Genomic DNA, 72,089 nt, shown 5'->3' on the forward strand with positions numbered 1-72,089 from the left:
CCTGCCTTGGGCGAACCTCAGCTTCAAGCTTTCCATCCCCAAATCTTCCATCCCAAGTCAAACCCTAAATTCCAAACTTAGTCGAGGAGGTTGAATCAGTCGGGGAGCTTAGTTTCTTTTTATTCTTCCCTCCCAAATAACAACCCAAAGCTTCAGGTGAGAATCTTTGAATAATCAATGAGAAAGAAGGTTTTGTCTTTTCTTTGGGTTTTTCGTGTTGGCCCCATATTGTAATAACTTCTCTTTCTGGTCGAATGAAAATATTTATTTTGAGGGATTTTTATCAATGTTTCTTAAGAACGTTTGCAACATCATTCTATTTTGGAAATGGGTTTTTACCATGACTTTTCCAATTTGATTCTACAACATAGAAGGAACAAAAAGAAAGAAACTTCAAGTCTTTCTGTGGTTTCCCAGTAACCAAACAAGCATAAAAAAGCCCCAGAAAACCAACTTAAATCTCAATTCCAATCCTTTCAATTGCACCAAGATAAAAGATACGAACATTCGAATGAAATAGCTTCGACTGCAGCGTGCGGTAGAGGTCTGACGGAGGAGCACGAGCCTGAGATACACGACCATGTCGAGCGGTGCAGGTTTGACCTTGAGATACTAGCTCGGCGCATACGACACCACGGAGGAAGCAGCCCATGCATACGACACAGAGGCGATACGGCTGAGAAGCTCGAAACCCTGTACTAACTTTGAAATTCCTTCAGTATTACCCATTTCTTCCTTAACTATCATCGTTTCACGAATTGAAATGGATCTCTTGTCGTGCGGACTGGATGCCGGTGGAGGTCTGATTGAGGAGTCGGAGGAAATAAAGGCAGGTTTATCGGGGGTTGGGGATTTCGACTTCTGAAGAGGAAATTTTGTGTTTTAGGAGGAGGGGTTGTTTCACGTTGGGTGGGAGACGTGCTTTACCTTTTTTTGTTTTTGTTTTTTTTTCCTATAATTAATGCATGCCATGTCAAGTAGGAAGCGAAAACGGTATATTTGAGCGGTAACTGTAGCATTTCCCTTTCTTGAGCCTTTCATGCTGATCAAAGTCCGATGTCCGTTGTCATAATATGTCAAGGCGTTAGCCTTCAATGGGCCCCATGACGTTGTCTCCACAATCTTCAAAATCGGTATATGTCTAAAATCTAGTTTGCTGTCTTCCATAAGTTGGATTCCGTAAATCCAATAAATATAAGTATGTATTTTGATCTCCGACTTTAACTGGATGTTTGAAACAATAATACAACTCTGCTCCATTTTTATGTCCTTTTAGGACGAGTTCTATTTTTTTATTTTTTTATTTTAAGTGAGACATTCTTGAGATTTATATGGAATGTCTCACTTCAAAAAAAGTTAACCATATCCAATCATATGTATGATTCCTTAATGACATCCAACTTGAAACATATATATTGATTTACATGTTCACGAAAGTAGGTAAGAAAAAGCCTTTGCGTTATTGACTTTATTTATTCAGTATTACTATTTAAAAGTCTTTACACTATATATCATTCACATAGTGTAATTTAATTTGTAAGATTTAAATTATAAAATTTACCTTTCAAATCCAATTATGCCACTTGGATTGTATGTAGTGTAAAGACATTCAAATTGAGTTATTTTTATTTATTTATAGTTTGTCTTTTAAAATTTGGACATATTTTATACATATTGAGACAATCAACTATAAGAGATATATTGACTAGTATCATGGGATCATTTAATACATAAGAAATGATATTTGCGGTTATTGAGTGCACAATCATCACATATTCTTTTAGAAAAAAAATGAATAAATATAAATTTACATAAAAAAAATTTTTTTAATAATAGATCCTACTTTTTTAAAAAAGAATGTTGACACTTGTATATTTATGACTATATTTAACATTACTCGATGAAATTAGTAATGAGATATGTTTGGGATCCTGATAATGAGTCTTGAGCATTTCTCCTTATACTCATTTTGTTATTTAATAATTAAGTTGGTATTTTTTATTGATATGGTGAATTTTATTTTATTTCTTAAATATTTAAATGTATTCTTAAAATATAATAAAAAAACAGAAAAATCTTTTTTTTTTTTTTTTTTGCATTTGTCAGGACTAAATTTGAATTTGGAATCAGTGTCCGTAAAGCCACTCATTGCTAATATAGAGATGAGTAGTACTACAGGGTAGCCACTGTAGCAGTGCACTCACTACGTGGCTGCTCCTGTTTCTTTTTTTTTTTTAAAACATCCAAAATGCACCTTTTTGAAGGGATTTGAAAATCAGTTTCCTTTTAAGTAGTATTCAAAATCAGACAATGAAAGAGCTGTAAAATCCCTCGACAACAACCCGCGCCACCAACGTCGTACCCAGCAACACCTTCCGTCTCTCTCTTCGCGGCCACTAAACGCTGCTTCTTTGTCTGCCCAACGCTGCTACTCCCCGCAACTGTGCCAACGGAGCAAATCTAGGAGGGTAGCAAGCGAGGACACTGCTCTGGTGGAGCTTTGTTTTGCTGTCACCCCTGCTCTCACGTGGAAACCATTCGAGATACATTTTTCCTACCATGGAGGATGTTGTTCTTGTAGAAAGGTGAATTTAGAGTTTTGTGAGATGGATATTGGGCTTAGGGCATGGAGAAAAACACATGGGCATGGAGAAAAATGCTCGAGTGTGTTTTTTGTTTTCATTTGAATGTTAGTTTCTCCCCCTTTGAGACTATGTAAAATATGCTTACTGGTAGGATTTCTGAGGAATAGCTAAAGCAAGTTTAATGGTAGGATTCCTCTTAGGGTTTTGTTTTTATTTTTGTTCGTTGGGTTCTAGTTGCTGTATGAGTTGTTGTTAATGTCCTGCATGTGGGAAGTAAAATTCCCATTCAAATTTCTCAGTGAAACATTGGCATTCATGTTGCAGATGGAGACAAAATAGTAAACGGTGAGCCATGCACCGTTTGCTTCTTTGGCTCATTAGGCACCGTTCGGTGCTTTTGTATTGTTAGGCACCTCCCCAAGAATCATGCAGCAAATTGTTACAACGTAGTGATCTGCTCTCCTATAAATAGGAGAGCTTAAGGGTGCAGACAGGGTGTGCAACAGAGAGTGCAGACAGAGTGTAGAAGAGAGAAAGAAGAGAGCAGAGAGTGGGTGAGCAGAGAAAATTTTTCTGTAAAAATTATTTTCATAGTGAAATTACAGCATCTGTGGACGTAGGCAATTGCCGAACCACATTAAATTTCGTCCCTCCTTTATTTAGAATCGTCTCTGTGTCAGAAGAGCTCCCAACAACTGGTATCAGAGCACTGGTTCTAGCTGTCTGAAAATTCAAGTTGTTCAAAATCAATTTTTGACAACTCCACGGTGTTCCTCGTGTCGAGACGAATCCGTTGCTGCAAACGGAATCAAAAACGGAGGTCGGACGAGGCTACACGCTCCCCTAGAAGATCGGCGCGTGCATCTGCTGCAACCCACGCGCCCCACGCGCTCTGGAGGTTGAAGACGCGTGCACCACATGCGCTCACGCGCCCCCACGCGCGCCAGAGGTTGAAGACGCGTGAAGGACACGCGCCCTTGAGAGGTTCGGCGCATGTGTCACACGCGCCTCACTCTCCCCCACGCGTTGCCCACGCGCACTGTGCAGCGCGTGTATCTCACGAGCCAGACAGATCAGAACCGTCCGTTTTTCAGATCTATTTTTGGCTAGATCTAAGCCATTCAGAGTCCGATTTCGACGATCAAATAGTGCTTTCCAACTATTTGGATCATTCCGAACTCATCCGTACGGTCGAAATTTTGAGATTCGGCATCAGTACATTAAATCTGAACCATCCACGTGTTGCAAATCAATTTGGGCTAGATCACGCCAGTTGGAGTTCCATCGCGACGATCAAATAGTGCTGACAAACTATTTGGATCATTCCGGACTCGTTTCCAGCTAATTCGAGTGTTTTGGACGCAACGGTGATCTTTGTTTGTTTGAATTTGAACTCATTTGTAAAGTTATGGCTGGAGAAGAAGCTAAAGGTGTTGGTATCGAGAAATTTGACGGTACAGACTTTGCCTACTGGAGAATGCAGATAGAGGATTATCTCTATGGGAAGAAACTACATCTTCCACTCCTAGGAAGAAAGCCAGATGACATGAGCAATGAAGATTGGAGTTTCCTTGATAGACAAGTGTTGGGAGTCATTAGACTAACACTGTCAAGATCAGTTGCACACAATGTGGGAAAGGAGAAGACCACGGCGGATTTGATGAAAGCTCTATTGAACATGTACGAGCAGCCATCAGCCAATAACAAAGTGCATTTGATGTACAAGCTATGCTACTTGAGAATGGCAGAAGGAACTCCAGTTATTCAGCATCTGAATGAGTTCAACACCATCATTAATCAATTAGCTTCAGTGGGGATTGAATTTGATGATGAAGTACGTGCACTGATTGCTCTAGCTCAATTGCCAAAAAGCTAGGAGGCCATGAGAACAGCTGTCAGCAATTCTTATGGCAAAACAAAGATGAAGTATCAAGATATCCGGGACCATATTCTTAGCGAGGAAGTTCGCAGAAGAGATACAGGAGAAGCATCAACTTCCAGTTCTGCCTTAAACCTCGAGACGAGAGGTAGAGGAGCTAGTAGAAGTTCAAATCGGGGCAGATCGAAGTCCCGAAGAGGCAGAAGTAAATCTAGATCCGGAAAACAAGTACAGTGTTGGAATTGTGGCAAGATTGGCCACTTCAAAAATAATTGCAAGGAAGCAAAGAAGAAGAATGAGCATGACTCTGTTAATGCCACAACAGAAGATCTCCAAGATGCCTTACTTCTTTCAGTCGACAACCAAATTGAATCTTGGGTGTTAGATTCAGGAGCCTCGTTCCACACTACAGCACACCGAGAAATCATGCAGAATTGTGTCACTGGTGATTTCGGAAAGGTGTACTTAGCAGATGGTGAAGCGTTGAAAATCGAAGGCATGGGAGATGTACCAATCAATCTGCCCAATGGAAGTGCATGGTTGGTACAGAAGGTGTGACATGTTCCCAAGCTCATGAGGAACCTGATTTCTGTAGGACAACTTGATGCTGATGGGCATTCGGTACTATTTACCTGTGGCACGTGGAAGATAACAAAAGGAGCTATGGTAGTAGCTCGAGGCACAAAAACAGGTACTCTATACATGACTTCAAGTATTAGAGATACTATTGCAATTGCTGATGCAAATGCCAACCTATGGCATCAAAGGCTTGGTCACATGAGTGAGAAAGGAATGAAAGTACTATTATCCAAGGGGAAGTTACCAAAGTTGGAATCAATTGATTTCGACATGTGTGAAGGTTGCATTTTTGAGAAACAGAAAAAGGTTAGTTTCCTAAAAAATGGTAGAACTCCAAAATCTACAAAGTTGGAGTTGGTGCACACAAATTTGTGGGGGCATCCCCAGTCGCTTCTCTTGGAGGATCGCGGTACTATGTTTCCTTTATTGATGACTCAAGCAGGAAAGTATGGGTTTATTTTTTGAAAAATAAATCTGACACATTTGATACTTTCAAGAAGTGGAGAGCCATGGTTGAAAATGAAACAGGCTTGAAGTTAAAATGTCTGAGGTCAGACAATGGAGGAGAGTACATCGACGGAGGGTTCAAAGAATTCTGTGCTGCAAATGGGATTAAATTTCAGAAGACTATTCCCGGGACACCGCAGCAGAATGGCGTAGCTGAACGCATGAACAGAACTCTCAACGAACGTGCCAGAAGCATGAGGCTGAATTCAGGATTGCCTGAATGTTTTTGGGCTGATGCAATTAACACTGCAACCTATTTGATTAATAGGGGACGTTCAGTTCCCTTAAAGTTCGATCTACCAGAGGAAGTCTGGAGCGGAAAGAAGGTAAATCTTTCCCATTTGAAAGTTTTTGGCTGTTTATCATATGTTCACATAGACTCTACTGATCGTAACAAGTTAGAAGCCAAATCTAGAAAATGTTTTTTCATCGGTTATGGTGATGAAGAATTTGGCTATCGATTTTGGGATGATAAAGATCGCAAAATCATCAGAAGTAGAAATGTGATATTCAATGAGCAGATTTTGTACAAAGCTAAGTCACAAGCTGAACCTGAAGAGCAGCCAAAGAAACCTGAGGTTGTTGATTTTGATGTTACTCGAGTCAACACTGATCAGAACGAGGATCAATAAAATGATGATACACAGATCGAACAACGTACACCACTCACTGCTACTCGAAGATCTTCAAGGACAATCAGGCCACCACAGCGGTTCTCATCATCTCTATACTACATCTTGCTAACAGATAGTGGTGAACCAGAAAGTTATGATGAAACTCTACAAATTGAAGATTCGATCAAGTGGGAGAAAGCCATGCAAGATGAGATGGAGTCACTGATGTCAAATCAGACATGGGAGCTAACTAAGCTTCCAAAAAGCAAGAAGGCTTTTGCACAATAAATGGGTGTACAGAATTAAAGAAGAACACAATGGTAGCAAGCGCTACAAAGCCAGAATGGTCGTAAAGGGGTTTCAACAAAAGGAAGGTGTCGACTACACAGACATTTTCTCCCCAGTTGTAAAATTGACTACGATCAGGCTAATGTTGGCAATTGTGGCTGCAGAGAATCTACATCTTGAGCAGTTAGATGTGAAGACTGCATTCCTTCATGGTGATTTGGAGGAAGACATTTATATGCACCAGCCACAAGGATTCTCAGTGAAGGGAAAAGAGAATCTAGTTTACAAACTGAAGAAGAGCTTGTATGGCCTAAAACAAGCTCCACGACAATGGTACCGGAAGTTTGATAACTTCATGTGCAGTAATGGATTTACAAGACTGCAGGCCGACCATTGTTGCTATATGAAGAACTTTGACAACTCTTATATTATCCTACTATTATATGTGGATGATATGCTCGTTGCAGGGTCAAGCATCGAGGAAATCAATGAACTGAAGAAGCAGTTGTCAAAGCGGTTTGAGATGAAGGATTTGGGTGCTGCAAAACAAATCCTTGGTATGAGAATTATTAGAGACAAGTCTAATGATACTCTCAAGCTCTCGTAGGAGGAGTATGTAAAGAAGGTGCTTAGAAGGTTTAACATGGACAAGGCGAAACCAGTAAGCACACCCTTAGCTAGTCACTTTCGACTAACTAAGGATCAGTCGCCAAAGACGGAGGAAGAGCAAGAATGCATGAACAGAATACCCTATGCATTTGCTATTAGTAGTCTTATGTACGTCATGGTCTGTACAAGGCCAGATATTGCACAAGCAATGGGAGCTGTGAGTAGGTACATGAGGAATCCAGGAAAGCAGCATTGGGAAGCAGTCAAGTGGATTTTAAGATATCTACAAGGCTCTTCAGATACGTCACTATGCTTTACAAAAGCAGGTTTAAAACTACAGGGATATGTAGATGCTGATTTAGCAGGTGACGTTGACAGCAGAAAAAGTACTACTGGATTTGTGTATACGCTGGGTGATACAGCTGTATCGTGGGCTTCTAAGTTACAGAAGATTGTTGCTCTCTCAACTACAGAAGCGGAATACGTTGCTATAACTGAAGCAGGGAAGGAAATGGTTTGGTTGCAGTCATTCTTGGAGGAATTGGGAAAGAAGAATGAAAAAGGCATTCTGCATAGTGATAGTCAGAGTGCTATTTTTCTTGTAAAGAATCCAGCCTTTCATTCCAGAACAAAACACATATAGTTGCAATACCATTTTATCCGATCTCTTCTCGATAGTGGACAGCTGATACTTGAGAAGATTCGAGGAACAGAGAATCCAGCAGACATGTTCACAAAAGTAGTTACTACTGACAAACTGAAGCTGTGTATAGCTTCAGTTGGACTTCGTACTTAAAGGCATGACTTGAAGTTGCTGTGATGATTGTTATGAAGATATGTAGACTCATTTGTCTCCAAGTGGGAGATTGTTGCAGATGGAGACAAAATAGTAAACGGTGAGCCATGCACCGTTTGCTTCTTTGGCTCATTAGGCACCGTTCGGTGCTTTTGTATTGTTAGGCACCTCCCCAAGAATCATGCAGCAAATTGCTGCAACGTAGTGATCTGCTCTCCTATAAATAGGAGAGCTTAAGGGTGCAGACAGGGTGTGCAGCAGAGAGTGCAGACAGAGTGTAGAAGAGAGAAAGAAGAGAGCAGAGAGTGGGTGAGTAGAGAAAATTTTTCTGTAAAAATTATTTTCATAGTGAAATTACAGCATCTGTGGACGTAGGCAATTGCCGAACCACGTTAAATTTCATCCCTCCTTTATTTAGAATCGTCTCTGTGTCAGAAGAGCTCCCAACAATTCAATGTAATATTTCGTGTTTTCTTGATAGGTGCTTATGTCATTCAATGTCCCTACACTGCAAAGCTTCGTCTTTATAACTTCCAGTCTGACCAATATACTTGAATCTTGATAAACCTATTGAAAACATTTATTTTTTTATCACGAGTTCTATGTTGAAAAGCCATGAATTCAGCTCTGTACTAAGGAAGCAGTGGTAATGACTTCAAGCATAGTAGTTCTATCAACCATAGATTCTGTATGAAGCAAAGCATAAATAATTTGCAAGAAGTTGTAAGTTATTAGTACAATCTAAGAAAGTGCCCAGTTCAAAAAATATCATCTTTTTTTTTCCTAAGTTAAAAAAAAAAAAAGATACAAGTCGCAAGGAGTGCATGAAGAAAACAAATCATTTATATATTACAAAATTCAATTTCAGGTGATGAATTGCAGTATGCCTTAGGAAAAAGTAATACTCTATATCTGTGTTGCCAGCCTAAATTCTCGACCATTATGGGGTTTGATTTTAGCAGATAACCACTTCATTGTTGAGTAGATTTCGTGAGGAGACTCAGAAGACATGGAGTTCTGAAGAGAGTTAGAACATCTGTTATTTAATATCCTAGAAGATTGGGGTCAATTTTTAGCGGCATCTGCAGTGCATAGAGTCCTTTCTAAATTTTTTCATTTATTTATTTTGTTAAAAAAATCACAACATCACTAAAAAAACACTTCCTTAATTATGAAAGCATTAAGACTCAAACTAGTGATGTAGGTTCGGTGGTAGCAAAAAAGGGGTTGATGATTCGGGATTTGGTCTAAGGCAAATTTTATTCAATGGTGTTGCCCAGATGACTAACACAAGAGGAGAGGTGAATTGAGTTGTATAAAAAAATAACAATTATAAATCAAATATATAATATAAAAAATAAACAAAATATGAAATAACAATAAATATAAAAAGTAAGGGTAAGAGAGAAGCAAACTCAGTATGTTAACGAGGTTCGGCCCCACTGCCTACGTCCTCGCCTCAAGCTACCCCTTGAGGATTCTCAAATTCACTATTCAACCTCCTTCAGGTGGAGATAGAAACCTATTACACCTTTGAACAACACCGCTACAAAGGATCCGTGTAGAACACCTTCTACACTTGCAATCACCTTACACGTGGTGATTCAACTATTCCCCGTGTAGAATACTTTCTACACACACAAGGGTTATACACACCCTTTTTCTGATACAAGAGCTGATAGTGGGTAGGTTATCAGAAAACACTCCTCAATGAGTGAAATAAGAATAATACAGCGCAAACTATATCTCTCAAAATGAACAAGGATTAAGGCTCAATGCTTAAAGAAGAGAGAATGAAAGCTTTAAATGAATATTGTATGCTCTTGGTGTTGTGAATGTGAAGCTCTCAAATGATCTATTTATAGGCATATGAGACTTCATATTCAAATTTAAAAAGATTCACATGTCAAAGACAACATCATTCACTTTTTCAAAAAATTCAAATAAAAGGTTCTTCTTTTTCAATTGTCAAAGACAACATCATTCATTTTTTTCAAAAAAATCAAACCTAATCTTTTACTTTTGGCATATGACAAAATGAGCACACTTTCCTTTTCAAAAAATTCAAACCTAATCTTTTACTTTTTGCATATGACAAAATGAGCACACTTTACTTTTCAAATTTTTCAAACAAAATCATCTTCCTTTTGTATAAGTCTAAAAAAGCATCAATCACTTTTGAAAATATTCAAATAAAACATGCACATGTGAAAGATGACAATCAATCATCTTTAATATTTTCAAAGTTCAACCCTTTAATCAAGGCATGCACATGCAAAAGATGACAATCAATCATCTTTCAAAATTTTCAAATTTAATTTTCAAAAATATTCATGCACATGTGGAAAATGTATTTTAATGCTTTATGATAAAATATTAATTTTGAACATTAATCCTAATTTTGAATTTTAAGAGATTTACAATATTACTCTATGACTTTAATGTGAACTTGTTTCCTTCTTGCTCATGCTTGGTTCTTTGATGTGCTTGATTCCATTGTGTGAACAACTTGAGCTTGAAACTCCTTTATTCTTTGAATTCATTTGTTATCATCAAAATCCATGTGTAGATTTATAATCACATGAAACTTGAAACCTTGGGTTCAACAATCTCCCCCTTTTTGATGATGACAAATACTTGATAGAACTTAAAACTTGTATTAATACTTAAGCTCCCCCTGAAAATATGCGTTAGTTTTTCAAGCAAAAGTATAAATATAATTCCAAGCATATATAACAAGTTTAGCAATTTAAACAGTGTTAATGTTCTAGTCTAACACCTCTCCCCCTTTTTGATGATGACAAATACTTGATAGAACTTGAAACCTGTATTAATACTTAAGCTCCCCCTGAAAATATGCGTTAGTTTTTCAAGCAAAAGTATAAATATAATTCCAAGCATATATAACAAGTTTAGCAATTTAAACAGTGTTAATGTTCTAGTCTAACACTTCTCCTCCTTTTGGCATCATTAAAAAGGATCCACAACAAGTAAATAGACTAAAAAAAAACGGTGCGTTAGTAGACACTATAGATAGTTGAAAAATGGAGCCGTCCGTGACCCGACAAGTGCTGCAAAGCCTCGAGGCCTAACTCTATGAATTTAATACAGCTGAAGATTTAAACAATCGCCTGATGTTGTTGACAAACGAGATTGAAGGCTCCGAGTTTCTATAAAAAATGATCATTTTCATCTATCGGATGCCAAAAATAATCGCTTCTTGACCTGAGTTCTGTTTTTCCACAACGATAGAATGGCTGAGCAATTCTCTTCCACTAATGTTCCAGACTTGAATCAGGAACCCTTGACGCATCAATCATCAATCTTCTCTCCTGAGGTCGTCAATACCATGATAGGAGCAGTGAACCGTTTTTCTAGTAAGGCTGATTCTGAGATTATTGCAGAATCAAGAATGCTCAGTAGTCAATATGCTGCCTCTGTTACGATCATGTCTCGGAGGTTAATGGCGAGGGTGAGTGAGATTGATCATCTTAACATGCAAATATTTGAGTTACGACAGAAGCTTGCTAATAAGGATAGTGAGAATAAAAGGCTAAAGCAAGAAAACCAAGAGTTGAAAAAATTTACAGATTGGTATGCTCATGATCTGCAACCACAAATAGAGGAGCTGGAACGAGAAAGGGTTCAAATACAAGGTCAACATTGGCAGATAACAGCAGAGGTTCATCGTTTACTAGAAAAATAGGGACAATCTACTGTTAATCTCGCTGGCTTAGTAAGAAAACTTTTGACAATCTTGTATTTCTTTTGACTAAATAAGATTTGAAGAGAAAATAGTTTGTCTTATTCTTTATGCTATCTCTATAAAATCAGTCCTGAAGTTCATCCAATCCGAATCAAGTTTTCATCTCATCTCTATAACTCATCTGCATTCCTTCAGCATTCTCGTTTTAAGCCTTCTATTCTTTTCTCAATGGCTCATTCTTCTAACATTTCTCTAGATCCATCTATGAGGCATTCTGCATCTCAACCTCCTGTCCTTTCTGCAGCTGCCATTGGTACTATGTTGCAGCAAGAAAATAATAATCTGACTAATAAGTCAGATTCTGATGCTATTTATGACTTGGTGAGTCTTGGGACTCGCTACTCTTCCTCTATTGTTGCTTTTTCTCAGCGGCTACAAGCCAAAAATCATGAAGTTGAAAAGCTCAAAGAACAAATTGTTGTACTTCAACGAATTGTTCAAGAGTCTCACACAAGGGAAGGAATCATTCGGCAGAAGAATAAACAGTTAAAATCTTTATTAGATTCTTCATTCCGATTGCCGGTTCCCATGGATAAGAATGACATGATATTGTATGAAGAGAATGAGCGTCTCAAACATGAGGCTAAGAATCTCAAGTTTATGTAAAAGTATTTAAAAAATCTATCTCTATTTTTATTGACTCTAGTCTATCTTTTAAGATATATTCATAGCATGCATCATACCTATTTCTCTTCTGATCATACATAATCTATCTTCTGGTAAAGGCTTTGTGAAAATATCTGTTAACTGATCGTGTGTGTTTGTGAATTCTAGTACTATATCGCCTTTCTGCACATGATCTCGAAGAAAATGATATCTTATTTCAATATGCTTAGTTCTAGAATGTTGTATTGGGTTCTTTGAAAGATTTATAGCACTTGTATTATCACATTTGATTGGAATGTGATTATACTTGAGTTTAAAATTTTCAAGTTGTTGCTTCATATAGAGAACTTGAGCACAACAACTACCCGCAGCAACATATTCTGCTTCAGCAGTAGATAGTGCAACAGAATTTTGTTTTTTACTGAACCAGGAAACTAATGCATGACCTAAGAAATGGCATGCTCCACTAGTGCTTTTTCGATCTATTTTACAGCCAGCATAATCTGCATCTGTGTAGCTGATTAGATCGAAAGATGTGTGCTTAGGGTACCATAACCCTAGGTTAATTGTACCACTAAGATATCTAAGAATGCGCTTAACTGCAATTAAATGTGATTCTTTTGGAGATGATTGAAAGTGTGCATATAAGCACACACTAAACATAATATCTAGTCTACTGGCTGTTAAATATAATAAGCTACCAATCATACCTCGATATATTTTCGAGTCAACTGGCTTACCGAATTCATCTTTATCAAGTTTAGTTGATGGGCTCATTGGTGTTCCAATTTCCTTAGCATTTTCCATCCCAAACTTTTTCAGTAATTCCTTAATATATTTTGATTGATTGATGAATGTCCCACTTTTTGCTTGCTTAATTTGCAATCCGAGAAAGAATGTAAGTTCTCCCATCATGCTCATCTCAAATTCTTCCTGCATAGTCTTAGCAAAAACTTGACACATATTTTCATTAGTAGCACCGAATATTATATCATCAACATAAATCTGAATCAAAAGAATATCATCATTTTCATATTTAATGAAAAGAGTTGTGTCGATTTTTCCTCTTGAAAAACCTTTTTCAATCAAGAAACCACTGAGTCTCTCGTACCAAGGTCTAGGAGCTTGTTTAAGTCCATATAATGCTTTTGTGAGTTTGAAAACATGATTTGGGGAAATATGATTTTCAAAACCTGGAGGTTGCTCAACATATACCTCTTCATTTATAAAACCATTTAAGAAAGCACTTTTAACATCCATTTGAAAAAGTTTGAAATCTTTATAACAAGCATATGCAAGTAGCATTCGAATAGCTTCTAATCTTGCGACAGGTGCATATGTCTCATCATAATCGATTCCTTCTTCTTGATTAAAACCTTGGGCTACAAGTCGAGCCTTATTTCTAGTAATAACTCCGGACTCATCTTTCTTGTTTCTAAAAACCCATTTTGTTCCAATAATAATATGATTTTTGGGTCTAGAAACAAGTGTCCAAACATCATTTCTTTCAAATTGATTCAACTCTTCTTGCATAGCTAGAATCCAAGATTCATCAAGAAGTGCGTCATCAATATTTTTGGGTTCAATTTGAGATAGAAAAGCAGTATGATTGCAAATATTTCTAAGAGATGATCGAGTACTTACACCTTGTGAAGGTTCTCCCAAAATTTGTTCCACTGGATGATCTTTCACAAATTTTCACTGTTTGGTTGCATCTTCTATTAAATTTTGATGATCTTTCCTGATGGCTCCATGTTGAACTTCCTCTATTGTTTTCTCTTTGTTGAGATTGAGACTTTCCGTATTATTTATTCCTCCTGTGTCTTCATCAATAGATTTCTTGGAGAGTGAAGAATTAGATTCATCAAATACTACATGCATAGATTCTTGTACAGTTAAAGTCTTTTTATTGAATACTCTATAAGCTTTACTATTAGTAGAATACCCGAGAAAGATACATTCATCAGATTTTGCATCAAATTTGCCTAAATTATCCCTGTCATTCAAAATAAAACATTTGCATCCAAATACATGAAAGTAACCAATGTTGGGCTTTTTCTCATTCCAAAGCTCATAGGGGGTTTTATCTAACTTAGACCTTAGCATAACTCTATTTATAACATAACATGCAGTACTTACCGCTTCGGCCCAAAAATAACTAGGCAAGTTGTTCTCATTGAGCATTGTTCTTGCCATCTCTTGAAGAGATCTATTTTTCCTCTCTACTACCCCATTTTGTTGAGGAGTTCGAGGAGCAGAAAAATTATGCACAAAACCGTTTTCATCACAAAATGTTTCAATATTTTTATTAACAAACTCTTTTCCCCTATCAGTTCGGATACTTGAAATAGTATAGCCCTTTTCATTTTGAATTCTCTTGCATAACTTGGTAAAGGCATTATGTGCCTCATCTTTATGAGTAAGAAAGATGACCCAAGTATATCTAGAGAAATCATCAACAATAACAAATGCATAATATTTTCCTCCTAGACTTGCAACTCTATTTGGTCCAAAAAGATCCATGTGTATCAGTTGCAATGGTCTAGTAGTGGAAATATGTTTCTTAGTTTTAAAAGAAGTTTTTGTTTGTTTACCAAATTGATATGCATCACAAATTTTGTCTTTAAGAAAATATGTTTTTGGTAAACCTCTCACAAGATCATTTTTTTGAAAGTTTGGAAATAAGTTCCATGTTGGCATGACCTAATCTTTTATGCCATAACCAACTAGTTTCATTTTGAGTTGAAAAGCAAATAGCATCTTGTGAGGTAATTTCTTCAAAATCAATTGTATAAACATTATTGTTTCTAAAAGCAATAAAACAAATACTACAATCATGATCATTCAAAATAATGCACTTATACATTTTGAAAGTAACTGTAAATCCTTTATCACATAATTGACTTATGCTCAAAAGATTATGTTTTAGACCTTCAACAAGTAGAACATCTTCAATTATGAGAGAAGATTCATTACCAATTCCCACAATCTTCCCTTTCGAGTTGTCTCCAAATGTCACGTGTCCTTCTTCTTTAGATCTAAGATCAAAGAACTTAGTCTTGTCTCCCGTCATGTGTCTTGAACATCCACTATCTAAAAACCATTTGTTTTTGCTTGTGGAAGACTTCATGCATACCTCAATGTCATCTTTAGCCATAAGACAAAGATTTGCTGATTCTTCATTGCTTGCTTCACTATCTGAGCTACTTGAATCATCATCCCATGTAGCTTTCATTGCTTTCTTGCCCTTGTTTCGATCTTTCTTTAGCAGAGGACAATCTGGCTTGATATGACCAGGTTTATTGCATTTATAACAAATTAAAGTGTCATTTTTACCTGAATCTTTCTTGAAAAACTTTTTGAAGGATTTCCTCGGAGGAGTTCTATTTTTCTTCAAGAACCTCTGAATTCTTCTTGTTATCATCGCAACTTCTTTATCTTTATCTTCATTTTCCTCATCTTCATCACTTTCACTTTCATGAGGAACAGCTTTAAGTGCTAAGCTCTTCTTTGGCTTTCCTTCTTCTTCTCCTCTTTTCAATGTGTACTCATGGGTGATAAATGACCCGATGAGTTCATTGACTTCGAGCTTCTTGAGGTCTCTAGCTTCAAGAATCGCTGTCACTTTTGATTCCCAGCATTTTGGTAGAGAGTTGAGAATTTTTCTTACTATCTCCACCTTGGAATAAATTTTGCCAAGAGCTGTCAAGCTGTTTATGATATTAGTAAAACGAGTGTGCATACTAGAAATAGATTCATCATCATTCATCTTAAACATTTCATATTCATGAGTAAGAATATAAATTTTTGATTCCTTGACTTGCGAAGTTCTTTCATAAGTAACTTCCAAGTTATCCCAAATTTCTTTTGCCGTAGCACAAGTCATTATTCTATTAAACTCATTTCCATTGAGAGCATTAAATAATAAATTCATAGCAGTTAAATTCAAAGTATAAAGTCTATCATTTTCATGATCAAACTCTTCTTCTTCCTTTTTGACCTTTACTCCATCAACCACTTTTGTTGGAATATAAGGTCCATTTACAATACATTTCCAGATTTCTCGACCTTGAGCTTGAAGGAATATTCTCATTCTAACTTTTCAGAATGAGTAATTATCTCCACAAAAGAGTGGAGGTCGACTGCTAGATTGACCTTCACCAAACGAAGCTGAAATGTTAGCCATAAGATCTTAACTCAAAAGATAGTTAGTCTTATAATAGAGCTCTTAGCTTTGATACCAATTGTTGCCCAGATAACTAACACAAGAGGGGGGTGAATTGAGTTGTATAAAAAAAATAACAATTATAAATCAAATATATAATATAAAAAATAAACAAAATATGAAATAACAATAAATATAAAGAGTAAGGGTAAGAGAGAAGCAAACTCAGTATGTTAACGAGGTTCGGCCCCACTGCCTACGTCCTCGCCTCAAGCTACCCCTTGAGGATTCCCAAATTCACTATTCAACCTCCTTCAGGTGGAGATAGAAACCTATTACACCTTTGAACAACACCGCTACAAAGGATCCGTGTAGAACACCTTCTACACTTGCAATCACCTTACACGTGGTGATTCAACTATTCCCCGTGTAGAATACTTTCTACACACACAAGGGTTATACACACCCTTTTTCTAATACAAGAGCTGATAGTGAGTAGGTTATCAGAAAACACTCCTCAATGAGTGAAATAAGAACAATACAACGCAAACTATATCTCTCAAAATGAACAAGGATTAAGGCTCAATGCTTAAAGAAGAGAGAATGAAAGCTTTAAATGAATATTGTATGCTCTTGGTGTTGTAAATGTGAAGCTCTCAAATGATCTATTTATAGGCATATGAGACTTCATATTCAAATTTAAAAAGATTCACATGTCAAAGACAACATCATTCACTTTTTCAAAAAATTCAAATAAAAGGTTCTTCTTTTTCAATTGTCAAAGACAACATCATTCATTTTTTTCAAAAAAATCAAACCTAATCTTTTACTTTTGGCATATGACAAAATGAGCACACTTTCCTTTTCAAAAAATTCAAACCTAATCTTTTACTTTTTGCATATGACAAAATGAGCACACTTTACTTTTCAAATTTTTCAAACAAAATCATCTTCCTTTTGTATAAGTCTAAAAAAGCATCAATCACTTTTGAAAATATTCAAATAAAACATGCACATGTGAAAGATGACAATCAATCATCTTTAATATTTTCAAAATTCAACCCTTTAATCAAGGCATGCACATGCAAAAGATGACAATCAATCATCTTTCAAAATTTTTAAATTTAATTTTCAAAAATATTCATGCACATGTGGAAAATGTATTTTAATGCTTTATGATAAAATATTAATTTTGAGCATTAATCCTAATTTCGAATTTTAAGAGATTTACAATATTACTCTATGACTTTAATGTGAACTTGTTTCCTTCTTGCTCATGCTTGGTTCTTTGATGTGCTTGATTCCATTGTGTGAACAACTTGAGCTTGAAACTCCTTTATTCTTTGAATTCATTTGTTATCATCAAAATCCATGTGTAGATTTATAATCACATGAAACTTGAAACCTTGGGTTCAACAAATGGTGTGTTGTGAAATGCTAGAATAATTTAAGATATGATTTTAGCAGCTAAAGACATCATTGTTGAGTAGATTTCGTGAGGAGACTTAGAAGACATGGAGTTCTGAAGTAGTTTGAACATCTGTTATTTAATATCCTAGAAGATTGGAGTCAATTGTTAGTAGCATCTGCAATGCATAGTCATTTCTAAATTTTTTCATTTATTTATTATTTTTTTGTGTTAAAAAAATCACAACATCACTAAAAAGACACTTCCTTAATTGTGAAAGCATCAAGACTCAAACTAGTGATTCATAGAAACTCTTTTGCTTTATGAAATGAGAACAACCCCTTTCTTAGATTTGAGTTACATCATTATGAATCTAATTAATTGCATAATTGCAGGATTTTTTTTTTATGTAAATATGGCATACCCTCCATCGAGTAATTCAGAAGACTTTAGCCCATTTGATTATTCATTTCAGGTATAATTATTTAAATTTTTAAATATCCAAACATTAACATGTTAATTTCTTTAATATAGTTCCATTTTGCCTAACAACGTGCCTAATTGAACAGATGCCATCTTATATGCCCTACCCTCTGCCGAGTAATCCAAAGGACCTAAGGCAAGAAGCACCCTCGGTGTTGATTGTGCCAACTAGTGAAGAATTTGAACAAAATCTGGGAAGTCCATTCAGGATGACTGATGACAATTCTCATGACGTCGATGGTATTACAGTTTTGTTTGCCTGCATTTTACGCTAACTTTGTTTGCCTACTAATCGATCCATAGGTTTCCATTCGTAGAAATGCTCTTCGATATAAATGAAGATTTAGAGGAGGGTACCATTCGTCCCTAATGATGACGTACACGTTGAAGCACCAAGATCTAGAATGAAATTTGACAGTGCAAAAGAGCTTATGACCTACTATAAGCAATAAGCCAAGCAAGAGGGTTTTGGTGTAAGGACAATCAGGACTAGGAGAGTACCAACCTAAAGGTAGTATGTGACCATTGGTTGTTCCCATGGCGGAAAGTACCAACCTAAAGGTAGTAATATTTCGAATCCAGGCCAATAGCTAAAACGAATTGTAAGGCGAAAATAAATGCGACATTGAACAAGAATAGAAAATGGTTGGTAACCACTATTGAAAAGGTGCACGATCACATAACTGTCAGCCCCAAGAAGATAAGACTTTTACGATCTCACAAGTGTTTAGATGAATACAGTCAAAGGATCCTTGAGCTCAATGATAGAGATGGTATAAGAATGAAAAAAAATTATTATTCTCTTGTCGTTAATGCTGGGGGTTTTGAGAATCTTCAATTTCAAGAAAAAGATTGTCGGAATTACATTGACAAGGCTAGAAATTTAAGATTGGGTAAAGGAGGTGGCGATGCACTTAATGAGTATTTCAAAAGAATGCGAGATCAAAATGATGACTTCATTTCTAGTATGGATGTGGATGATGAGGGAAGGTTACAGAATGTGTTTTGAGCTGATGCTCGGAGTCGAGCCGCCTATGAGTATTTTGGAGACATTGTAACCTTCGATACAACGTACCTAACCAATAGGTACAGAATGCCTTTTGCACCATTCGTTGGTGTTAACCATCATGGACACTCCATACTAAGACACACATATTTTATATTGTTGTTCTGAATGTGGTCAGATTGCATGAATGGTCGAGCACCAAAAGCTATCATAACCGACTAAGATCGGGCAATGGATAGTGCTATTGCCATTGTATTCCCCGAAACTCATCATAGATATTATTTATGACATATAATGCGCAAAATTTCAGAGAAGTTAGGATCTCACACCAAATTCAATGCTGAGTTGAAGACTGACATTCAGACTACATTATATGACTCATAGACCATTAGAGAATTTGAGGAGAGCTAGGGTCAACTACTTGTGAAGTATGATTTGGTCGGTAATAAATGGCTAGAAACCTTGTACGAGGAAAGGTCTTTTTGGGTTCCAACTTACTTGAAGAGTGTATTCTAGGCTTGTATGAGCACGATTCAAACATCTGAAAGCATGAATACATTTTACAACTGGTATGTCCATGCTAGAACAACGTCGAAGGAATTTGTCGACCAATTTGATAATGCTCTTAAAAAAAGGTAGAGGTAGAGACAATTGCGGATTTCAATTCTAACAACCAAACTATTCCCTACGTGTCTCATTTCAAAGAGGTCCAAGTAGAGTTGCTAGGCCTAATGTGTTGTAATTGTTGTTTGGTAGAAACACAAGGGTGCATTTTAAAATACGATGTCGTGGATGAAATATCTATTGATGACCAAATCAAAACAGTCCAATACTCAGTTTACTATAACGAGGAGGAGGTGGAGGTAAAATGCACATGTGTACTGTTTGAGATGAGGAGGATTCTATGTAGGCATGCACTTAGAGTTTGTCAGTTGAATATGGTTAATGTGCTGCCAGATTGTTACGTCTTGGATCGCTAGAGAAATGACTTAAAGAGAAAATACACATTACTCAAAATTAGTTACAATGACCAGCGATATAGATCTGACGCAAGGAATTATGAGCTTGTGGTTAAAATATGTTCACAATCAACAACCAAAATATCCCCAAATAATAAAAAAGTCAATGCATTCTTGCGTGTTGTTAATGAGTTTGATGCAAAATGTGAAGGTTCAACTCTACCAAAGTCGACTTCCGAACAAACGAAGGGAAAACCAAACGTGGTCTTGGAGAAAGGTAAGAAGATATTAAACCCCAACGTGGTCCGAGGGAAAGGGAGACCCCCAAGTAAGAGGAAGGTTCCAAGTGTGGAAAAGATAGCAACAAAGAGGAAGAAACCAGTAATAATTGTCGAAATTTACACTGTTAATACTTAGTATTACGATTCTAGTATATGCCTATTTTTGTTTTTGCTCTTAGACTTACAGGAAAATCTTGGTAGATGACTTGGGTGACACCATAGGATCTCAACAGGGTCAATTTGATGATAGAGTTGGTTTTGGAACGCAAAGCAGCATTCTTACACAATCAACTCCACCAGGAAATGAGGTTAACTGTGTCTTTTCAATAAGTGATGACCAAAGAGGACACTCATTTTTCATAATATTATGTTTTGTCAAACACTTCATTTATTTCTGATTTTGTATTCTTCTATGGGGGTAAGCAGGATATTAGAAACCTAACTTTTGACTGAGATGACTTTAGCTGTGGAATTTGTTACTGCTGCAGCAAATATAAGGGCTTCTTTTGGCATCCATTTTCAGAGCCTTTTTGAAGCTAAAGGTATTGCTACTACTAATTTATTATTATATCTTAAGATTTATTTATGAGATTTATTTCTGGTTGGCTTGCTTTTAAAGCTAGAGGGGAAGGCCCCATTTGCAAACACTATTAATACTTTTTAATTTGGTTAAATATTGTGGAATATTGTCAATCCCAGGATAATGTAAATAAATGCAACTACTTGAGATTTGCTCCATTTGTTTATGTAATGTTTTGTCTGACTAGCTTTATTGTTCCCTAAAAAATGACTCCATTCGTTGCTGAAGTCAGGAATGATATACGAAACTCGTTGGTGCATAGCTTATCAAGATACAAAAATACCCTTACTTTTGGGAAGTATATTCACGTGGGGTTTTGAAGCAGGAGCAACATCTTTCCTGTTGTACAATAGGACCATTTGGTTTTGAGGAATTGTAAATATTAAATGGTTTTGGAATTCCCTACTGATCATTCTATGTGAACGTGTGAAATATATAGTATATTACAAATTTTATCTTCTTCTTTTTTCCAATGGTACATAGTAAATGGTTTACATTCTACTTACCTGTTTTGCAATATTCCATTCCTTTTAAGTAGACTATAAAGAAATTGTTTGATTGCTTCAAGTTCAAACCCGAATAGAAGATAAATATATACAATGTATTTTACAGTACACGAGTAAGGTCCAAAAGTTTCTGCACTGTAAAAAGGAAAACAATCCCTACACCCATCTTCTTGCTTTGGTTATTGATAGCTAAAAGTCAGTTTGCCATTTACTTACAATTTATCCAAACTAAGCAAAAATAATTACAAAAATGACAATCCAATACAAACATAATAATTTATATTTTTCCCTACAAAGAGTTGTCTCTCGCTCTTGCACTTTATCTTCCTTCTTACGAAGTTCATTTTGCATTTTACGAAATTCATCTTGCATTCTAATAAGTGAAGTATATCCGCCCAAACGAAGAAGTCAAATTTCTTCACTTCTCCCTGCACACAATAACAACATTTAATTAAAATGATAAAACATGAATGTTTAATGAAACTCAATATGCTACTTAACATGATAAGTTGCTTTATTGTTTTATAATTTGGGTAGGCAAAAAATTTCCTTTCAGGACTTTTCGTGGTGTGCAATATCTTTTGTGGTGCTTTCAAACCACACCAACAACTTGATATTTCCAAAACAAAATCATCAATTACAGACGATGATGATGGTGTATATGCAGCCATTAATGATTCAAAAAACACTGTATACAAGTTTAGATTAGTAAAGACAAATGGAATCTGAAACTGCATCAAAATGATACCTAGCATAAATAATATTACAGATCATTACTATGAAAGCATGTAGCTACTCTAATTAACCCAAAATCGTGTAAGTACTATGAAAGATAAAAACTAATAATTTGCAAATCTACTAGTAAAATATAAAAAATTGTCAAATTTGCCTGTAATCTATTTATCTTGTTCTTTTAATATATCAGTAACTCAATGTAAGCTCATATTTGCATCTTAGACCTGTAAAGGATAATATTTGCATTTCTATGTTTTATGAGGTTGTAGAATTTCAACTAAGAACTCAGTTCCTTTTAGCAAGACTAATCCATTAGATACTGTTGAGTAGATTCAAAAGTATTTTTTTTCCTAGTGTCCAAATGAGTTTTTATTTGTACTGTTGGGTGATGGGGATATCAATGCATAAGTCCTACTATCAATCTGACTCTTTCAAAGAGGCTGAATAGAAAGAAAGAAAATAGTTTCATTTGGTTAATGATATCCAAACTTTGTTGCTTCTCTAATAGACCCCGCCTGTGTTGAGGGGTTGGAGACATGGGTAGAGGCATTTGTTAGCATGTTGGTTTGAAATACTTGCTAATGAATTTTCTGCTCATATAGGTATACATGCGTTCACACAAACTCACACACATATGGTCATGATATACAATACTCTTATTTAAATCATATTGGGATTGCTGGGAGTTCATATACTTCAGATTATCCATGTATGTGGGTCTCACTTTCAAGAGTCAAAAGTATTGTAGGTTAAATTAGTCAAAAGTATAACACAGATATATATAAGGCAATTACGTAGAAAATGAAGATAGATAGGAAAATAGAGCCAAGAACATATATATATATATATATATATACATATATATATATATAAAGGTATATATGCTTCAAACAAGCATATATGCAACTTTAAAGAAATTGAAACCCTAGAACCCATCTCCACCCCATCTATGATGTGTCAAGCAAACTATAAAGAATTGAAACAAAACACCACAATCTATAAAGAAATTGAAACACCAAACACGACAACCCACCACCAAGCCAAGAACGACACCCTTTGACAATTAATAAAATGCTAATCATTAGATCTAGTTCGCCAATAACATTCAAAATTGAGTAAAAATATATATATTTTTTTATGAGTAGAAACTTAAGGCCCAAAATTTAAGCATCAGAGCAACAAAGTTAAACTAAAGAGGGGTAGAAACTTAATCAAACGAAGCGAAATAAATGAATTTATCGAATATTCGAAAAAACCCTAATCTAAGTGAAACTAAAACACAAAAACAATAAAAGGAAGTAAAAATCAAAATAAATTAACAAATAGCAAAACAAAGGAGAGAAGCCAATACCAAAACTTCTAGATAGCGAGGAGAGGCCTCGGGTCGGGGAGCGTGTATATAGTCGGGGAGAGAGAATGTGCAAAGGGATGGGTTTCAAGGGTTTTACTAGAATAGGATGGGTTTCAGGAGGGACAGAACAGGAATAGCTTTCGAGATTGAAATACAGTGCAGAGAACAAGAGGCTTGATTACGCCCAAAGAATAACGCGATAGTTGTAGCACAGCTTTGGGGTGTCGATTCCACAGGGAGACAAATTAAAAGAATAGCAAGAGGAACAAAGAAACTAAAGAAAAATATTAAATAAGTAATAGAGAACAAAGATTAATTTTAAATGTAAATTCAAGTGAAGCAAAATGATTAACAGAAAAAGTACTCAAATTTGACAAACAGTAGAGCGTCGGGAATCCCTTGCACAAATCTGGTATTTTAATTATTCTTAATTCATTGGATAACTCAATTAGGAACTCAATTCCCGCAATTCTCAATCGGAAGGTATAGATTTATAAACCAGACTTAAATAAAATGTAACCCTTTGAAAAAACATTCACCACTTTTAAAAAACGTGAATTACTACCCCTATTGATAAAATCTAATGACGACAATATACTCAGGAAGCGATATTGCAGCAAAAAACTAAATCAATATAGATAAATAATTGATCCAAACATAATCAAAGAACTAATCCATTCAATAGAAAAAGCATGACTGAATCCATAAACATAATAAATCCTATGATTATTCGGAGAAGAAAACATCAACGATGAATTGAGAATGATAAAACAAAAGAATTTTAGCAATTGAAAATCAAATACATGAATTAAGAATAAATTAGAAATACCATCTAATGTGCAAGTTCATCCTTAACCCTACTAGAGAATTTAGTTACCCATAAATATATTGGACAACAAAAATCTCCAGAGAAAACTGAAGCGAACGGTGGCCATGGAAGTGATTTTCTCCTCTCTTCAGATCTGCCTTTTGTGCCTCTTCCTCCCCCCTCCATTTCGTACTAATGATATGCTTATATAGGGTATGAAAGAAACCCTAATGTCTTTTTAATTTCCGCATAAAAAAATCGCCTAAATTTTAGGACTTATCTTGGCAGCCACGTACGGCCTTCAGAAGTTCGAATTTAGAAATCCTTATTAGAGACAAAGTTATAGCCCTTTAAGATAGCTTTCCAATGCATCAAGAATCGTATCAATCCGATATGTGAGTAAAAAGATACAGTTAAAAAACTAAAAATATGTCCAGTCTATCCCTAGCGAATTTTGGACTTGGACTTCTTGTGGTCTCATTTTGTGATTTTTTTTTCTTTTTCTTTTCTTCCAAATTGCTCTCAAACCCCATGAATGTCCTCCTTTGAATTTGACTGGGCTTGACTTGTTCTTTTATAAACTCTGAAATTAGACATAAAAAAAAAAACTGCTTAGGAGTATCCCAACGTAAATAGAAATTCAATTTAAGAATACACATTAATTCCTATGATTTTTATCCACATTTTAGCATTTTAGTCCAATAATAGGGTATATAGAGTGCACTTTCGCACACTCATCACACCCCCCAACTTACTCATTGCTAGTCCCTAGCAATTTTCATGTCAAAACAATGAAAAAGACCAAAGAAAATCACACATAAAGGCCATCAAGTTACACTTTCCAGATTCACATATCAAAACAATCTAAGGAATCCAATAACCCATCAAGATCAATCCACCTATAGTAATCCACAGAGTGTGTGTGTGTTCTCCAAGCCATAACCATTTTACCACTAACCTTGACACATGCAACATCAAGAACATCTCAAGCAAAAGGTTCAACTCCATAACTCACGAGTATAATAGTGTTTCGTGTAAGGGCTCTCTCTATGGAGTTGACAATGGGTGTATACACACTCTCATGAAAAATTAGGCAATTATGGACAAGCAACAAACAAACATTAATCTTATGATAGGAACACTAACAAATGAGACTTCCATCAATCTTTCCAATAGCTTACTTAGGATCAGAATGGTCAACACAAAAGGTTGTAATGTGGCTTGGTTTTGGGGTTATATGAAAAAAAAGGATGAAAGGGATTCAAAAACTTTCAAATACATACAAAGCGAATTTTATTAAATATCTCAATAGACCACACTTCTCACTTGATATACTCTCCAACTTTTCAGATCATCAAATAATAATGTTTTTCCTTCTTCTTCCTCTTTTTTTTTTTAACAATTTGATAGACAAACACATGCCACTTTTGTATTCTTTCCATCTCTACCAACTTCTTTTTTTTTTTTTGGAGCTCACTCAATTGAACACTTTGCAACTTGTACTCTTCTCTTTTTTTCCGTCGTCTTCTTCTTCTTCTTCTTTTTAATTGAAAATGATAAAATTAAAGAAAGAAAATATAAATTCAACACCTAGTATACACTTGGAAGTAAAAAGGGTAAGAAAATCTGTGTATAGGTTATACTCCAATGTGGAGAGGCATGGATGATATGGGCATATGAAAAGAAAAAGTTACAAGTATTTTATTGGCTCAAAGTTGGCTACTAGGGGTCTATGATGGAAATGATAGCTTGAAAGGCTCAAACATTAATCTTAACTTGACCTTCGTCATATCCCAAGTATATCCACCATTGTACCGCAAACCATATAATGATATTCTCAAAAGAAGTGCCCAATTCAACAGATCAATGAACGCTTATCACAATTTACTGCATTTGTATGCTCTCAATCCTCTCCAAACTCACATAAATACTTAAGCAAAAGAGTTCTCTAGCTACATGTGTCAAACCACCATCTTACCACAAAACTTGGATAAGTGCATTAAGAGTTCTGTGAATGCTTCAGCAAAAATGATTATGGTGGGTTTGGTGAATTCACGAAGATGGTTATGAATGAGAATGAGTACACATGTAAAAATGATGCACGTGTGATGCAAATTAAAAAAAAAAATGACACATGAAAATATGCCACAGAGTTCCAACAAGCATTTTAAATACTGAATTTGCACCACCACCCCCCAACTTAAATGAAACATTGTCCTCAATGTTTAAGAATCAAAATTGAATGGGGAGTAACTGAAAATGGTAGAATACACCTAATGAGTGACGTGGGTAGCTCCCTAAACACCAAAGATGGTAATCTGAAATGACGAAATGAAACTATCCTGCAATCAAAAACAAAGAAAACAACAGTAAACAAAAAGGAAAAGAAAGAAAATAAGAAAAAATAAAAACAAAACAAAGCAAAACAAAATAAATAAAGAAACACATACCTTGGTGGTTTGGTCAAGGTTGATAGATTGGATCCACAAATGGAATGTCTTCCACTTCCGGAACTTGCCTATCAATTAATATTTTAAGGCGTTGACCATTTACTTTAAAGATCCGACCATCCTTAGGATCCTCTATTTCTACCACCCCATTTACAAAAATATTTTTCACTAAAAATTGGTCAGTCCACCTAAACCGAAGTTTTCCTTTGTGCTTATGAGATCCAAAATCATATAAGCATATTCGGTCATTAGGTTTAAACCTTATTCTAAGAATATTTTTATCATGAAACGTTTTCATTTTAACCTTATAGACTTTAGACTTACGCAAAGATTTCAATTTAACTCTTGGTGCTTTCATACTTACAGGAATCTGTTTTCCACATTTCTTAGGCAACTCCTCAAATTTCTATTGCCAAACCTGTGTGCCATAATCCTGAGTTTCATCAAAAACAGCACAAATATCAATAACATCAGATGAATCACTAACAGATGTATTAAACTCAGAATTCACAAGGGAATATTCAAGAGGATCAAAATCATGAGTTGTGTGAACTCTCTTGTCAATGAGTGCATCAATCATATACGTTTGGTAGCATTCGTCATTTGTTGGCTGCTTCTCAATATGGAAAATGTTGACCTCTATGGTCATGTTTCCAAAAGATAACTTCATCAACTCATTCCTGCAATTTATAAGTGCATTAGCCGTAGTAAGGAAAGGTCTACCTAATATGAAAGGAACTTTAGAGTTAAACTCAACAACTGATTGAGTGTCCAAAATTAAGAAATCAACAGAATAATAAAACTTGTCAATTTGGATCAAAACATCCTCAACTATCCCTCTCGGTTTCTTAACTGAACGATCAGCCAACTAAAGCACGACAGAAGTATGCTTAATTTCACCCAAACCAAGCTGCAAATAAATGGAATAAGGCATCAAATTAACACTAGCTCCTAGATCTAGCAAGGCTTGCCCAAACTCATGATTCCCAATATTACATGCAATGGTTGGACAACCAGGATCCATGTACTTAGTAGGAATTCACTGCTCAATTAGAGCACTAACTTGCTCTGTCAGAAATGTTGTCTTCTTAACATGGTGCTTCCTCTTAACTGTACACAAATCTTTAAGAACTTTTGCATAAGTGGGAACTTGTTTGATAACATGCAAAAGAGGAAGGTTATTCTTTACCTGCCTGAGGTTCTCCAAGATTTCATTACTAGAATCCAAAGTTCACATACCAGATTTTAAAGCTTGAGGAAATGGTACCTTAACTGGACTCTTGATTACCTCGGCATCCTTGGGGAACTCGGTGCTATCATTGCTTTGTTCCTCTTCAACATCCTCTTACTTATCAGTTGTTGGGATGTGTAAGGACTTACCACTTCTTGTCATAACGGCATTGACTTCTTTTAAATTTTTTTTGTGCCATATGCTGACCTTGGGGTGCGGATTGAGCTTGAGAAGGAAACTTGCCACGCTCATTCACACTCAAGGAGCTCATTATCTTGAATATATGACTCTTTATCTCTTTATTTTCTTCAACAACCTGCATAATCAATGATTCAAACTTTTGATTAGTTTTACTCTGTGCCTAATAAAAGCATGCAAAGTGTCTTTTAAAAGACTCCTAGAAGATGAAGGTGCATGATATGGTGCAGGATATGATCTAGGGGGTTGTGCAGACGGCTGGTTTTCAGACTTCTAGCTAAAATTGGGGTGATTACGCCACCCAGGATTGTAGGTATCAGAGAAAGGTGCAACAGGCTTCATGTACATACCTAAGGCATTACATTGTTCCTCATACATCCCTCTCATCTCAACAAATGTGGGACACTTTTGGGCAAGGTGATCTACCCCACCACACACAAAACATCGTCCAAAAGACTATGCATGATTAGCCACGTGTGTTGGCTTTAAGTCTTTATTCTTCAACACCTCTAGCTCCCTAGTAAGCATCTCAACCTTAGCCTTTAGGTTATCTTCTTCCTTGAGATGGTAAATTCCACCACCATTTAGGTTTCCTGCAGGTCGTGACCTATTTGTGCTCTCAGTAGCACTAGGTCCAGTCCAAGTGTGAGATTTTTCAGCAAGCTCATTGAGGTATTCTATGACCTCATCAGGATCTTTCTATAAGAACTTACCATTACACATCATTTCCACAAATTGACGCTCTCTAAGTGTAAGTCCCTCATAAAAATAGCTCACTAAGCGCCAATTCTCATACCCATGGTGAGGACACATACTCAATAGCTCCTTAAATCTCTCCCAAGACTGATACAAAGTCTCACTGTCCTTTTGTACAAAGGTGGAGATTTGCCTTTTTAAAGCATTGGTCTTATGTTGGGGAAAGTATTTATTAAAGAAAACCTGAGTCATCTCATTCCATGACCTAATAGATCGTGGTCTCAAAGAGTATAGCCAACTCTTAGCTCTATCCTTCAAAGAGAAAGGAAAGAACTTAAGTTTCACAATGTCATCAGTTGCATTTTGACTATGAAAAGTCGCAACTACTTCCTCAAACTCCCTAATGTGCACATATGGATTTTCATTTTCCAAGCCATGAAAAGTAGGGAGTAACTGTATCATCCCTGTTTTAAAATCTAATTGTCGAATATTAGCTGGAAACGTGATGCAGGATGGTGTGGCTGTGCGTGTAGGGTGGAGGTAATCCTGAAGGGTCCTAGTGGGTTGATCTTCATGTTCACTCATTTTCTCAGAATTAGAAGAATTTTCAAACAAATGATCAGAAAAGTTAAACTCAGACTCTAACACAGTTTTACAAACAAACCGACCAAAGGCGTCTCTATACCTGTGCATGCAAGGTAGAAAAAAACGCAACACTAAAAAAAACCTACAAAAAGAAATAGCAAATAAAAAAAATGCAGCAAGCTAAAAGAGGGAAAGAAGTTACCGCCTTTACAAACTGTTGAAAAGAAAAACTCTCTCACAATTCTTCTACCGTCTCCCCGGCAACAGCGCCAAAATTTGATTACGCCCAAAGAATAACACGGTAGTTGTAGCACAACTTTGGGGTGTTGATTCAATAGGGAGACAAATTAAAAGAATAGCAAGAGGAACAAAGAAACTAAAGAAAAATATTAAATAAGTAATAGAGAACACAGATTAATTTTAAATATAAATTCAAGTGAAGCAAAGTGATTAACAGAAAAAATACTCAAATTTGACAAACAGTAGAACGTCGGGAATCCCTTGCACAAATCTGGTATTTTAATTATTCTTAATTCATTGGATAACTCAATTAGGAACTCAATTCCCGCAATTCCCAATCGAAATGTATAGATTTATAAACCAGACTTAAATAAAATGTAACCATTTGAAAAAACATTCACCACTTTTAAAAAACGTGAATTACTACCCCTATTGATAAAATCTAATGACGACAATATACTCAGAAAGCGATATTGCAGCAAAAAACTAAATCAATATAGATAAATAATTGATCCAAACATAATCAAAGAACTAATCCATTCAATAGAAAAAGCATGATTGAATCCATAAACATAATAAATCCTATGATTATTCGGAGAAGAAAACATCAACGATGAATTGAGAATGATAAAACAAAAAAATTTTAGTAATTGAAAATCAAATACATGAATTAAGAATAAATTAGAAATACCATCTAATGTGCAAGTTCATCCTTAACCCTACTAGAGAATTTAGTTACCCATAAATATACTGGACAACAAAAATCTCCAGAGAAAACTGAAGCGAACGGTGGCCATGGAAGTGATTTTCTCCTCTCTTCAGATCTGCCTCTTGTGCCTCTTCCTCCCCCCTCCATTTCGTGCTAATGATATGCTTATATAGGGTAGGAAAGAAATCCTAATGTCCTCTTAATTTCCACATTAAAAAATCGTCTAAATTTTAAGACTTATCTTGGCAGCCACGTATGGCCTTCAGGATTTCGAATTTGGAAATTCTTATTAGAAACAAAGTTATAGCCCTTTAAGATAGCTTTTCAATGCATCAAGAATCGCATCAATCTGATATGTGAGTAAAAAGATACAATCAAAAAACTAAAAGTATGTCCAGACGGTCCCTAGCGAATTTCGGACTTGGACTTCTTGTGGTCTCATTTTATGATTTTTTTTCTTTTTCTTTTATTCCAAATTGCTCTCAAATTCCATGAATGTCCTTCTTTGAATTTGAGCGGACTTGACTTTCTCTTTTATAAACTCTGAAATTAGACATAAAAAAAACTGTTTAGGAGTATCCCAACGTAAATAGAAATTCAATTTAAGAATACATATTAATTCTTATGATTTTTATTCACATTTTAATATTTTAGTCTAATAATAGAGTATATAGAATACACTTTCACACACTCATCAAGGCTCCATCATGGTGGGTAGGGATCGATATCATTATGGGGAGAAGAACCGTTGGTGTGTTTGAGGGCTCAGGCACTCAGGGGTTTCCTTGATCGAGCTGGCTACGAGGGCTCGTTGAACGGGAGAAATTATTGATCAAGCAAATCGGAAATGACTGAATGAGCTAAACCGGTTCAGGCATTTAGTGAACCGGACACGTCATGCACGTGGCTGCTCCCTGCTTTTTTCTATAGAGATGCATGGGCCCGGCATGGCACGTGATACCAGGTGCCCAGAGCCACCATGCACATGCACGCTGCTAAAACTATTAAGTAATGCATCACAAAGACATAAATGCCCCCATTGTATTCACCGACACGCGTCCAATTATTATGGCCGGTGGCTCCATTATTCATTATCTAATTACCTCACTGCAATTCCATTGACAATCATAAGGGCATTATCGCCCGCTCAGAACAATTGTTGTCCTCCCGGTTCCTTTCTAGGCCTGAGCTCCCAATATAGAGTTTTTCTTACCCATCACCTCTTCATTCAATTTTTTTTTTTTTAAATTTAATCTAAAATACGAAAATATCTTTGCTCTCCTTTATTTCCGGAAGAAATAAGAGAGAGGCAGATAGGCAAATTCCTGTCTCTCTCCCTTTTCCTGGTTGAAAATGTTTGAAACGAAAAAGAAGGACAAAATGTCAATATTTGAGTGCTGCATTGTCCTCCTCTTCCTTTCTCAAAGCGATATGAGGCTTTAAAGCGACAAACATCTCTTAGCTTGAACCATACTCTGTAAGTTAAAGTTCATTGTTTTATGTATCTTTTTCAACTGAAAATCAGAACTTGCATGTGCTTTAACACAAGCTAGGGGGAAAAATAAAGAATTTTCTTTCTCTTGTTTCTTTTTTTTTTTTTTCTGGGAAAGTGCCCGTTGTTTTTTTTTTTTTTTTTTTTTTTTTTGGAGAAAATAAACCTTTCTGTTTATATCTTGAGAGAAAAAACTATCTTAGCTGGTTTTATTTATTCTTTTTCTGGGTTTGTTTTGTTTTTTGCTGTTGAAGTGGCGGTGGTGGTGATTGGAGATGCCGGAGAAGGCAATGAGTTCGTTACTTTTGAATCCATTGATACCAAGGTGGAGTCCCTTGCGTCATTGGCTTTTTGGAGTGCTGACGGCTTTGGTTGTTGCTGGGATGGTCATAGTTTGGAGCGTAGATGGGTGCACCATAAAGAGCTTTCTCGAAGTTTGGAGGTTCAGACAAGATTTCGTAACCACGAAAATCAGTACTCGCCCGGCTAATCTCACCCAAATCCATCAAAGTCCACCTCTCAACACCTCCATCATTCTGGCTAATACGACCCAGAACCAAACTAATACTACGAACCCCTTATATTCCCGCATTCTTGAACCGCCTTCTGTTCAGAACTCTACCGGATTTCCTCAACAGCCAGCCCAGAATCCACTGCAGCACACAGCTTCGCCAAATTTGAGCTGGGTTTCGGCTGAATTAGAACCCAACTTAACCTCCAATCTTGTCGCCCGATGGTTGGCTCCAGGAGGTGAACCTTGTAAGGATTCCAAGACGGTACAGATTTCGATTCCTGGTTTGGATGGTAGGAACTTGATTGATCTTTCAGACGGTGAAATCCATGAATTCGGTTTTCAAGCACTGGATGAGTCTGGAAATCCACGCTGTTTAGGTGGAGATTACTTTGAGACTGATCTTTCAGGGGATTCTTGGAAATCCAGACCATTAGTCAAAGATTTTGGTAACGGCTCTTATTCTGTTTCGCTTCAGGTTCATCCCGACTTTGATGGGGATTACAATCTGACAGTTATCCTGCTATTCAGGCAATTTGAAGGCCTGAAATTCTCACCTTGGCGATTCGCATTTGATCGAGTGCTTCGAAAAATTCCGATCAGGTTTTACAAATCCTCAGGTCACTTGCATGAGCTACAAACTTGTACAGAATCCGATTTTAGCAGGGATATTTGGTCTGGGAGGTGGACGCGGCATGGTAAGAACGATGATTGTCAAATCAGTCGTGATGGTCGTTACCATTGCTTACCACCTGACTTTCCATGTCAGAGTCCATGGTGCAGTGGTTCACTGGGTTTGTTAGAGAGTAATGGTTGGGTCTACTCTGCACATTGTGCTTTTAGATTGTTTCTAGCTGATTCTGCTTGGAATTGCTTGAAGAATCGGTGGATTTTCTTCTGGGGTGATTCGAATCACGTTGATACAATCCGAAACATGCTCAATTTTGTCTTAGATTTGCCTGATATTCCCTCAGTTCCCAGGCGCTTCGATATGAACTTCTCAAACCCAAAACAACCGTCTCAGTCGGTTAGAATTACTAGCATTTTCAATGGGCACTGGAATGAGACGGCCAATTATGAAGGGTTGAATTCATTGCAAAATGAAGGATTTAGGAATCTGTTAAAGAAGTACTTTTCAGAAGACACAGTTCCAGACACGGTGATCATGAACTCTGGATTACACGATGGTGTTAAGTGGAAAAATCTAAGGGCATTCTCTGGTGGGGCAGATTACGCGGCTTCATTTTGGGCAGAGGTTATGGAGTCATTGAAGCAGAGGGGATTGGCAGTCCCAAAGGTTTTCTACAGGACCACTGTAGCAACTGGTGGATATGCTAGGTCGCTGGCATTTAATCCCAATAAAATGGAGGCTTTCAATGGTGTATTTTTGGACAAATTGAAGCACGCTGGGGTAGTTTCGGGCGTGATCGATAACTTTGATATGACTTTTCCTTGGCATTTTGATAACCGGTGCAATGACGGTGTGCATTATGGTCGGGCTCCACTGAAGATGATGTGGAGAGACGGCCTAATTGGGCATCAGTATTTTGTAGACCTCATGTTAGTTCACGTGCTGCTCAATGCACTCTGTGCAAGATGAATTTATGCACTCATGCAGAGTTGGAGGCGCCGAGGGTGGCGTTATGGCATGATATGATATAGAGAACACAAATGCCAGGCCATTCATATCTCTCAGCCAAGAACACAATGGATTAGATGCAGATGCCATACGCATTGTGAGAATGCAGGCAAAAGAACTTAGCTGCAGCTTTTTTCTGGAGAAAGTACGAGGTAGTGAGTCCTATATATATAGATTCATATAGTTCATTAGATCAGATGGCATTCTTTATTCGTTTATAAACTGTTAACATATAATATAACACATATGGTCGCGATTTTGAGGTGTTTTTTGGAGTCAAGAATAGAGAAAATCAGTATTTGGCGCTCCATATGAACTGTATTGTGTTACCCGATTTGATCTAGATCGAGTATATATAGTTTCTAGGCATGCATGTTCATGCTTTTTCCAGAAGGCATATATATAGATTCACAAGCCATTTTGTGTCATTGTCAAATGACTTCCCATTGCATGCCTACTTGTTCAAGTTTGTTCCTTCCACTTATAAGCAATGATAAAGATGTTTGTTGCTCCAACCTTAATTAATACGAAGCCACCCAATGGGAAAAATGAACGCAATCCTCCTGTTAGAGATTGGTTGCTTAGAAGCAAAAACTTGATTTTGGGTAATGAAATATTTGGTTTTGTTTTTGGGCAAGTTGCCACCTGCCGATCTCGTTGATCTTCCCATCCAATCTCTTATGAAACGAAGCTTTGCTGAATATACGTGTTTTAATAAAGCTTAATTTGGAAGCTTAGAATATGTGCATTGGTCTAGGCTTTTAGAAATCATGGATGATTTAAAACATATGGTTTGATAAAACCTTTGACTTGACTCTCCTTGTAATACCACATATGATAAGGATAAAGGTAAATGGTGTATGCGATCCCACGTTACTTAAAAATGAGAAGGTTTTGTTTTTTATAAGATTTCAATAGGACTTCAATTATATCAATTATTAGTAATTTTCGAGTATAAGTCACGTGGTTTAAGCTTGGGGCGTTACACTCATCTATCCAGTATTTGTTACATTGTACTTGTTTATACATGTGAGTTATTTTATTTACATGCTGATACAAAGAACACACTTTCCACACTCTCACGTGCCAAGATTTGATTGATAAGAAATTTATTTTTAAAACCTTTATTGCAAATCAAATCAACCAAGTCAACAATATTTACACAAATTCTCAATGCAAATACATTTGATATTGCCAAAACATTTGTGGACAGGCAATGGGGGCAAACCTTTATGTCTTCTTAAAATCTTGATTGGTTTGTTATATATATATATATAAAAGGAGTATCTCTAATAAAAATTGAACATTCTCTTTAATTATTTGGTGACTTAAATGGTGTTGTATTTTGCATCCAAATAACAAAAACCAATACACCATCAAACTTTAATAAAAAAAATAAAAAAATTTGAAAGCACATTTTCGTTTATATATGACCATTAAAATAAATGAAAAACACGCGGCATGGCACAAATTTAATTGTTAAATATTAAAGGAAAATGATGAGGACTGATGACTTCGACCTCCCAATTTGATCGATACTTGTTATTAAAAAAAATTTTTAATAGTTAAAGAAGTGTTTATTAGTGAATTGATATTTTTTAAAAATATTTAAAAATACTTTAAGAAGATGTAAAGAAATAGAAAAAATAAAAGAAAAAAGTTTTACTTTTATCGGTTCAGCTTAGTAATTTGAAGGTACAATGTGTGAACTTTAATAGTATTTTATCTCTAATATTTATTCAATTTACCTTAAAGATGTGGTGACCAATTGGAAGTAATACTTGAAGAAAGATTGAATTATTGGAGATAAATGTGATTGTATCATCAATGTTGTCCATTAACGGAAAGCTTAACAGGTGCTAGCAATCATGCTCATTGGGTTGCTAAATGGACTGTTGACGATGGAAAATATCGAAACCGAAATATGATATTTTTTACAATTATTTATATAATTATATTTTAAATGATAGATATTTTTATAAAATAAATTATAAAATTAATATTATTTTATAAAATTACTTTTATTTTAAAATATGATTGGATAAATGATTATGCATGTATTGTTAATCGAGAAATATTTCCCCTAATAATTTCTAAATGTTAACTAACTAAAATTTTTTTTATGAATTTCTTATGTATAGTTTAGATAGTGAGATAAAATAAGATGTTTTTAAATAAAATATTGTTAAAATATTATTTTATAATATTATTATTATTTTAAGATTTAAAAAAATTTAATTATTTATTATATTTTATATAAAAATTTAAAAAAATTATAATGATGAAATAAGATAAGACGAGGCGGAATTATTTTTATATCCAAACTAATCCTTAATGTTAAAAAATTAAAAAAAAAAAAGAATACATTATAAATATTGTATAAAAAACCTTAATATATTTTTATACAGAACTTTATAAAATTAAAGATGGATTGAAATTGGAATTATCGATTACCGTTTACCGATGACCAAGAACCGAAGAGAACAGACTTTTCTTAGCAGATGGAGATGGGTATCCCTATGTAAATAGCAAGGACTGAGATAGGCAGGCAGGAAGGTTAGTTGATAGTATTATTAAGCACAATCTTTCGACACTGCGTTTTTATTTTCCTTGGTGCCCACACCCCAGAAAGAAGTCTGGCAAATCTTGGGGGATTGAGGGCTCGCTTGTCGTTGAAGCAAGCTATATCCGGCTACGAAGACGACGACGAGGTGTGCAGGCCTTGGCGTCGCAGGATTTTCATGGCGTTCACGTGGGGCTCCGCCCTCAGGATCACCCTCCTCCTCCTCATCCTCGCGGCCGTGGTCACCGCTTGCTTCACTCTCCCCGTCGACAAGGTCAGCTTTTTTCATCTGGGTCTGTGTTCTTTTCGCCTATTGATCGATTATTATCTTCTTATGTCTGTCTTTTCGGATTTTTCGTTTGTTTTAAATTTTTTTTTTTAATTTTTTTGTGTTGATGTTGGATTTGGTGAATTTCTGATTGGCTTCTTGTTTTTGTTTGTTGGGAGTGACATTTGTGAGGCATTTTTTAGTTGCTCGTTTGTTACTTCCGGTTAATTATATGATTGTCAAAATGTCTATGTCTTTGGACTTTGGGTTGGGTATTGTAGGTTTTCAGATTAATTACGGGAAACTCTGGTTTTGTTGGGAGTTTGCCATAGTAACTGACAACCTCACTCATTTGTGAGGCATTTTTAGCTCCTCCATCCGCAGTCTTCAATTTTAATGCGTTAATTGACAATGTTGTATGGTTTCTCCTACACTATAGCATTAATTCTGCTATAGAGTAGGAGAAACTCTGGTTTTCTCTTTTTTTTTTTTTTTTACTTCTCAAAAAAAAAAAAAAAATCTGCTAGTTTTCTTGCTGCAACAAGTTGGTCTTGTTGTGGAACTCTTCCTTGAAAAACCTTGTGCCAAGTTTGTTTCAAAAGCTCTACGTATTATGTATTTACCAAAGCATGTGCTTCCTGCAGATTCTGAAGGACTTTTTATTATGGGTTGAACAGGATCTTGGACCTTGGGGTCCTGTTGTGCTGTAAGTCAATTTCTACTTACGAATTGGTGGTGATTTACTACTCCGTCTTGCATCAATTGGTTGTAGTATTGATTTTTAACTCTTGTGTTCTGTAATTAGATTCTTACCTCTGATGTAAGTGCAGATCAAATTTTTATTGTAGTCACCCTGTCATAGATTGATGTTAGAAGTGTTGGTTGCAGAGTTCATTTAATGACTAACTGGAGTATATTCTTTGTATTTATTGTCCTCAACAGTTGCTGCTTTTATAGTGGTTTTGTAATCCTGTTTTGATGTGTCGTGGTAGTTTGCGGTTTAATCTGGCCAGCCAAAAGATAGTTGATATACCTAACTCAATCCACTTGTCCATATGTACTTTTTTTTTTAAGTAAAAATATTTTATATATCAAAAGGAGTAACCAAGTACATTGAACGTATACAAGAAAACACCTAACCCATAATAAAGCACCCCTAATGACCCAAAAAGGCCCTTGAAAAAAACCCAAAATACACTAATCCCAAACCTACTCAAAAACTTACACTGAACCTCAACCCCTTGTTTCCCGTAGAACTAATACCCAAGCCAAACCCCAACCCCAACCCTTGTGTTTCCCGTCTTCACATTGCCCTCCCTTTAGATTTCCTTCTACTTGAGCTACCTCCCTTAGTGTCATAGTTAATTGCCCAATAAAGACGCTGTAACTCCCTGTTTTTCTTGAAACTTTTGGTTTCAAGCGCGTGGCTTGCCTCGATTGCGGTGATTAGTTCATTGAACTAGTCTTCGCATCCTCCATGTGAAATCCCCACGAAAGGCAGAATCTCGTTAACTTTAGGCAGAATCCACTCTGCTATCAAAGGAAAAGAGACCAAGGGAGCAACATTATCCTCAGACACATTATCCTCAGACACATTAACCAATTGCATTCCCAATTCTGGACTTTCTTCCACACAAGGCACCAACGACAAGTCCCGTACCTCCTCATCAACTCCATTGTTTCTTTCCATCCCCATTAGAGCTTCTGAGGTGACAGCAAGTCCCTTCACCTCAAGTGACCCTATACGTGCAACTTCAGCGGATCCTACATCTCCTTTACCATTTTAAGGGTATAAAACTGCCTAACAGTTTATCCTGTGTTACCTGAGATGAATGACATTCCATTACTGCATTCTCTACACCGACACCTGATGTAAACCCCACTTCAAATAACCTAGATTTCCTTTTGACCCACCACACTCTCCTAGATTTGGTTATAGGGACAGGATTGAATCTAATCTTCCATTTTCCTTTATCTGAATTAAAGGAATCGGGCCTATTTTAGTCTTAACAACCCCGTTGCCTCCAGTTGAAAGTGTATCTATTTTCCTAAACAAGAAAGCTATCGCTATCTTCAACTCGACAAGTTGGATTTATATCCTTTAGAGAATTTTGCATCGCTTCAAGCTGGTTCTGAGCTTGCGTGATTTGCAGACCACTTGCACCATTCCCCTCACTCTGAGCCACAGAAACATGACCCATCTTCAGAGCTACCACATACGATTGCTTCGCCACCGTGAATGTGCTTGGGTCTTTGGTGTTTTCATTCTTCTTTTCCTTCCTTGACCCCTCATCAAAGAGCAAATCCACGGCATTGCGTAATTCTGCCGCAAACTTCTACCAACCTTGTCCTTCATGCCCTTCAAGAATTACAACACTACTCTGCTAGCCTCCTCCACCATATTTGGTGACAGTTAGATACCAACCATGCTTGTTGGAGCATCGCTGGGCCATGAATTCTCTGTTACCTTCACGCAAGTGTTTTGTAAAATATGAATTTCTCCCTGCCTTTAATGTTGCTCCCACCATAGCTACCAACCATTCTAAACCACTCCGACCCATCACTACAGATCTCCAAACCATTCTGCCCCGCACAAGCGTACTTTTGAAAGGGATGATTAAACAATATTGTTTTCTACCCTGCAATCCATAGATCCCTATGCAAATTCCTAATCATGAATAATTTTTTTTGGATTGCCTCAATGCGAGATCACATGCAGACCACAGGCTTAGGGATAAAAATGCAGTACCCATAAGACAAAATCTTCCAAACTGAAAGCCGATCACTTGTTGAACTAGATTTTTTTAAAATAGCCTAACCTGAGCCAATTTGCTGATTTTGATATGGTGGGAATGCGAGGTGTAGAGAATTATATAGTACTGTTGTCTAGATTCCAAACTTTTTAAGTTTAATTATCATTTATTTATTTGATTGGCCATGTTCAGGGGACTAGAAACTAACTTGTGAAAGAAACCAAACTATTCTTAGTTTTGCTCAATCTGAATATTGTGAGTGCTCAGTCGCAAGAATGGTACTAGAATGAATGACCTCATAGGAAGTCAATGTGTTGCATCCCTCCTATTTCCTTATCCAAAAAAAAAAAACTTTTTTTAAGTAATGAATAGTACTAAGCTTTTGTGCAAACAAGTTTCCTTCTTTAGTTCAATAGCTTTGAAATTGATGGCTTCTATGGATTGGATATGAGTAAGTGGTTTTTCATTCGTTTCTTTGATCATTCTATTTTGCTTTTTTTTTTTTTTTTAATTTCTAAAGCCTTAGTCAAAGATCTTTGAATTCTTTGTTATATGCATTATTGCATACATAGGGAATTAAGTAAAAGAATCCTGTTATTGAGGTTCTCTATACAACGTTTATATTTTGAAATGGCAAAATGCACATTTCTTTTATGCAAAATCTTCTGCCTTTTTCAACCTTCCAGTCATTCAGGAAATTATTTAAGCATGGTGATTGCTTGCTTAAGCATTAAATTGTTGATCCAATCTGCAGGGCTGTTGCGTACATTCCTCTGACAGTGTTGGCTGTTCCAGCAGCAGTGTTAACGGTAAGCATCAAATGCAAATGCTTTAGTAAACATTTTCATCCACTCATATTATGACTGTGATTACTTTTTCTTGTTTATTGAAATTAGAATTAAGCTTTATTAATAAATAAATAAATTACATATGCAGCAAATGGCAATTTTTTTCATAAGTAAAATGAAAATTTTATTGATATGAATGAGGTAGGCGAAGCCCATCTACACCAGAAGTATACAAAAGAACACCTAAATACATTCTAGGAGCCAGAAATTAGAAACAGAAAGTCATGAACACTAGTTCCAATAAGCACAATGGCTGAAAACCAGAGCAATAAAGTGTGCACAAAAAAGTTCTGAAGTTCCTCCATTGTCCGCTCGCTATCTTCAAAGCACCAATTATTCCTTTCTATCCAAATACACCACATAATGCATTTACAGCAAAGGGTAAAATCAAGTACTGATGTTTTTCATAATAATTTCCATTGATAGTATGGTGTCATTTTCTGTTCATTTCCGATTTTTCCTTACTGTGAATTGCATTACTTGAGATAATATCCCTTCCCCCCCACACCCCCCCATAAAAAAGAAAAAGGAAACTCAAGTGCAGCTTCTTGCTCTCCTCGTTTCAGCTTGGTGGTGGTTATCTTTTTGGGCTACCCATAGGCTTTGTAGCCGACTCTATCGGTGCTACTGTTGGTGCAGGGGCTGCATTCCTTCTCGGCAGAACAGTAAGCAGCTATGGTGCTTCCTGATATGTTTGTTCAACTGTCAACTGATGTAGAATGTCAACATCATCATGTATATGTCAACCCAAAAAAAAAAACACTACAATTAATTCAAAATTCAAATGAAAGGGTGTTGCCAAATTGTTTGGCATGTTTCTTTTCTACCTTTAGATTTATGTCCTGTGGTGTTTTATTTATCATTGGTATGTTTTTTTGCTTTGTGTGATATATGTTTATCTTGATTCTACTCATTAAAAAAAGTTATTATTATCTTGATTCTGGTACAGATTGGGAAACCATTCGTTGTTTCCAAGTTGAAGGATTATCCACAGTTCCAGTCAGTTGCAATTGCAACTCGCAGATCTGGATTTAAGGTTTGTAGGGCTTATATTTTTCTTTGGAAAACGAATTGTCCTTCCTGTATCTACTATTCTTCCCTCATGTTTGGATTATCTTATCCCGAGACCTTTAAAAAATAAAGCAAAATTAAAGAGACATTCATCACTGCACTTCTTCCCCATGTTTGGATTATGATTATCTTATCCCTAGATCTTTAAAGAAAAATAAAGAAATAAAGAGACATTCATCACTGCACTTCATACTCATGACATGAAAACTTCTGGTTCCGACTTGCCTCAGTAGACAACTTAGTTTGATATTTGTACAAGATAATGAGATTAGATGTACTTTGTGTATACTTATTGTGTACTTGGGCTACACCTACTTTTCAATCAATGAGATTTTATCCTACTTATCAAAAAAAGATAATGAGATTGGGTAGACTGAAATCAATGGACAATATCTAGTATAAATGAAATTGTCATATTTACCTACATAATGACAGAAACTTTTGCACCTAAAGCATGTTATTTCTGACATGGAGCCCTATTGGTCATTACATCAACCTTTACTTCTATGTGTTAGTGTAGTATTTTTGTGTGTGCAGATAGTTCTTTTGGATAAAAAATAATAATAATAACAATTAAACTTCAGAATTTTGTTCTTCGATTTTTTTTTTTTATAAGTTGTCGTAGGTTTTATTAAAGCATGAAATTGGCATAGCCCAAGCACACAAATACTATACAAGAGGAACACTTAATTAAGAATAGGAAAAGAGGCAAGAAAATCATGGAAACTCCATTACACTTTATAGAAGCTAGCAAAAGGAACAAAGAATTAAAAAGGAAGGTTGGCTTAGTTTGGATGTTGAGCTGAATTGAGTTGAGTTGAGATGAAAGTTGAATAAAATTTTGTTAGAATATTATTTTTTAATATTATTATTATTATTGAATTTGAAAAAGTTGAATTGTTTATTATATTTTGTGTTGCAATTTGAGAAAGTTGTAATGATTAGATGAGATGAGTTGAAGGGAGTTTGGGATCCAAACGGGCTAAAGCGCCCTAGGTGTCCAAATACACTACACTAGAGAAACACAGACCATCTTGTTCTTTAAATTCTGAATTCCTTTTATAATAAAATCCAAATATAGGAGCCAAACTATCTCTGTTTTATCAAAGAGCCTTCACTTTACCTATTTTTTTTCTTGGATACTGTGGAGCACTTGCACCAATCAATATCATATACTCAAATCTGTTTTATCCTCTCTTTTTGTTGCTATACATTCATATAATCCTCAAGTATACAACACAATTTTGGAGTTGGGGGAAAAATGTGCTTTTCTAATAATATTAAATTACTTTCCAGAAACAAAAAAGAATATAGTGTTGATTAATAATTTCATATAATTTGAAAAGGTTTTTAAGAGGATGCCTCAATCCTCATCGCTACCGTGAGAAGATCAGGTTCATAATTTGATGACTAACATTGCACTATTTGCTTAAAAGGTGATATTTACGAGAAGCTTTAGCTTAGCTCATTTTCAGATTTAGAAATGATATTTGCAGTCATAGAGTGCGAAATCCTTTTCAAAAAAGTGTGTAAATATGGGATCTACATGAAAAAATTATTTTTTTAATAATAGACATCTCTTTTTGAAAAAGAGTGCGCAGTTGAAGACCCATGACTGTATAGTATTACTCTTTTCAGAATTGCTACACTTATTTTGCATTTTATTGAAAACACTCATCTGTGTTTTTTAATCTTTGTTTCTTCCTCCACAGATCGTTTTGCTGCTTCGGCTTGTTCCCTTACTGCCATTTAACATGTTGAATTACCTCCTATCTGTGACCCCTGTTCCAATAGGAGAATACATGCTGGCTTCCTGGTTAGGAATGATGGTATCTTCCTGGCTTTCTCTTTGATTGTTCTCATGCCCAAATGCCATCCTCATATTAATCAACTAAGTGATAATATGCAAGTTTTCTGTTTCTCATATAGATATTTTTGTATGCTTTGTTTACATGTCCTGATATTGAAGTGTATAATTGAGTTTAAGTGGTTTTTTGATGTGTTCTCTATGGTTTCTGAAACAGCCAATAACCCTTACATTAGTTTATGTTGGAACAACTCTCAAGGATCTTTCTGATGTGACACATGGATGGAGTGAGTTTTCAAAGACCCGTTGGGTAAGAATCTTGGCCTCTTTTTCTCTGGTTAGGCGTCTTTTTTTTTTCCTTGGTTTTTCAAATCATAAAGCCCATCACATGGTTGCTGAAACTAGAATATGGACCCTTTGATGCCCAACTGGCATCTTGGAGATATATTTTCATAATGAGCTTTGAAAGGTATTGGAGGGCAGATTCTTGAAAGCCTCGATTCGGTTTAGGGCCCTATGGTGTATCTCTCTTCTTTTTAAGCTTAATTCACTCTTTACTCGATGGGTGCAGGCATTTATCATATTGGGACTTGCAGTATCTGGTAAGTTGTAATCATTAAGACGCATGCATTGCATATGCCTTCTTGCAATATGTATATGAAAAGGCCACACCTTCACGCTTGTGACGTTAGTACATATAACAATTCAAAATAAAATCATCTTGTTTTTCTAGTGAGAAGTATGAACTAGTATACATGACAGGAGGACTTTTCTTTTATGGAGCCTCCCCATTTCTGTTTTCTCTTTTCTTTTCTAGCACCAATTTTGAATCTTTCTAATATTAGTCATGCTTTTGGCATGTCTGCAGTGGTTCTGATTATTTGTGTCACTAAAGTTGCCAAGGCTGCTTTGGAAAAAGCTTTGGCTGAAAATGAGGACATCGATGGCATTTTAGCATCACCTCAGCTACCCGTTGCGGCTGAACTGCCTGTGGATCTCAGCCAGCCTCTCATAATCAAGATAGATCCTTCAACAGACGATCATGAAAATTAATAAATGATCTATGTAAATTCTTTTCCTGACTTCATTTGAAGGCCATTGCCAGGTTTAATATCTTTGGCATTTGATTCCTGTGGCACCGTCTTCATCTGTACATCCCTTATTTTAGAACTTTATTTTGAACAGAAATGGCTAATTTTAGAAAGATTACAAGTGTAGCTCGTGTCTTAAACTAGAAACCAATGAAACAAAAGACAAAAAGTAGAAAAAAAAAAAAAAAAAACTGAGAAATAAAAGTTAATGTACGAGTAAATTTTCATGTTTTCCTCAATGATGTAATTCTCTCTCTCTCTCTCTCTCTCTCTCTCTCTCTCTCTCTCAGATGAAAAAACAACATGATAGTCGTCATTAATCAGAGAGGATAGACATGGTTCTTGATGGATTCCGGGCAATGCCCCCCATCTGGCTGTCACATTAGTGAGCACAAACTTGAATCTGCAGCTTAAAATTTACAGCAAGCTTGTGTGTGATATCGTCACGTTAATCTAGATCAAGTTTTAGCACTAAGAGATACTCGCTTCGTTAAGTTATATTTTTCCTCGGCCGTTTGTTAAATCATTTGCCACCTATTATTAAGGAGTCTTCTGCTATGTAAATTTAAATAATTTCGATCATATTAATCAATACGACTAGTTTTAATTAGTTTTAATAGTCAGTTACTTAGATAGAAAGTCACTTAAAATATGATATGCCACCAATATATTGTAGGTGTAAAAGATGCGTCTTATTACCGAACATGATCGTTAACCTGTAAGTCGATATGTAGGTATTTGACTTAAGCATCAGAGACATCACAGGCACAAGCCAGTGCCACCAACATAGCGACTTCTAGGCTAACGATCACGTTCAGTAGTAGCACACGTTCTTATAGTGAGATTAATAAAGTTTAGTAGAGAGAATATTATATCTCCTCACATTTGTGAATTTTCTACCATTCATAGGATTATCTTTGCTGACCAAAATGGATTAAATAATTTGTTCTGAATTAATGCTACTGTTTGGATATGAGCCAAAGCTGTCAGCTGATACGTAATCGAGTAGGAGGATTGCAGAGTCGACAGGTTAAATTGTAGAGTCTTATTGTATGTTAGTGGAATAATACTTTCCACAATGAATAGGGGTAATGATATTTGAAAGTAGCCATGATTTTTGGAGGTATTCAACGTTTTGGGCTAACATAAAGCAACACCATTAACCACTGCAATATGTTCCATATAAGTCTGTTCTGGGGAGGAGTACTCAGTCGGCTTTGAAACTTTCGGAGTAAATCGAAAGTAACCTTAATGATGAAAGGTGAAACAACATCATTTGTTATCTCATCATGAACCTTTGGAATTGCAAGGTTGTTACTATTTGATTTTTACGCTTTTTTTTTTCCAACAATTTTTTACTTATAAATGATAACTTCCACTGTCTTCTTGTGTCCAATTTTGGAGGTTTGGGGACCCTACCAATTTCTTAGATCAAAGAGCTAACAATTTTCAAAGTTTCTTTGTTATAAATCTATGTATCATCTTTATCTTGCTTAATGCCATCTGACCCACAAGCACAATGACTGCCTTTTGAATGGACCACAGCCTAAAACCCTTAGCCATTTGTCTATGGTACCCTAAAAACACTGAACTTTATGGGCACAACCCTTATATATACACACGGACTCCAAGTGGTGAATGTTAACACAAAAATGCATGTTGTCCCAAAGTCAAAGTTAGCCAGGAATTTTGAGGCCCTCAGAGGAAAAATGCTGGGATTCAGCATTTTGCCTCTTGGTGGGTGCTTTGATGGGTGTCGTGACCACACTCAGGGCTCAGGATTTGGCACAAGGATCTGGAATCTAAGCGACAGGCCTGTGGAGCTGCAAATAAGGGTGGGATCAATATTGAAAAAGATTCATGCTTTAAATCCAGGATGTTCAAAGAGACTGAAATGCAAGAGCATATACAAGGCTTACATGCCTGGCAAGAGTGGCACTGTGGGTGGAGGAATGAAGAGCTTGCTGTATTACTATGATGAAACTTGCCATCCTTATCTTTGGATACAGGACACTGGGGGTGATTCCTTGAGAATGGTCAAGCAACAGTATATTAGTCTTGAAGACCTGAGAGATTATGCTGAAATCAGAATCTTTAGAGACCATCAGAGAGGCTGCATTTCGGTTCGAAAGAAACCTAGGTCGGATTTTTGCTAAATATTCTGTTACACTAATCTTGAGCTTGAGTATTATGTGTTGTTAATGACAGCAAAGATTGTTTTTTCTTCCTTCTTTGTTGTGCTTTTGTTTTTTTTCTTTTTCTGGCTTTTTTTTTCCTTTTTTTTCAAGTTATGTTTCTATTTCTTTGGATCTAATTTATTTTGCTTCTTGAATATGGATGTATTTGAAGAATTCAGATGCTACAGATATATATTCTACTGTATCTACCAAAGTAATCCTTAGAATGATATGGTGCAGCTGCTGGATCTGGTTTCTTACCAGTTCAGTTTAATTATAAATTAATAAAAAGTTAACAATGTTGTCTTAGCTTCTTCTTCTTACAAACAAATAAAAGCAACACTTGTACCATAATCTATGAGACATTTCAGAATGTATCTGTTCATGAATATAAATTTCTTTTACGAATGAACGATAATAGTTTTTCTTAAAAAATATATATATTTATTTATATATATATATAGCACCATAATTATCAAAATTGCACCCTCAAAATATGAAAAATTTGTAACAAGCTCTATTTTTTTAAAAATCCGATCATCAAAATTTTACTACAATTGGGTATAATGGTCCCGTGGGTTATTTGACAGTTGATATCAATTGGAGGGTTCAATGTTTTAATTTCTTTCTTTTTTAAAAAAAAAATTAAATGGTGAAAAGTGGGTTTGATCGTAATCACGACATCTTGAGAACGTATTTCGTCCCCTTTACTAAATATGTACGAGGACGAAATAAAATAATTCTAAGAACACAATGAAAGTCCCAAAGTTAATTTAGAAAACAGCCATGATTGAGAACAATATGGCACAAAATGATGAATGGAAATGGAGAATTAAAACTCATTTTGTGTGCAGATATGGAGATGATTCAAGTGTAAGGAATGATAATTAATGGAATGTTTCATTAATTTAATCTTTCATAAATTCATTTCGATTTAGTTTGAATACAAAAACGGGTTTCATCTCATCTCATCTAATTTCATTTCATCATTACAACTTTTCTAAATTTCCACACAAAATATAATAAATAATTCAACTTTTTCAAATCTCAAAATAATAATAATATTAAAAAATAATATTCTAATAGTATTTTATTCAATTTTTAACTTTCATTTAAAATCATCTCATCTGATCTCATTATCCAAACTATACCATCTACTTATTCTAATAAAATATAACAGGCTGCATGTTACTTAACACATAACCACTTCCATTTAGCCAATCATAATGGTAATAGTGCATTATGAGCACGAGTTTTTGGGGTCTTAGGAAATATACACACATCTTGGGCCAATATCTAATGGTAGATAAATGGCCTATGGAATTATTTAGTGATTAAATATTAATGGCAAGTTGGGCTAATAATGTTGTTACTTAGCTATTTTTAATTTCAAAAGAAATAGACATCATATATAAACTTTAAAGTAATGCTAGATATAATTTAAAATATATAAATTCTATACACTCTTTTTTAAAACAAATCAAATCTAATATTAAAAAATTAATTTTTTTAAGTAAGTCTCGTATTATTTACTTTTAGATGAAGAATGCAAAATTTGCAAATTTTAAAATTATGAATATCATTTTTCTAAATTTTATCATATTTAATAACAAAATTAATTATTTACTAACAATATTTAATATTATAAGATTTATTAATAAAGTTTTCTTTTCGAACTATAGAAAATATTTAGGCAGAGTAGAATATATCAACACATAGAAGTTAAACCCTTTGTTTATTGGGTAGCACTATGGGCTGGGAGCTATCGTTAGTCATAACGTGTGTTTTATTTTTAGTCTTTTATTTTACATATATTTTTTAATTTATTTTTTTTTAAATTCACAATATTATTAAAAAAAAACATTTACTTAATTATTAAAAAAAAAAAAAAACAGCGGTAGTCCTACCGGGAGCTACCGGCGGTGGCCTAAACATTTCCCTTCCCTTATTTATTTGTCTGAACTTTGACCATTGGTGTCAGAGACTCAGAGGGCAGACTTGAAAGGCAATCAACTCAACCATCAAATAAAAAACTGTCGAAGGGGTAGACATACAGAGGTGATAGGAATTGAAAATTGTGAAATGTCTGTCAAAATCGACTGCTTCTTCAACTAGTTCCCTTCTTCCGAATATTTCCCTCCCCCTTCTCCCTCCCCCAACACTCTCCCGCGATCCCAATCTATCTCTGCTCGCTCTCTCTCCAAATCCAAATGGGAATTTCGCTGAGTAGCAATAGAAGAAGAAACAACCATAATCATTATCTCCCACACCCACATCCCCACTACCTCTCCCCTCCACCTCCTCCTCCTCCTTCCTCCTCTTACTATTACCCCTCAGAACCCCCACCACCGCCACCTCCGCATAACTATCTCCCTTATCCTCCACCACCCCACCATCCTTATCCTCCTCCTCCTCCTCCTCCTCCGCCTCGAGCTCACTCTTACTATTACTCTGGTGGGTACAATTCTTACAATAATGTCAATCCCATGACCGCTCGCTTCAACTACCACCCTTATCATGCCAATCAGGCTAGTGGGTGGCCCGCAGCCCGGCTTCCCGTGTGCCCCGCGGTGGAGCCACCGCGTTATGTTGAGCATCAGAACTCGAAGAAGGTGAGGAATGATGTGAATGTACATAAGGACACCTTGCGGGTAGTGCTCGATGAGCACAACCCCGATAACTACTTGGTGTCTTTCGTTTTCGACGCCTTGTATGATGGGAGGTGAGGGAATTGATCTTTCTCTTTTAATTTAGTTTTGCTTAACTCATGAATTATACCGTTCTTTCTCTTTTATTTGCTATTGCCTGTTTGTGTACGTTCGTCAAGGTGATGGGTAGTGATACACGCGAGTGTTTTGAATGATTTCTTGAGTTGGGCTTTTATGTAATCTTGGGTTTGTTTTGTTGCGTAAAAGTTATGGGAACGGAAGAAAATGGAAGTAAAAATCTCAATCTTTCAAGTATCATTATTTGTTGGGAAGCGGAGACAATGAGTTCCAATTCATTAAGATTAGATGGGTTAAAGGATTTCAATTTGAAGAAACAGAAGCAATATCAAAATTCTACAATTTGTCATTTTTTGTAAACCTTTTATTCTCGTCCAGGACTCTAAGCAAGCAGATAGGGTGTTGTTTTTAATTAGAGAAGATGACTATGAGAGAAAAGAAAGAGAACTAGCAGGAAAAAGACGCGTGCTTCCAGGTCACCCAAAACAAAGAAAGAAAAAAACAAAAATGGAAGAGTAAGTCCGAAGCTTTAGCTGAGAAAGAATGAATTTAGAGGATCATGAGGAAACCGTCTTACAAGTCAATCTATACCAAATACTGGAATGTGGGATATGACGAGAAGTGGGTCTTATGTGTTTCATTATTCTTTTCCGGGTTTCTGTTTTCTGGGTATGCCTTTTGTAGAGTTCTTGTTTTGTTTGAATGTCACATCTTGGTCTTCCAAATTGGGAAGAAGAATTTTAAAATGCCTTGACATGACCAAAAACATTGTCAGTCTATTGAAAATTTTATTACTCTATCGGCTTGTTCCGGGTTAAAGACTGAAGCTTGATTTGAACTGGGTCTATAAGTATTAGAGAACCCAGAAGGAAGTTTGGGTTACAGTAATAGGTTAATGTTTAAAGTTTATATGGGTTTTACAGTGAAGAAAGTGTCTTGTGTTGGAGGAATGACCCTCTTCTTCCAAAGGAAGTGCATGGGAATGATTTGTCTTTTGAGCATTGGGAATATGTTCATTCAGGTGGTTGGTGATTTGAGAATAAGGGAGTCCCTAAGAAAGCAAAATTATAACAATGAATCAAAATGTCTATTTGATCACAAATTACCGTTTCAGTTTGAGATTTTTTAATTAGTAAGAATCTTTATTAATAGGATTAAATAAAAAATAGTCCTTGTCGCTTGCATTTTGGACATATTCTCATGCTCTATTTTTTAACGTTTGCTCTCTGTACTTCAACTTTGATCATTAGTCCTTCTGTTAGTAAACCTATAATAATCCGTCGAAAATGTTATGACAGTACCAATAACTGAAATATTTTAGTAGTTAACCCTGATTAAAAGTGCAAAAGGCAGAGATATGTTTAAATATTGTACTGTTTGAAGGTTAGCACTATGATCATGCTAGAAGTATCAATCTTCATTTAGAGCAGTAATTAATCGCCTAGTGTGAGAATTTGATGTGGTTGAACATTGTGGTCCTTACATGTATGAGATGGATGAAGATTTTACCATGATGGCCACTTTTTCTCTCTGCTTTATTTCTATTTTGGATATATATCTGTATCTATATATATCTTGAGCAGTTGTAAGGACGACACTCATTGAATTTGATGTACACAATAATCTTAACTTCAAATAGATCACATGGTGGTAAGTTTCTGCAAAATCATGAACCAAAGGTTATAAACTAGATGTTTGACTTCCATCACTTCTCCTAATCAGGTTTTTTCTCTTGTATACTGCCTGTGTGCTTGGGCTACGCCACTTTTTATGATTCAATAATATTTTATTCTTACTCATCATCAGAAAAAAACTTGATGTCTGAATTAAATAAGAAAAGGGTTGTGATTCTAGACAGCTGTAGTATTGTAATGTAAGGATGGCTTAATCTGAAAGCTGGATCTCTTGTATCTTCCATTTAATTTGTGTGAATGTTAACTTGGGTATTTGATTATTAAAAAAAAAAGAGTTGGGTCTTTGAGTTACTGAAAAGGGCATGTTTTTCATTTGTGAGAAGCTTGCTGGAGTGGTGGTAAAGTGGATACATTTTTGTTCTCATTAAGTGATATGTATCAATCATCACTTCTTTGTTCAGTGGAATAGTTAAATGCAGATGAGTTGTTTTTCAGTATTAGTAATTTAGTACTGATGGTGGAATGAACATATTAATGTGTGGATTACACATTTTCATGGCACATGTAGCACAATAAATAAACTGTTCAGAAAGGACCTGGCATAGACCAAAATTAATTTCCTGGCTATTTCCCGCCAACATCAGCACTAGTTCTGCTCCGGAGTAGCTGAGTAGTTAAGGCGCACTTGGGCATGCAAACCACCGAATGAGAGAGTTGCTGTCTCCCATCTCCAAAACCTTTGATCTCAGTTATATATTATAAAATTTTCCAACCAAGATAGTTGGTGCCTTCATTTTCTCACACTTCGTATTCATCTTTTTAGTGGCATATGGGGAAATCATGTGATGATTGGAAATGTAGTCTTTTTTACAAACAGAGTTCTCATTAAGGAGTTAAAATAATAACGATGTCAATGGTCTGAGGAGGACCAAATAAAATCCACTTTGCCCATAAATTAGGGGTGGAGGGTGTGGGTACAAGTGTAATCCATTGAGGCGTGTTAGTTGTATCTAACCTTTTTTTTTTCTTTTTTCTTTTTTATAGGTAAAAAGAGATTTTATTGATCCACGTAAAAAGGCAAAACCCGAGTATACAGGAAGTATACAAGAAAGAGCCTAATTACAAGCTACGTGCTACGGAAAGTAGCATAAAAGTCATTAAAACTCATTCCATTCAATACAATAGAGGAGGCCCATAGTAACAAAGTATGAAAGAAAAAAGCCCTAAATCCAGCCGGAGAGCGTTCCCTATCCTAAATCTAACCTTTTCTTTACCTTTAAAAGAAGGATTCAAATTGATATTATCGTGTGTCAAAAGAAAAGTTCAGGCGTGGTCTCACGTAGTAACTTCATCGGATGATAAACTGTAAAAAGCTTCTAGTGTCTGAAAGGAAGTACTAGTAAAATCAGGTTGTGAAGGTTAAATCTGTGGAGATTGTAATTGGACATATTTTCACTCTGGGCCTTGAGATTTTCAGACACTTTCAAGCACCAAAATTTAAGGAGTTATAGTAAATTACTTGGAATTGAAAGAAATGGGCTTTAAAATTGCATAAAAAGCTCAAGAACAACAATTTATGGATGTAAGGCTGCATTTATCTAATTGATTGACAATGTAGATTAATTGAACTAAATTTATTCTGAATCAAGTGCTGGAAACAGGAATATTCTAGTTATATTTCTAATTTTTGTATGGTATCTGACAATCTGTTATCTGATTGACAGCATCACTATTTTCTACTTTGCTAAGGAAGAGCCGAACTGTCGGTTTGTTCCACTACTTCCCGAAGCCTTTATGCCTGTGAGAATCCCCTTTCAGAAAGGACCTTGCCAGAAATTTTGTCAGCCTTCAGGAACAGGCATTGACTTAGGCTTCTTTGAGCTGGATGATCTCTCAAAGCCATCACCCGGAAAAGATGTATTTCCTCTTGTCATATCTGCTGAAACATACTCGCCGGCTAATTCAACAGACGAGCAACTAGGTGAGCCAGTGCCCAAGACAAACCCTCATATGCAGATAACGCAAGCTATTCTAGAGAAGAACGGTGATGGACCTTTCCAAGTGAGAGTTATTAGGCAAAGACTCTGGATTGACGGAGTTTGCTATGAGCTTCATGAGATATACGGAATAGGAAGCTCGGTAGCGGAAGGGTTTGATGACAGTGACCCAGGAAAGGAGTGTGTCATATGTATGACAGAACCTAAGGATACAGCTGTCTTGCCTTGTCGACATATGGTGAGTGTTCATCTATATTTTTTTTCAGTCCAAAAGATTATAGACAATTGTTTAATATAAACTGTATCTGAAACTTCTTTACTCAATGGATGGTGTAATCGGATGGTAAGAACAATGATCAGGAAGCATCATGCTTGGAGTGCTTGTGAACAACTGATGTGGTCGATTTAATTCCAAGCAGATGTGCTTGAGTCATCTTATCACCGACATACCTTTATTAGATCCCCTCACTGACATTATTGTTCTTCTATGGGATCCCCATCCTCGCTTTTTCCGTGGGTGGGTTAGCGCTTTCCATCGATTGAAGTATTTAAGTATAAGTGAAGTTCCTGTTCTGTTTCGTATCAACCTTCTTCCTTTAATGATTAGATAGGTCTTCCCACTTAATCAGTACAAGATGTGGGATCACTGCAAAACCATCCAAGCCCATTTTGGTTCTGATTTGTCAAGTAGCTTGAAGAGAGTGAGAGCATCAGATGGTCGTTTGATATATATGATCCCTGGCTTTGGCTGTTTCCTTTATTTCCATCTTTAACACACAACAAACACGCCATCTGTGGAGAGTTTTTAGCAAGCAGTATATAAATGAAAATGTTACAATTTTTTTTTAATGTACAAAATTACATACCAACATTCATGCTATTTACACGGAAATATCCTTATTAGTTATGACATCTACCCGAGGATGAAAAATTTACTTGCACAAAAATTTGAGTTTGTTGGAAACAGTTGTGTTTATCTTTGTACCAGGAGCTGACGTAAAATTTCTGTCATTTCCTTTACCTCTCACATTTTAAAACTTAGTTACTTTGCTCTCAAGTTTTATACCTGGTATTTTTCAGTGTATGTGCAGTGAGTGTGCAAAAGCGTTGAGGCTTCAATCAAATAAGTGCCCTATATGCCGTCAACCTATTGAGGAACTAATAGAGATCAAGATTGATAATGGTAATCAGTGAGAGATTCTTTTCTTCATCAAAAGTTGGATCATGGTACAACTGTCAACTTCTTTCTTTCTTTCCTTCCTTTTCATTTTTTGTATATGTCATCACCTATTTTTATATGTCAATATATATATGTATGTTCTTTTTCTTTGTATATTGTAAAAGCAGAATCAGGATTTAATTTTCATGTGATATTTTAATTACATGCAGTGCAAGTGTTTGTGAATCTGTTAGTGTTTGAGAGTCTTGGCTACAGGCCATTTGTCTCATGTTTTGAAAAGAATAACAAGGGTATGGATATGAACTGCATAGTTTATCATATAAAACTCGTATAGTTGGAGCAACATTTGTCTGATAGTAACTTATCTCACTAGGTGGTGGAATAATTGTTTAAACCTAACCCCCCTCTACCCCTAAAAAAACATGTATTAAACTGTCTTATGACATGACATGGAGGTCTATGGAAAATGATAGGGATCCCGCTCGGGGATCCTGTTCATTTGTCCCGCACAAGCTTTCTTTTTTTCTTTTTTTTGAATTTTTTTTTTTCACAGAAAAATTAAGAAAATATTGTTTAATTATATTGTGAATTTTATTCATTTTTTCAAAATATTTAAAAGTGTTAAAAAAATGATTTGAGAAAAATATTTAAAAAGTGTTTTTATTTTTTATTTTTTTCATATCATTTTTTTAACACTTTTAAATATTTTAAAAAAATAATAAAATTCACAATATAATTAAATATAATTTTCTTAATCTTTGTGTAAAAAAAAATCAAAAAAAAAAAAAAGGCTTCAACGGGACAAGTTAACGGGATCCCCCCGCGGGATCCCTAGCATTGTCCAATGATATCTTTGTGAAGAGTCTACCTGATATTAAAAAGAAAGAAATCGGCAGTGCCCCTTGATTGAAGTTTTTATCCATATATATACGTGGATTTGTGAGTGATATAGGCAGTCAAAAAGTGAGGAAGTTAGATACTCTGGGGCTAACTTAATGAACACTCTAGGTCTTTGCTCTTGTTATATTTTTCTTGGCCAACTGCCAAAAAGAGACGCTGAGAGGAGAATATTTGCCAGAGAAGGTAGGAATAAGTAGGAAAACTAAGAATCTGGGCCTTGAAAGGAACCTTTGAATAGATAAAAGCTCAAATAATCGTACAATAACACTAATCATTTATTCCAATTAATGGAGCATTTTTTCATGTAAGGCCTGTCCGATTTCTTTCTGTCCCAGCTGGGGTCACACAATGGTTTCTCTTAGAATGCTATTTAGTTGACATAAAGTTGTCGTGTTGATCTTGGTTCTTTTAGTATTTCTAGACCGTGTGTTCAGAATCCAGTGTTCCTGGGCTTTGGAAAAATCCCTCATTGCATCACACTAGTGGTTGTTAGGTAAGCCACTTTATGGTTCCACCTTACGAATTCATTATGGCCAGACGTTTGGTGAAAGCTCTAAGCTTGAGTGTATTTTTGCCCATGTAATGTCAAATTCTTTGAGAAGGAAGAGCGAAGTTCTGATTGATGATTACATCCGACTAAGCTTTAGCCATTGAGATCAATATTTTAAAAGCTTATTTTTACCCTCATCTCTGTTTCCTTACATTTTAGGCAAAGTTTCATCTCAGCGCTTACTGCTTGCATGTATTAGCACCAGTTTCTTAAATCATCACAACTATATTTGCAGCATCAAGCAACCTAGAGTCGGAAACTATGGTGTATGACTGAAGTTCTGTCATTATAACTCTGTGTGTGTGTGTGTGGGTTCTCTCAAACATGAGCGGTTTGAACTTTTGACTGTGGTTTAAAGTTTGGATTCATTCTTCCACGCGTATCTGCTTTCCGATTCATTCTTTACGAAGCTGCATCTGGTTTTGAAAAAACTTTGACGATGGCATGACATATGAACTCAACTCCCCAAAAATGGGAGTTTTTTTTGTATTAGATGTGTAAAATTGTGCGACTTCTTAAGAGCAAAAAGACAATAGAAGCACATCAAAGCTTTCCTTAGTTGTCGAAACTGCTCAAGATCTGTGCAGCCCACTATTGTTTTCCCACAAACTAAAAACTTTAGAGCTAGAACAAGGAGAGATCGGTCGCACAGACCATGTGGGCCTGCTTTCGTTTTAGGTAGTCTCAATAAATACGCTCCTCATGCTGTGTCGACTTCTGTTATCAATCACTTTCCAGTGAAATGAATAATATCTGCAAGATTTTAATCGTTTTACTATCTATAAAGTGAGCTGCTGAAGAGGATCTATTTCCAAGATCATGGCTTTCATGTGACGCCTTCTTCGACATACTAGGCAATGCAGTGTAGCAGCTGCTCAAGTTCAATCCCATAAGAAAAAAAAAACATTATAAAGGGGCAAAACAGATCCCAATATAGCTAGGCCTCTCTGCAAGTCACAGCAATATTACTTGCTTTACTGCATGCTTGTAAATCCATCTTATGGAAGAAGCTTCATCTTACTTTGAGAAAACAAATAAGCAAACCCAGTGGTTAAGGTTATCATCATCACCAACCCATGGATGTATGTGAAGACCATGGCCGTCTTTTTGTTAAGATCAGGACAGGAAAAACCATTTTGTCTAAGACCCTTTATCACCATTCAAATGCCTTTTTACCGATAAAGCTAGCGGTTCAAAGGAATAAAAGGAAACAAAAGGGGAAAAAAGCCACATGAAGGGTTTCATCATGGTTTAGGCTTGTTCTTGAGCCAGGAGATGGTTGGTTTTGGGGTAGGGTGGCTTTCTTTCCCATATTGCTGCTAAAGCTAAGTACATGATTTAACAAGTCTATGGCTACGTATATACAACATACATATATTTGATATATTTCCAATTTCAACATTCTTTTTTCCCAATTAACATCAATAATGCGTCGACCTTCTCAATAGAATTTTACTTGAAATTCGATACCAAATAAATAAGAGAGAAAAATCTTGAACATCTAAGGAAATATTATATAATAAAAAGCATATATATAATCGATTTGGCTTAAACAATAAGTTGTAAGTAATGATCTCATGGGTCATGGCATTAACTTGTAACAAAATGAAGATCCCCACCAAATACTTGGGTTCATCATAATTGACATGCTCGAAGCATGATATCGGAATACTTGATGGAATCAAAGCATGTTTTAACTGATGACTTACTTTGTAACCAAGCATGTTTTTTTCCCAATTCTTCACGTTCACTTGTTAAATTTTATTTTGAAGCCAATCAATGAGAGAGAGAGAGAGAGAGAGAGAGAGAGAGAGAGAGAGATCATTTTCATTCATAGCAATATTGAGATTGGAATCTGGGTAGATAGATTATCTCTCAACTCTTCCAAAAGAGGCGTGCTCACGTAGAGCCTAATTACTCAATAAGCTATGGTAGATTAATGATAATGCTGCTTATTTATTTGTCCCTAAAGCAATTGTTGTTTGGAAAATAATAATGATAACCTTATTATAATAGTGCTACTGGCAACACCATCTGTACTGTAATATTTATGTAACACTACTGATATGGTAAATACATTTTTGAGATTATTCCTTGGTTATTGAATTTTAAAGTTTTCTATAATTAATAAATATCTGTCACATCAATAATGTTTTGTTAACGGAGTTTCAAATAGTATTATTCATTGGAATACCCATTGAATTTAGAAATTTAAACTTCACCAGCTGCAATAGATTATATAAGTGGTTTGGTCACTATCCATCCAAGAAAAAAACTACTTGAATCTTATGTTCATTTATCAATCTTTCTTTGTTGTTTCATGGGAATGGTCTGGATATATTTGTTGTTAAAATCGGACTCGTTGGATATAGGACAAGTATTGCATAACAAGACATCAAAAGGGACATGCATTCTCCATTAACTGGAATCAATCCAAGCCAAGTTCATAGCTCGTTTGGATTTTGAAAATATTTCATCTCATTTCATTATTATAATTTTTTCAAATTTTCACAAAAAAATTAAATAAAAAATTTAACATTTTCAAATTTTAATTTAGTTTTTTCACATTCTAAAACAATAATAATATTAAAAAATAATAATCTAATAATATTTTATTCAACTTTCATCTAAATCCATCTTATCTTATATCTAAATCCAAACGAGCCATTCAAAACCATCTCATCTTATTTAAGTGATAGAAGATTGGTTGTTGGAATGTATTGAGATCAACTCAATTCAGTCTAATTTTAAGATAAGTCTGATATTCAAATATACAACTCTCAAATTAATAAATTTATCTCAAATCAAAACTTCCTTACACAAGAGATACACGACCTTTTACAACTTAACACATTTTTATACGTGAGATACAACATTTTTTAACTTCTTATAAGTAGTACTAAACTCATTTTAATATCTAAATACATCTAAACTCATCTTAGATGGACTCTACAGAACTCATTACATCATCTCAACTACTAATATTCATAAATAACTTAGCTCAATTCCGTTTAACTTAACATCGAAACACAACCTAAGTTTTGGGTTTAGAAAACTTATCACTTACAATCAAATATTATCTTTATGTATTTAGATCGAGAAATGATTTTTGCAGTCGGCAAATGCAGTTGGCATGCAGTCGCTTTGAAAAAAATGAATTAATATAGGACCTATATGAAAAAAAAAAAATTATTTTTATAACTTTTTTTTATTCATTCTGTACAATCATAAAAAAAAATATTTTTATAATTTTTTTTTATTTATTCCGTATAGCCGACTGCATGCCGACTGCGTCTAGCAAAGCCCATTTAGATCGATCACAGCCCAACTCAAAAAAAGAGTTGAGTGGGATTTGTTGAGTAAAAATACATAAATCTCTATCAAATTATTATCCAATTTGTTATCACTATTCGGAGTATGAGTTGATAAGGGAAATATTTTAATTATAAAGAGATTTTATAAAAATAAATTTATAAATTAATATTAAATAATAAAATTACTTTTATATTTTCTTGTAATGAAGATTTAACATCCCAAAAATAATAAATTAAAAATATATTTGTAAAAAAATACTTTTAGTTTCTATCTCAAAGAATTGTCAACTATTTATTTGAAATATCCTTTTATATATTTTATATAAAGGATGAGTCTATTTCATTTTTTACAGGCAATAACAAAGGATGAGTCGGATTAGAGGAGATGGTATATCTGCCAACTTGGACTACTCGGTAAGGAAGGATGATGATGGTAATTCGGACAACAAAGATGCGAAACGGTAAACGAATAAATTAACAAGGTCACAAATAAATGTCAGTATTTATTTATCAAAAAAATTATACGAAGTTAGATTATGCAAGCACAGGACAAACGACGCTGATGTGGAAAACTCAAAATGGCACCATTTCAGTTTTTAGACGTTTCTCCCAATTTTTCAAGATCAAACGACTCTCCCTCATTCTCTGTGTGTTCTGAAGACCACCTTTGTGTCAATCTCCCTTGAAGCTCCCTCCTTCCTTGCTTCCTTCCATTTTGTAACCTTAAGCCAGAGAGCTTTTGGAAACTTTAGGAAAATTCGGTAAAGACAAAAGAAAGAAATTATGGAAATGGATTTGAGAGAAACATGTTAAACATGAAATCTAAAAAGTGAGTTTGTTTTTGTTGGAAGAGAAATTGTCCTCTTCCTCTTCCTCTTTCTTTATTCTTTATTTTTTTTTTCCTTTCTTATATAATCTGTGCTTTGACGAGAGAGTGGAATATGAGGAAAAGAAAGCGAAGAGAAGATGCGAAGTTCAATCCATGGCCAGTGTTCTTCAAGAGAGAATGGAATGGAACTGGCCTTTCCTGATGGATTTCACCATTACTAAAACCATCATCACCAAGTTCTCTCTTGGTCTCATTGAGGAACGACTCTTGTTGATTGGTTTGTGGCCTCTCTCCTTCATCCATCAGATAAACTTTGCATCTTGGGATCTGTAAAAGGAGCTCTTGTCTGAAAGTTTTAGATTTTGGGTATTGTTGAGCACTTTCAGAGAAGGAAGTTTGCATGAGAGTAAAAGTTTTGGAGTTGCAAAAATCGAAACATTCATTTTCTTCTGTTGTGATTGCTTTCTTTAGCTTGAAGGTAATTGTATTTGTCCTATAACTGCATTTATTTTCCTTTTTTTCTTTGTTTAATAGTAGTAGACGTGGCGTACCAACTACACGGCAGCCGTATGACGCAACTGTATATAGAAGAACTGTTTATTTATTTATTGATTTCAATTGTAAACTCAAATAGGAGATAAATCTGACAACTTCATTCACACCTCACTCTCTTTATCATTTTCCAATTCTATAGAGTTTTGCTACATACAAGTAAAGTCGCGCACTAATCTGCGTACTAATATTAATTCATTCATACTTAAAACTTAAATTAACACTGTTTTCAAGAAAATTTACTTTTTAACCAATCACATTAAATTGATATACAGATTAGTATACTATTATACTTGTAACTATATTTTTCCAATTCTATAACCCTCTAAAACAAAATAAAATCTATATATATATATATATAAATTCCATTTATTCATTGTTATTTCATCATTTTCTCAATATTCTAATTACCTTTTACTTTTTGTTAGAGGGGGGAAGGCTTTTAAGCGAAGACAAATGTTCTAATTTATCAGAAAACATTGCTCCCAAAGTGTCTTCAAGCCTTAAGACCACCGCGATCTGCACTTTCTGCCTTGCTTATTTGCTCAGTCTTTCTCTCTCTTTCTCTCACCCTGAAACAGAGGAATCAGAGTAACCCAGAGATGGAATATATATGCCCAGATTTATTTTTATTTACAACCGTACGAATTTTTTATTTTATATGTTAACTTGTAATATATATGCCCAGATTTTACCAAATGGTTTGTTGTGTATAATGGCCAAATATGCCAGTTAGTACGTGGGCATTATGAGAGTTGTGCAAAATTGCCCAGATATGATATGCAAAAACCGTGATTAATAGACACAAAAGGTGTACATGTCTTGGAGTTACTTTTCAACTTTAATGAGCTTGAATAACCAAATATTAACTTTTCGGATTGAGTCCTAATAATCGTGCACGAAGTAGTGGTTGTTATTATAAAACAGGGCAATTTGCAATCGGTTCCAGAGTAAGAAGCACATATTATCTTCACAAAATAGGACTATCTTCACAACACAACATAAGCATACTTTCCAAATGTTCCATAATAAATTTGCTGCAATGAACTAATGCTGAAAAAACAACACAAGCATACTTTCCAAATGTTCCATAATAAATTAGCTTCAATGAACTAATGCCCAAAGACACAATCAACAGTTTCCAAGATCAGTTGTAAGTCAGTTGCCTACTTTTTCAAAAGAACTGACCAGACTCTAAATACAGAATAAAGACTTGTTCAAGTTAATTTTGTAGACTGTTGGACTACAGCTACTCTAAAGCACATATTATCACAAGTGATCAGGTTTATACACGAAGTTGCCCAGATTATTGGGTATTCACTACGATCGTGAGAAGTACAAATAAAGTAAGATACAAATTATACAATAGAGCCAAACACTTGGGCATTGACGCTGGACTCCCAAGTCCCTCTTGAAAAGTTCACCCTCTCTTTTTCGAATCTCTTCCATCCAATTTCGAATCTCTTCCATCCAACTTCGAACCTCTTCCTCTCTTCTTTGAACCTCTTCCTCTCTTCTTCGAACCTCTTTAACATGTTGTTAAACCTCTAACTGTGTTTTCTGAAGCTTTTCCTCCTTCCTTAACATCTCAATTTCTTTTTCTTTTTCATGGCAGCTATCGCTATCTGCCCATTTGAAATAGTTGCAGTGTGGTAACCCCTGTATAAACAAACAAACAAACAAAAGGCATAGTAAAAACTCACGACAATTCTGACTCACACCCAAATATTGCAAGTTAAAGCACGGAAAATACGTTTTACCTGAGAATTGTACTTTGAACACCCAAAGAATGATCGACCTGGATTTCTTGGCGTATTCGATGTTTTAAGTGAAGCGGGTGACCCACAAGTACACATTGGATTGTTTCTCAAAGTATGAGTAACAAGTGAAGAAGAAGAATCTTCACTCGATACCTTTTCTCCAGACAACATTTTGCCAAAATCGGCAATGGAGTATACTGTTGAACTGTTGATAAGGTGCAAATTAAGTGTCTTCATTTTTAGTTTATGTATAAGGGTTTAGAAGTTTTTTTTTAGAGAAGAGAGGTGGACCAACTTACTTACCGTTAGGGGAGTGTTAACGAAAAACAGATAAATCATATTAGTGTTAGGGCAATAAGAGAGGTAATGTCATGAACACAAACAGAAACAAAAATTTATTATTATCCATAAATAATAGACCCACCCTAATCAATGAACAAAACTGCACAACACAAAACTGCACAACACAAAACGAGCTAACTGCTCCTCTTATTTCATTATTTTTCAATTTGTCTTCAATACTTTTCCTGTGTTCAAACCTTTACTTCTCCCATTTCCTTTGGTGTAAGAAAGAGGGAGATGGACTTTTGTTGTACATTCTATTTCTTAATACTCCACAAATTCTTTAATTATATAGCGCTGATCACTAATATAAGATCTTAAGAGATTTTCTTTTAGCATTAAACCAAGGACATCTTTATTACCTCTATCATGTTTCAAGATGTCAGAGAAAGGACTAAAGAGACTATAGGTCTATCATGACAGGAGTCACTTAGGATCAGGCTAGGCTAGGAGACTAGCCCCTCCATATTATAAGGTAAAACGCAAAAAGTAAGATGCATTCATATATGTCCAGCACATCCATATGAATCTGCAATGTCATCTCTTGATGGCTAGCATCTTGGAAAAAGCTCCCATGTAGAGAGAGCTAAGAAGAAAATGGACACTGGACATTGGGTAGTACAAGTTTGTCCTCCAAAATCTCCACAATGGTTGCTGATAAGAAACAAGCAAAGAGAACTTTTTTTTTTTTTTTTTTGAGATAAGTAACAAGCAAACAGAACTCTAACAACTTTCTTTCTAATAGAACACATTCTGCACAAACATTTTACACATTCTACTTGAAGGGCGTCAAGCATGCAATTGAATAATAATATTAGAGTTTGATATAATCGGGTTCAGGTCGATATGGGTCAATCTAAATCTGAATCAATTATAATCCGGTTGAAGAGCCGGTGGCTGGTTGACATGTTGAAACCAAAAAGTTTTACCAAAAAAAAAAAAACTGAAGAAACAATATGACTGACTCTAAAGCAACGATCAAGCATCTTTGATGTCCAGGTTGGGTGGATTGACCCAAACACATCAAAACCCAAAACTATTATCTTCCACTTTCTCGGCAGCCAAACACATCAAAACCCAAAACTATATATTAATTTCTGAACACAAACCCTACCAAAATGTGTTCCTACACACCAAAACTATAAACCCTAAAAAAAAAATTCTTCATACAGATTTGGAGCTTCTAGTTTATTCATCATATTAAATAACAGACCAAATCACCAAAAGCACGATTGAGAGAGAGAGAGAGACCTGTTGGCTTGATTTAGGGTTTCCAGAAGCCGGATCTACGTCGATTTAACCTGTTGAAAACAAAAAATCGCAATATATCATAAATAATAGATCAAATAACTAAAACCATGAGAGAGAGAGAGAGAGAGACCTTTCAATCTCGATTTAGGGTTTCTCAAAGTCTACGAATCTACGACGAGGAGTCCACGAAATACAATCATTTTCAGTGAAGAATAAGCCGCGGAGAGGAAAGCATCAAAACTCTAGTTGGGGAGAGATTGATAGAGGAGAAGAGAGGAGAAGAGTTTCATACGGGGGGAGAGATTGATAGAGGGGGGGGGGGGGGGGGGGGAAGCTGAAGGGGGGAGGGGAAAGCAAATGGCTACTGGAAACGCAATGGAAATTTTTTTTTCCCGCTTAACTTAAAACGCACCGTTTTATTTATTAACTGACGTCAGTAATTGGTACGCGATTCGTCCCCTCCGCGCCTGCAAGTAGAGTTTTCCTTTCCAATTCTATAGAGTTTTGCTACATACAAGTAAAGTCGCGCATTAATCTACGTACCAATATTGATTCATTCATACTTAAAACTTAAATTAACATTATTTTCAAGAAAATTTACTTTTTAACCAATCACATTAAATTAGTATAAGATTAATACACCATTATACTTGTAACTATATTTTTCTAATTCTATAACCCTCTAAAACAAAATAAAATCTATATATATATATATATATATAAATTCCATTTATTCATTGTTATTTCATCATTTTCTCAATATTCTAATTACCTTTTACTTTTGTTAGAGGGGGGAAGGCTTTTAAGCGAAGACAAATGTTCTAATTTATGAGAAAGAGAAATACTTTTTGCAGTCGACGTGTAGTCAGTTGTAAAAAAAATTAATACGGAACTTATATGAAAAAAAATATATATTTTTATAATTTTTTATAATTCATGTAGGTTTCCTTGAATATAAAAAAAAATTTTATAATTTTTTTTATTTATTTCGTATAGTCGACTGCACGCCGACTACATGTGGCAACTGTACGTAGCAAAGCTGAGAAAGAGAACATTGCTCACAGCATAAGTTCTGCGGTTAAAATACCAATTTATAAAGGGAGCTAAACAAAGTGTCTTCAAGCCTTAAGACCACCGCGATCTGCACTTTCTGCCTTGCTTATTTGCTCAGTCTCTCTCTCTTTCTCTTACCCTGAAACAGAGGAATCAGAGTAACCCAGAGATGATTTTAATGTCCATCCACCGGCTCTGAAACCCCCCCCCCCCCCTCCTCTCTCTCTCTCTTCTCAAGACTGAGCCTTTAGTGTAGGGTCGTCGACTGTCTCTGCCCAGAGCCATTTGTTTCCTCTGTTTGCTGGGAACAAACTCCCAAAAGATAGAGCAGAGGGAAACCGTCTCTGGTGATGCCCTTGTAATTCACTCACCACATTTTAGCTGCCTCTGTTTCCCAGATCTGCTCGCAAACCGTTTTTATTTATTTATTTCCATTCTTGTGTTCTTCTGCGTGTTCCATTTGAGTTGAAACTATGAGTAAAGAAGATTTTGTGAAGATCCAGGTACTCTCCCACTCGGTCATTGTACCATTTTATCTACTTTCTTGTTCTTTTCCTTCAAGAGCATTGCTTCAGTGTGAAAGAAGAAAAAAGCTCTCATATTTCCTTCTATATTTTTCGTTGAATACTAATCCTATAAAATGTGTGCTCATTCCCTATAACAAGCTTGGTATTTGATTCCATTTGGCTTGCTGTGTGCTCATTCACTTTCAGTGTGCTTTATGTTTCTTTTTTGGCTTGCTTGTCCATGCAGAAATCTGTTCTCAAAGTGAACATCCATTGTGATGGATGTAAGCAGAAAGTGAAGAAAATCTTGAAAAAAATTGATGGTACAATTCTGAAACCCACCCCCTTAACTTCTTCCCCTTTATTTTTTCCTGTGCCGAGCTGATATTTTGCGTATGTACCCAAATTTTTGTGCGTTTCTTTATGAATTAGCAAATGTTTTACTTTTAGTTAATGGGGTCGGCTATTATTCCCTCTGCCAGGCGTTTACACCACCGCCATAGATTCAGAGCAGGGGAAGGTGACAGTCACCGGAAATGTAGACCCAGCAATTCTCATCAGGAAGCTTGCAAAGTCAGGAAAACATGCAGAGCTCTGGGGCAATCCAAGGGCCAACAGCAACAATAACCAAAACCTTCCGACGAATCAACTCAAGAGCTTGCAATTTGAGAATGGCAAAGGTGGGAAGAACAAAGGTCGGAAGGGTGCTAACAACCAGCCCAAAGGAGGACAACAGAACCAGCAACAGCAACATCTTCAGCAACTTCAGAAAGATTTGCAAGCCCTTTATAAGCTGCCCCAATTCAAGGACATGAAAATGCCCACCAAGGACCAGAACACAAACCAAAAGGCGGTGAGGTTCGACTTGCCGGAGGATGATGATGAGTTTGATGATGAGCTTGACGATCTCGATGATGAGTATTATGATGATGAAGACTTTGAGGATGACATGGATGATCTGCAGCATCCCCTCAATAAGATGAAACCTATGACGGGTAATGGTCAGGTGCCTAACATGATGATGTTGAATGATATGATGAATAGAAGTAACCCACAGCTCATGAATGCCCAGAAGGGTGGAAATGGTGGGGGTAATGTGAAAAAAGGTGGCGGTGGCGGTGGAGCTGTGCCTATTCAGGTGAATGGCATGGGTGGAGGAAACACTGATGGAAAAAATGGTAACGGAGGAAAGAAAGGCGGCGGAGGTGGAGCCGTAGGTAACAATCAGAGTCAAGGTGGCGGTGGGGGTGGCAAAAATGGTGGTAAGAATGGCGGTGGAGCAAACAACAAGAATGGTCACAATGCTGCTAATGGAAACAACAATAATGTCAATGGGGGTCAAAAGAACGTTGGGATGAATGTGAATGATGTGGTTCATGCTATGAACAATCATGGGATGCAAAGCATGGGTGGTCCTCCTGGTTCGGCCGGAGGGAACGCGGGTCAAATGCGCAACATGAATATGCCCATGGGCCAAATGGTCAACAGGCCAATGGGCCAAATGGGAAACATACCCATGGGCCAAATGGCCGGCAACATGCCACCTATGGGCCAGATGGGTAACATCCCAGCCGTCCAGGGCCTTCCGGCGACTTCCATGAACGGCGGCGGCGGATATTTCCAGGGTGCAGGGCCAGAGACGCTGCCTGGCAACCCATATAATAACCAGCAGCAGCAGTACTTGGCAGCAGTGATGAACCAGCAGCGGGCAATGGGGAACGAAAGGTTCCATCCCATGATGTATGCGAGGCCGCCTCCGGCGGTCAATTACATGCCACCACCGCCATACCCTTACCCCTACCCACCTCAGCCTGAGCCCTACTCCGACTTCTTTAGCGACGAGAACACCTCAAGTTGTAATGTGATGTGAAAAAACTTTCCCTGCTGTGGGCTAACATATTCGCTAAAGTTACCGGTGGAGGGTGTGGTGATCATGGTGGTTCAGTTTATATAGTTACGAGGACATCAAGTTCTTATGCTTATCTTATACTTTTAAATCGATTTTTAGTTTAATCTCTCCTTTTCTTCACCCCCCAAAACATAATTTTCTCCAATCCCCGGAGTTGAATTTGGTCATGTTTCTAGTCATTGCAAGGAGAGTTTATAGGCGGTGTCATATATTTCATCAAATGCTTTTAGGGGAGAATGAAATGTAAGTTAAGGGCGATGGCGGGCTTTGCTTTATTTGAATGTTCATATATGTTTAATATTTTGCAGCAAGAAATAAGGATAAAAAAAGGGTGATGATGAATGGGAGAAAACAAAAGGCCCTTACTACTAGCTACTGCTCTCTCTTTCTTTATATAAAAAGATAATTAATCATCACAAGGCTAATTCTTGTAGTTTTTCAAGTGTGTAGCCCCATTCTAATCCCAATTATCTTTATTCAAGAATGGCTCATGTGCTCTGCTTTCACTCTTTAATTATCTTTTAAGAAATTATATTTGAGTTTCGGACACTTTTTTTTAAAAAAGTATTTATATATAAAAATGTTTTATAAATAATAATTTGATTTTTAAAAAAAATATGCTAGAGTACTTACACTTTTATCTTTTTATACTATATATTTTGCATGAATCGCTTCAAGCCGGATGGGTGTGAAAAATAATTTCACATCGACCAATAAGAAAATGCCGAGGAGGCATTTTAACAAGAAGTGAAATGCACCCCGAACCCTCTCCCTCTTCCTAGTTCCTGCACCATCTGCATTCTTTCCCTCGGTCCCTCCATCTGCACTCACGGAAGAGGGAGATCCGAGAAGAACATGATTGAAGGGACGTTCCAAGGGATCATATGTCCTACCACACCGATAGGTTCTGGCAAAGTATATCATTGAAGTTTACGCGACATTTTCAGTACCTCTCCATGTATTTTATCTGCTACACCTGCATAGTAACGTAGACGACTTGCTGCGTGAGGAATGTCCACAGCCTTGCTCATACTGAACAATTTGCCAGCATCAATTGTTTCCAAGGCAGCGAGTTCTTCTACAATTTTTCCTCAATCAAGTCCGCAAATTTCATCATTATCCTTCCTCTCTCCTCCATTAATTAATATTTTTTTGAAAAAAAAAAAAAAACAATTATTTACCATCCTGCATGATTAAACGATTCTTGAACACTATATAACTTGGAAGTTGGAACGTCTATGGCGTTGATTCAAAAAAATAATGTTTCAACAAGGGCAAAATGATAGAGTTCGTACAATACCAGGCAAGAGTGGCCATGGACCATGCTCAAAAGCTTGACGAGCAGCCTTCACTGCTAAATCAACATCTTTATCTCCTTTTGCAATTCTCGTTATCACATCTCCTGTTCTTGGGTTTATTGTCACGAATGTTTTTCCTGTTTTAATTTTTGGTTTTTTGGAGCTTCCGTAGGCGTCGAATGCACGGGTTAATCAGATGGGGGAGGGAGAGGGGGGAGAAAGAAGGAGAGAAGTGGAGTTCGGGTGCATGCAGGTGTATTTCTTTTCTTACTAGAATGCCTACGGGGCATTTTGTTATTGGCTTGTGTGAAACTATTTTTCACACCCATTCAACCAGAAGGTATTTCCATTTTGCATTTCCAGCTCATACTGCTAGCTCAGCCATATACAGCAGTATGAGCTGGGCCATTGGAGGAGTGGGGTTACTGTAACAGGGACCCACCAAAATTAATAGTGTTTTTTGGGCAGGGCCTGTCAGCCTGACATCAGACATTATCCTACGTATCTAAATACCAATATATCATGTATATATATACGTACGCTACGTCCTGACAAAACCAGCTAACAACTTTTGTATAGAAAATCTAACGGCGTTGACACTTCGACCCGAGTTCTGGTAAAGAGATCGAGGGGAGAGAGAGAGAGAGAGAGAGAGGCGCCGCGGGACCCATCACTCGTGTCATGTGTGTGGTTTTTCACATGATGTTAATGGGGGTATCCAAATTCCATCATCCGTCTAATCAGACAGAAATTCTTGCGGGGCCCCCTTACGTACCCAGTACTGTTGTACACTACTCTTTGAAATCTGTTTTTTTCTCAGATGGCAAACAAGATTGGATACATTTGCAAGTGGTAATTAAAGATCACAGGATGGCAGGTTAAAAAAAAAAAAAAACTAGAGATCACAGGAGATTTGGATTTTTGATTCTGATGGGGAGCCACTGAATTTTGAAGCTTTTATTGGTTGGGGATTCGGAAGTCTTTGGATATTTGTTTACGCCAACTTGTATTTCAGAGTCCAGGGTTCCACGGGGTTCTGCATTGCTGCGACCCAGCAGAGACAAGCATTTAATGTTTCGTAGCTCGAGATCCAAGATTTGTTGAGGGTGTCTGTTTGGTTACGAATCTAGCTTTGTTCGGGTGCAATAATATTCATTCCCCTACTGGTTCTGGACCATTCACCAGAGCGCATGCATGCTTCATCTGGGTTTGGTTCAAAGTTCGAACGGTCTACATCTGCAGAACAGAATGCACCAAGTGTCAATCATGCCGAAGGCCACTCCGGAGGAGGAAGACGAGGATAATGACGGGCAGGTGAGGAATCACATGATGGGCTTATACTTACTGCTTACGTGGGGTCGATTAGGGTTTTGGGGGGTTGTGAGCTTTCCGTCTTGTTTGGAGGGAAAGCACAAACCTGATGATACAGTACTCTGCGAGAGCTTATATGAGTTAGCACATGAAAATGATGGCACGGCAATTCTTCTAACGCTCCACAAAACCCTAAAAAAGAATCCATCTATCTTTTAAGGTATACGACAGCAATGTTTCGTACGTAGATGCTTGATCAAAAACCAAAGATCGGAGTTTTCCAACGCGAGAAAGTCGTGACACTTTTGCACCAACCAATGAGAAATCATTAAAACCTGGTAATTAATAATAATTATATGTCCGTTCCTTTGCCGTTGGTTAAATTTTCCCTACTTCATCCGGGAGCTGCTAGGCTTTTGGCCTTTTGACTTTTTAACCCTATATTTCGGGGAGAAAATCCGGGGAATCTGAGAGAAAGTGTTCCTTCTGAGTTAACTTGAGGGAAGAGGCATGGAGAGCGTGAAGCTAGCAGGTTAATCATGAGGAAGAGAACAGAAACTGGTCCTTGTGTTTCACTTTTTTCTTTCTTTTTTTGGGGCCCTACACTTGCCCTAATATTTTCGGCTCCGCTTCATCGAGCATGCCCGCCCTGGAATTCGCATCCCTCCACTGCCATGTATGCATGTCAAGCTGAAAAGGATGCATGCATACCACCTAAGTCTGATGTGTTTTGGACACACTCATCATTGTATAGGTTTCTGTTAGCTAAGAGTATACAAGTCTCACGTTGAAAAGATAAAAGGTTGCTCCCAAACATCCTAAATTTAGGTGGGCGTTTAAAATTAGCATGATCGTGATCATCAGGATCATGCGTATTGATCACGATCATGCTAATTTGGCATGCGTAGGATTTTCTCATTTTTCGTCACCTAATGAAAAATCTTGTAAATATTCTATTGGGCAAAGGACGGTGTTACTCTGCAGTGCACCGTTCCATTTGACCGCACGGTCTTTTTTTTTTTAATATATTTAAATATTTTTAAAAATTATAAAAAAATATTAATATATTTAAAATTACTTCCTTAATAATAAGTAAAAAAATTTCGTAACCAGTAACTACTTTGATAGGCACGAGAAGAGGACACGCAAGCACTTCCCATTGGGCAAATGCCATATTGAAAAAAGTTTAAAAACTACTTTCATATTAGTCTGCTCTTGTCGGGTCAAAGATATTGACACTCCACACCAACTTAACTAACCTATAATTACAAGAAGTTGAATCATGACTTTCGAACAAAAGCTAGTTAGGGTCTATACTTCACTCCATTTAATTAAATACATCACATGTTATACTTACTTAATTATAAATTTAACGTCACACATAAGCGGGATGTTAAAATATCTTTATATATATAAAGTGGCTATCTAACGGAATTTTGTTGATTTAACGGTTTTTGTTGTTTTACCGTTAAAACTAACGTCGTTAGTTACATGAATAAATTAAAGTGACTCTCTCTCTTCTTAAAAGTTTTTATTTTTTTAATCTCTCTCCCAAATCACTTATGAATAAATTCATAGTTATTAAAATTTATGTAGCCTATAACCCATGTATTAATGATCATTTATTTAGGAGGTATATTAGATATTTATATAGATATATATATCTATATAAATTATATAAATATATATTCTATATTCTATTATATATATAATATTTTATATAAATTATAATTTATATAAGTGATTTAAAATTTCTATTCATTCCTTATATAAATAAAGAGAAATGTAAAATAATTAAGTTTAAATCTATTTACCAACTACATTTACAAATACAATTATCCAATAAAATATTATTTATTTATCAATTTAAATTCATTATGAAACATTAAAATCAAATAATAATATCTTATAAAAATTATATCACAAAAAAAATAATTGTTTTATTAAATTAAGAAAACGTGCTCTACACGTTGCTTTACTGTTAACGATTTATCTCCTGTGCTGCATAGTTTTGATTCAAGGTTCGTTTTTTCAATTCTAAATGCTTTAAAACTGATTTAAGTTTATCTTACTATTTGATGTTAGAAATTATATTTTTTTTTCTAAAAGCATTATATTATTAATCAAAATTTTTTTC

At 35.9% G+C, this 72,089-nt stretch overlaps 5 protein-coding genes, 1 long non-coding RNA gene and 1 other non-coding gene across 9 annotated transcripts; 6 read left to right on the forward strand and 1 right to left on the reverse strand.

Moving 5' to 3' along the window:
• Positions 1–29,183: 29,183 nt before the first annotated feature.
• LOC122302029 lies at positions 29,184–29,291 on the forward strand. Its single transcript, XR_006240280.1, has one exon. It is a non-coding gene; the product is annotated as a small nucleolar RNA R71 (small nucleolar RNA).
• Positions 29,292–31,842: 2,551 nt separating this feature from the next.
• LOC122300509 lies at positions 31,843–34,777 on the forward strand. Its single transcript, XM_043111221.1, has 2 exons — positions 31,843–32,097; positions 32,367–34,777. The coding sequence occupies exon 2, from the start codon at positions 32,388–32,390 to the stop codon at positions 34,221–34,223; it is 1,836 nt and encodes a 611-aa protein (XP_042967155.1). The 5' UTR covers positions 31,843–32,097; positions 32,367–32,387; the 3' UTR covers positions 34,224–34,777.
• Positions 34,778–36,686: 1,909 nt separating this feature from the next.
• On the forward strand, positions 36,687–44,789 carry LOC122300511 (TVP38/TMEM64 family membrane protein slr0305). Of its 3 annotated transcripts, XM_043111224.1 has the most exons (10): positions 36,687–36,818; positions 36,891–37,099; positions 37,738–37,799; positions 40,601–40,655; positions 41,261–41,359; positions 41,644–41,730; positions 43,478–43,594; positions 43,790–43,882; positions 44,144–44,174; positions 44,441–44,789. In XM_043111224.1, exons 2-10 carry the CDS (start codon positions 37,004–37,006, stop codon positions 44,623–44,625), a joined length of 825 nt encoding a protein of 274 aa, XP_042967158.1. In that variant the 5' UTR covers positions 36,687–36,818; positions 36,891–37,003; the 3' UTR covers positions 44,626–44,789. The 3 variants fall into 3 exon arrangements, with proteins under 3 accessions (XP_042967158.1, XP_042967159.1, XP_042967157.1); XM_043111223.1 differs by having other exon boundaries at positions 36,722–37,099; XM_043111225.1 differs by lacking the exon at positions 41,261–41,359 and having other exon boundaries at positions 36,720–37,099.
• A 143-nt stretch (positions 44,790–44,932) lies between these two features.
• Positions 44,933–47,149, forward strand: LOC122300512. Its single transcript, XM_043111226.1, has one exon. The coding sequence runs from the start codon at positions 46,259–46,261 to the stop codon at positions 46,817–46,819; it is 561 nt and encodes a 186-aa protein (XP_042967160.1). The 5' UTR covers positions 44,933–46,258; the 3' UTR covers positions 46,820–47,149.
• Positions 47,150–48,811: 1,662 nt separating this feature from the next.
• LOC122300510 (probable E3 ubiquitin-protein ligase LUL4) lies at positions 48,812–54,602 on the forward strand. Its single transcript, XM_043111222.1, has 3 exons — positions 48,812–49,562; positions 52,925–53,435; positions 54,278–54,602. Exons 1-3 carry the CDS (start codon positions 49,051–49,053, stop codon positions 54,389–54,391), a joined length of 1,137 nt encoding a protein of 378 aa, XP_042967156.1. The 5' UTR covers positions 48,812–49,050; the 3' UTR covers positions 54,392–54,602.
• A 7,024-nt stretch (positions 54,603–61,626) lies between these two features.
• Positions 61,627–69,133, reverse strand: LOC122300514. Its single transcript, XR_006240036.1, has 4 exons — positions 68,644–69,133; positions 63,876–63,925; positions 62,283–62,487; positions 61,627–62,181 (listed from the first exon to the last, which is right to left on the reverse strand). It is a non-coding gene; the product is annotated as an uncharacterized LOC122300514 (long non-coding RNA).
• Positions 64,978–67,618, forward strand: LOC122300513 (heavy metal-associated isoprenylated plant protein 33-like). Its single transcript, XM_043111227.1, has 3 exons — positions 64,978–65,431; positions 65,682–65,757; positions 65,917–67,618. Exons 1-3 carry the CDS (start codon positions 65,402–65,404, stop codon positions 67,302–67,304), a joined length of 1,494 nt encoding a protein of 497 aa, XP_042967161.1. The 5' UTR covers positions 64,978–65,401; the 3' UTR covers positions 67,305–67,618.
• Positions 69,134–72,089: the final 2,956 nt, after the last annotated feature.

Source organism: Carya illinoinensis, chromosome 2 (assembly GCF_018687715.1).
Source record: "Carya illinoinensis cultivar Pawnee chromosome 2, C.illinoinensisPawnee_v1, whole genome shotgun sequence".
Taxonomy (NCBI): domain Eukaryota; kingdom Viridiplantae; phylum Streptophyta; class Magnoliopsida; order Fagales; family Juglandaceae; genus Carya; species Carya illinoinensis.

What these genes read in the sequence shown, in the direction of transcription:
- LOC122300509 (XM_043111221.1), top strand. Translation starts at nt 32,388, where the DNA reads ATGCCGGAGAAGGCAATGAGTTCGTTACTTTTGAATCCATTGATACCA.
- LOC122300511 (XM_043111224.1), top strand. Translation starts at nt 37,004, where the DNA reads ATGGCGTTCACGTGGGGCTCCGCCCTCAGGATCACCCTCCTCCTCCTC. An exon ending in TTCCAGCAGCAGTGTTAACG is followed by an intron (nt 40,656 to 41,260) that starts GTAAGCATCAAA and finishes TCCTCGTTTCAG; the next exon opens with CTTGGTGGTGGTTATCTTTT. An exon ending in ATTGGGACTTGCAGTATCTG is followed by an intron (nt 44,175 to 44,440) that starts GTAAGTTGTAAT and finishes GCATGTCTGCAG; the next exon opens with TGGTTCTGATTATTTGTGTC.
- LOC122300512 (XM_043111226.1), top strand. Translation starts at nt 46,259, where the DNA reads ATGGGCACAACCCTTATATATACACACGGACTCCAAGTGGTGAATGTT.
- LOC122300510 (XM_043111222.1), top strand. Translation starts at nt 49,051, where the DNA reads ATGGGAATTTCGCTGAGTAGCAATAGAAGAAGAAACAACCATAATCAT. An exon ending in GACGCCTTGTATGATGGGAG is followed by an intron (nt 49,563 to 52,924) that starts GTGAGGGAATTG and finishes TCTGATTGACAG; the next exon opens with CATCACTATTTTCTACTTTG. An exon ending in TCTTGCCTTGTCGACATATG is followed by an intron (nt 53,436 to 54,277) that starts GTGAGTGTTCAT and finishes GGTATTTTTCAG; the next exon opens with TGTATGTGCAGTGAGTGTGC.
- LOC122300513 (XM_043111227.1), top strand. Translation starts at nt 65,402, where the DNA reads ATGAGTAAAGAAGATTTTGTGAAGATCCAG. An exon ending in AAGATTTTGTGAAGATCCAG is followed by an intron (nt 65,432 to 65,681) that starts GTACTCTCCCAC and finishes TTGTCCATGCAG; the next exon opens with AAATCTGTTCTCAAAGTGAA. An exon ending in AATCTTGAAAAAAATTGATG is followed by an intron (nt 65,758 to 65,916) that starts GTACAATTCTGA and finishes TCCCTCTGCCAG; the next exon opens with GCGTTTACACCACCGCCATA.